Below are 72,089 nucleotides of genomic sequence, written 5' to 3' on the forward strand. Positions count from 1 at the left end.
ATCCCTAGACATCATTTATTTGAAATGGGATTTAAAAGAACAAAACAACTCCCCTCCACCCCCCCAATCTGTGAGTGGGTGTTTTTGGAACCTCCTGAGTCCCAGATGTATTGCTAAAGACAATCAAGCTGCAGAAACAAGCCACTGAAGAAAAGAAAATCATCGTAAAATCAAAGCACAACAAAAGACCTCTCCAACCACCTGCATCAATCTATTTGAATACAGACCCAGATATGGTTGACTGCAGTTTTGGAATTCAACTGCCAATACTAGGGGCCGATAAGGAATAAGGGACAGAAGCCTATCATTTAATCTGACCTCCAATGATTACAGTTACTAGGGCTTTTGCTGAAATTATCAAGGCTCTTTCATTTTAGACTGTGATGTCCTTCACATGAGAGGCATCAGGGCTGCTTCTTGAACAATCACATGCTTTGGCATAATTCCAATGCAGATTTACCATAAATTCCCACACTGGGCTGTGGACCCCAACTATTGAGTGGTCCACTCTTCCCAGGACATAAAGGTTCTTCTCTTTCCCCTTTCCAAGTTTCCATACTGTCTTCTGATGGTCAGCTGATTGGGCCAGCTTGGTGGGGCAAAGAAGGCACTCTTTCCATTTTATCCGTCACATGGTCGAAGTTATAATGCCAGCTCTGTGTTATCCCACGACTCTGGTGCTTGCCCCATCCCTGACTCTGCTGCCGGACAAGGAAGTGCTTCAAGTTAGCCCCAGACAAATCACGTGTGCCACCTCATCTGAGTCCGGAAGTGCTTATAAAACCAGTGTTCGTGTATCACTGGGAATGATCAAACACTACGTGCACAAAATAATAATTTAGAGCAACATAAATAAAAAGATGACAATTTCATCACACAATTTACTGTACACTGCTTTTCTCCGAGGTTTTTTTTATCTTTTTCATTTTTCCCCTCCCTTTTTTTTTGTTTTGTTTTTGTTTTTGTTTTTTGGTCCACTGGAGATAAATCACCCGCAAGGATATATATATTTAAAAAAGAAAAATATCAGCAGCAAGACTCTCTGGAAATAGATTCTGTTTGATGTAGCTAGTCTGTCTTTTCTGTTTTGCCCTCTTTCACAGCAGCCTCTGAAGTTTTCCTCAGGGGGGTTTTCTCCAAGGTGGCGTGTCCTTGGCCAGATTCTGCTGCTCCTCCGCTTTTGTGCGATGTGTGTTTTTCCAAGTAGTTCAGCATTTCACTGAGAACAGTTTGGAAAGTGCTTAGGGCAGCACATATTGCAGGAGTTCCAAAGCCGTGAGTGATCAAACTATACATGGGAGAGAGACAGGGAGACAGAAAGAAAAGAAATATTGAAGAGTTTACTGGGCACTGATTGTCTTGTAATGAAATTCAAGACTTTTCCCCTCAAATATTTATTGCCTTTGGAGGAAAGAAATAAAAGAAAACCAGACTTGATGCAACTTCAAAGGGGGTGTTTTTGCAGTAGGAGAATCAGGTCTGAACCACCTAGAGCCAGCTTCTCAGAGGATGTACCACCATTGACTTCAATGGGGCTATGCCAATTCACGCTAGCTGAGAATCTGTCCCCTACGCTCACTGGAATTGCTGCGTTTTAATCATAGTAGGGTTAACAACATCTTTCTGTGGTAGATTAAATAAATTCTGTATAGTTTGCTAAGTGTTCCATTAAAAGAGACCATTAAAACCCAAGGGCCTGATTGCTATGCACAGGCATTACAGATCCTAAGGTAGTTTTAGTTAAGATAAAGGTTTGTCCTAGTGTTATTGTAACGCTGACAGACCCCGGTAATTGGGATCAAAACTGGGACATCTGAAGCTTATTGTATGAGTCTCTACTGCAGGGATCAGCAACTTTTGTCACGCAGCCTGTCAGGGAAACCTGCTGGCAGGCCAGGACGGTTTGTTTACCTGCAGCGTCCGCAGGTTTGGCTGATGGCAGCTCCCACTGGCCGCCGTTTGCCATTCCAGGCCAATGGGAGCTGCAGGAAGTGGCAGCCAGCACGTCCCTTGGCCCACGCTGCTTCCCGCAGCCCCCATTGGCCTGGAATGGCAAACCGCGGCCAGTGGGAGCTGCCATCAGCCAAACCTGCAGACGCTGCAGGTAAACAAACCATCCCGGCCCGCCAGCGGATTTCCCTGACAGGCTACCTGCCAAAAGTTGCCGATCCCTGCTCTACTGCATGAGCTAAAAGCCACATGCCTCTTAGCTAAGGCTGTAGCAGACACATTCATCTCTAGATAGTCTATGTGCTACTAGAGGGGGACGGTGCACCCCACCAAGCCTGGGTTACATCAGAACACAGTCTTTTTTCTGCTGCTCCTCCTGCTTTGCACCCCAAAAGTGGCTACATTTTAGAGGTGCTGCACAGATATAGTTGATAAAGTGCTTTGAGATTAACGGTGCAGCACTCTTCTATGGTTTATTTTATATCTTTAGTTATATAACAATAGGCAAAATCCTGCTGCCAGGGAAATACTGAAGAGGCAGTGTATGGGATAGCTGCTGTTTTGGCCAATAAAGAGGATTGAACCAGTGACCTCACAAGCAAAAGGCGTAAGTGCTTATAGCTTGAGCTAAAGACCCACAGTTGGTAAGCATGGCTGTAACAGACTCAGATCCTCTGTGGATCAGGCCTAGGGGTGGACACACACGCACACTGAATCAGTGAATTTCACTTGCAGGAAGTGAATGCTCCCTGCTGCTCGATGGTGACTCCTCTGGCTGGCTAAGGAACGGCACTGACAAGCACCAGGGAGCCATTAACCCCTTCAGCTAAAAAACAATGGGCTATCATGGGGGATTCCCTCTGTGGTGGAGATTAGAGAGAGTGGTTTAATGCACTAAAACACCTGCAGTTCTGTCAGGAAGCACCTCCTGTATTCTGCAGAGGAAGGACAAGTCTCAGCATTTTGGCTCCCCAGCCTGACCACACATTTTAGAAATAAGTGAGAGCTTGTTGCCAAGAAGCTGGAGGAAGCTGAGTGGGGATTAGGGTTGCCGGGTGTTCAGTTTTGGACTGGAAAGCCCAGTCTAAAAGGGATCCTCACAGCTCCGGTCAGCAGTGCTGACCGGGCTGTTAAAAGTGCGGTCGGCGGTGCAGGCAGGCTCCCTACACAGCTCCTGGGAAGCTGCTGGCATCTACCTCTGGCTCCTAGACGGCGGGATGGTCCCCAGCACCAGCTCAGTGGCTCCTTTTGGCTGGGAACCATGGCCAGTGGGACCTGAGGGGGTGGTGCCTGAAGGCACAGGCAGCATGCAGAGTCACTTGGTCGTGCCTCTGCTTAGGAGCCAGAGAGATGCTGGCAGCATCCTGGGAGCCATATGAGGTAAACGCCAGCTGAAGCCCGCATCCTGCACCCCCCCTTGCACCTGAACCCCCTGCCCCAGCCCAGATCCCCCTCCTGCACCCTGAACCCCTCATTTCTGGCCCCACCCCAGAGCCCACACACCCTAGCCCAGAGACCATACCCCATTCTGCATCCCAAACCCCTGCCCCAGCCCGTGCCCCCTCCAGCATCCCAAACCCCTCATCTCTGGCCCCATCCCAGAGCCTGCACCCCCAGCCGGAGCCCTCACCCGCTCCTGTACCCCAACCCCATGCCCCAGGTTGGAGCTCTCTCCTGCACCCCAAACCCCTCATCTCTGACCACACCCTAGAGCCCACACCCCAGAGCCCAAACCCCCTCTGATACCCTAACTCCCTGCCTCAGCCCAGAGCCCCCCCTCCCCCACATTCCAATCCTCTGCCCCAGCCCAGTGCGAGTGAACAAGGGTGGGGGAGAGTGAGCAACAGAGGGAGGGGGATGGAGTGAGTGGGGGCGTGGCCTTGGGAAAGGGGCGGGGCAAGGATGTTCGGTTTTCTGCAAACAGAAAGTTGGCAACCCTTGTGGGGATCAGCGGAAAAGTTCCAAACACAGGGCACTTGCGCTTCAGACAGGCTTGACTTTCTGCCTCTCCTAGAAGCAGGAAGTACCACAAATCTTAGGGAGAGTCATGGTCTTTTGAGATATCTGACTGAAGTGTGGAGAGTTCAGTAAGTCAGACACCTTGGAGAAGTCCCTAGACATTTGAATCTGAATCTCCCAGTCTTCCGAGGGTTCCCATCAATACTAGAGTAATAACTAGTGCCTATGTAGCATTTTTCAACCATACGTCTCAAAGCACTTTTCAAAGGTAGTAAGCATCATTACCCCCATTTTACAGATGGGAAAAAACATTAACAATGACTACTTAACAATTACTGAATAATAATATCTGGAGGCCCCATTGGGCCTTCATTTTTGTTATAATAAATGAGGCAAATCTAATTATTTTCATACTGTAGAGTCTTTTCCTCTCAGGACAGGGACAGTGCCTTTTTTATGTTTTGAAAGTGCCTGGCACACTGGACAAAAGATTAATATTTACACCAATATTGCCATCTTATGCGATATTTGCTATTTTCCTTAAAGTCCAAACTTCTGGAGTCATGTGATTACAGAGGATCTCAATTTACATTCTGATAGTGTAAGTTTCAAGCCCTCATGACTGCGAAGAAAAGCTCCAAAATACAAACCCTAAAGGCTGCGATACCAGCAGGCAAATAAAAGGAACCCCAAATGTCAGGAATGGGGGGTTAAGCTCATTATTTTTAAGCCACTTTCTTGATCTTTCAGGGCCTGGTTTATGATTTTGGAATGGCCAGGGTTGTGTACACTGGAATACACAAGAAATATTTGTTAGCTTATATTCAAGCGAAAGACGTGAAGTTCCTCTGAGAGTTGCCAGTATGCACTGTCATATTGTTTGTTTTCCACATGATTATAGGAAAGCCAAAGGCCCATGAATGTGTAAGAATATGCGTTTGTGCAAAGGATTGTGTGAAAGTGATTTATTAAAGCCCAGCCCCCCCCTCTGTTTTTAAACATTCCGGTCATCCAGTCAGAGAATAGAAACAATACCATGTGACTAAGATGGCCTGTCACATCATGAAGAGCAAAGAGGGAATACTATATTGAACGCGCCCAGGGCACAGCTCACCAGCAGCCCATCAGTGTATACAAGTGGGCAGATCTCAAATAATGAACAGAACTGTAAAACACAACACCTGTCTGCAAACCATGGGACAGGCTGGAAAAAGAGCTGTATACCTGGCGTCAAAACAAGCCAGCATCATAACTAGAGCTGACTGGAAAAAGGTTTCTTTTTCTGTGGAAAAAATCATGTTCTGAGTGAAAAACAAAAACCGAAATATTTTGATTCTGAAATGCCACCTCAGGAGTTGTAGATCAAGCGTCTCATGCTCCCATTCTTCTCTATCGGTTGGGCTCCCTCACAGGATCACATCTCCCATCATGCACCCCGGTCACACGACCGCCCTAATACCCAGCCTCCCTTCCTCCAAAACAAACAGGTTTGAAGACAATTTTTTGACCAGCCCCACTGTGTATAATTTACTGTCCCCGTTCTACTGATGAGGTACAGCAAGGCTGAGTGAAGACGTCCTTTACTCTTTATCACAGTAATTCACCTGGCCCCACCATTTTTTTTTAACCCTTTGAAAATGCTGGGAAGCTTGGATAATTTCCCTTTACCAGCAGCAGTAAGTTGATTCCAGTCAGAGGAGAAAGGATGGACCTATGTTGAAAGCACAGGGCTGGGAGACAGAAGACTCAGGGCAAAGTGTTTAACTGCAGGTCCATAGCATCCACATTTAGGTACCGAAATAAAAGTTCTCAGAGGTGCTGGGCAGCAAAACAATCTGGCGGGGGGGCTCAACATCTCTGAATCAAGTCACTTTTATTAAGGTACCGAAATATGGATTGAGGAGCCTAAAATCAAGCAGTTGAGTTTGGAAATCTTGGTCTGAGGTATTCACAAGTCTGCTGCCCTCCTCCTTGTGTGACCTCTAAGTAAGTCACTTTACCTTTCCAAAATAGGGGTAATAATATATCACAGGAATATTGCAAGGCTAAATTAACTGGGTCTTGTACCATGCATTGAGATCTTCACATGGAAGAAATTATTTAGGGTCAACGTGTTATAACCATTATGCTTTAGTACACCCAGCATATATTCCTGCCTACAGGCATGCCTAGTGTTATGATGCAATTATGGCAGCTCATGTTTTAACAATGTCCTTACTCAAAATTAAAACATCACAGTGTGCCTGAAGGCTTGGACTCTAGTTTGGCAGCTACCTCGAGCACTCCTGCTCACCCCAGGCGGGTGGCGTCCATTGCATCACAAAAGAAACATGCTCACTCTTCATGAGTAGTGCCATCTGCACCAATTTTTAATACCCTAATTAAAAAAGCAAAAACAGAAACAGGCACCCACTTCCCAAGCTTCTGGGAACATGAACATCCCCAAAAAACAGAAGTGACTACCCAAATTTCACAACACGCTGCATCTGACTGGCAGCAACCACACACAGCTCCCAGAGGAGATCCCAGCAACTGAAGAGAGAACTAAAACAGAGCCTGATTTCCTGACTCGTGCCTAGTGGCACCTTACTCCACAAGTGCTCCCATTGACCTCAAGAGTCCTTTTGTATTTCATTTGCAGGTTGCCTGTAGGATCTAAGGGCTTGATTCGGATACTTTCCCTCAGGTTAAGTGGCATAGGGAAGCCCCCTGGAACATGTGTGGAGTCTGAGTAAAGGTGTCAGATACTACAGGGATAGAGAACTCTATAAAACTATACAGCTAGCCTCCAGGCTCAAAGACACTACTCCAGTCAGCTCCCTTCATAGCCAAACACGTGATAGGAAAATGCCATCATAAAGGGATGGGCTTTTCCATACCATGGAGAGCAAAGATGGGTTCTGATGGGACAGAAAAAAGGGTTCTAGAATCTAGGGACCTCCCCCAAAAACATCCTGCTCCACAGAGCTCAAATCTTGTGGCTGATTTCACCTATCAGGAGAGTCCATATGGAAAGAGACAGTCTCCAAGGCAGCCAAGCCCCAGACCATAAAATGTTTTGTCACAAGACTGACAACACTCAGAATTTCACTAGAGAGCAAATATAAAGCTAGTGCCCTCTATACACCACAGTACAGCATGCACGGCTTGGCACATGAGCTGTTATGTTCTGCACTAGCTGAAGTTCCTGGGTGTTCGTCAAGGATAGTCTCAAGAAGCGCACATGATATGGTAGCAGGTCAGGCTAGAGAGTGTAAGAGTCTGGATATCCAGGTGGCGGTCTGGATCTGAAAAAAAAAAAAGTCACAACCTTCTGGCTGTGGGTGAAAAGCATTGTCCTTGACACCTGTTGCTGCTAGAGAATCCAGGTGCAAATAGAGGCCCCAAAGAACTCGTAGGTTGAAGACCGCTTTGAAAGAGGTAGGGCTCAAACAAACCAAATGCCTTCCCAGTTCTCTTTCCACCTATGCATCAACATCACCTCCGGCTTGTGTGGCAGACAAAACAGAGGTGATAAACTGAATGAGCTTTAGGTAATTCACAACCATCCGCACCTCTCTCTTGGGCAGAGGAACTGCGCTGTCGGGGTCTGATGGAAAAGAGAGTTCAAACTGAGTGCCATCAGCATATTGATGGCAGTGCAGTCTTGCCAGCCCCAAGCGTTCAGAAGTCACGAGTCAGGCCCCCGGAATCACAAGATTTAATTTAAAATAGTCAGCTTTTAAAAAATAATCATTTTTAGGTTCTTTTGATTTGCCTTCTGGGTTTTGAACCTTACGGGTCACATTGCTCAGCTTTTCTCCACAAACACAAGGGCTAGAAGCTTACTCTCTTAAATCAATGAGAGAATCACCTGACTCCTGGAATTAGGGCTTTAAGGAAAGCATCAAATATCACAAGACTCACAGTAAAACCATGAGAGCTGGCAACACCGGCAATACAGCCCCCGCAAAACCTTTGACAAAATGATAGCTGCACAAAACTACATAAACGAGACTTTGGGCAAGCCGATGAGAAAAAACCCGAGCCAAAGGAACTCTATTGTTCATTGCTGCCTAGGCCAGCAGTACAGTCTACGCTTTGTGACCTATGGTGTCAGACAGTTAATAAGAAAAAAAGAAAGGATCGGTATGGACAGTGTCACCAGATCACTCACCAAGGAAAGCAATGTAATTTCAGGCCTAAAAACCAGGCCTAAAGCCAGACTGAAAGAGGTCAAGGAAGGTGGAAAGCTCTAGATGGCGCCAGAGCTATGTGACCACAGACTTCTTAATGCACCTGGCTTCTTCCAGTTCATGCATCTACACTGAAGGCAGCTTTCAATAAGCAAGAGGAATGGAATCAAGACATCAGCTGCTGCACATTCCGGTGGTGACGTAACAAAGGGAGAGTGGTATAAATGCAGTATAAATGGGTGTGTAATGATAACATCGGTAAGGCTCTGGAGTTTGGGTGTAATACTGGAGTTTTAAAAAAAAAGTGTTGAATTTCAAAACCTATTTGCACTGATTTTTTTTTTAACTTTGAAAAAGAAGGAAGTTACAGCAGTCCTGCTCCTGATTTCTGTGCCTCTGGTTTCTAGGGTGACCAGATGTCCTGATTTTATAGGGACTGTCCCAATTTTTGGGTCTTTTTCTTATATAGGCTCCTATCACCCCCCACCCCCTGTCCCAATTTTTCACATTTGCTGTGTGGTCACCCTGCTGGTTTCTAGCAATCCACTTTCCTTGTCATCATGTCAATATCATGCCAAACAGCCACCGGAAACTGACAGCCTCAATCACAGCGATTATCAAGCCATAAAAACGCCTGCTGAAAAAATGTCTGTTGAAAGTTGCTTTGTGTCATCCAGAGTGTTAGGGAGAAAACAATTTCATTCACAATTATGCTGATTATTTTTACTGCATGTTTTCAAGCTGTTATTTTATTTCTCCGTTGACTTAAGATTTCCAAAGGTTTTCTTCTTGCTTCCTTTGCCAGTTCCCCCCACTGGCACAAGTGTCAGTTGCACGAAAATAATATTTCTAATGCCACCATGCCAATTTTCACATCACCTGGCTCCAGAAGCTGGAACTTTAAGTAAAATGCCAAAACTGTGAGGGTTGGCAACACTGAGATGTCATTTTTACGGTACCATTTTTCAGAGTAATAATACAAGGTAAGAGTGGGATTTTAAAAGTACCTAAATAATTTAGGAGCACAGGTCGCACTGATGGGATCTCTGCTTAGGCCTTGTCTACAAACAAAAGTTGTCCCTCTTTAACAATATCAGTTTAATTAAAGTGGTACAATACTCATAGTGTGGATTCAGTTGTACCGGTTTAAACACAATGTAACTATGAGCATGTCTTCACTGGCAACGTTAAAGTGCTTTAAAGCGGCTTGTGTGGTCATGGCACAGCTCCCAGTGCTCTAAAAAACCCACCTCCAGGAGGGGCATCGCTCCCAGCGCTGGTGCATTGTCTATACTGGCATGTTACAGCGGTGAAACTAAACCAAGATTTGCAAAAGTGACTAGTGATTTGGGAGACCTCAGGGTTCAGGTGCTTCACTTGGGACACCTTGAAAGGGCTTAATATTAAAGAAATATTGAGCACACACCCTCTGAATATCAGGCCTCTCTAAAGTATCTCAAACTGGGCACCCAAAACCTGAGGTACCCTAAGTCATTAGTCACTTTGAAAATCTTGGCCTAAATTGTTATTAGTAAAAGCCATTTAAAAAATGTACTGTACAATACTTTTCCTGGCAATGTCTTTCTTTCTTTCTTTCTTTCTTTCTTTCTTTCTTTCTTTCTTTCTTTCTTTCTTTCTTTCTTTTTCACATGCCAACATTATTTTGAAAGCAGCTACCATTATGATATCTAGGGCCTAAATATAAAATCCGAAGCATGTAAAGTTTGTAATGCTGATGTTAGCCTGGAGTTTCCTTAAATCCCCTAATAAAACATTTCATTTTACTTTGCTTCCATGACTTATTAGTGCTTTGGGAATAGCCAGAATGTGAAAGGCAGTGTGGGATGATGGACACTGCCCTTTCAGGCTATAGAAGCCCTTTGGGTACTTTCTTTGCAAATATAATTTTGTGCTTGGAGAGATTTTTCTTTTCTATTTAAAATTCATAGAGTCGTGTTTGACCACTAGAGAGCACCTATGGCAGGTTTGATGACAAAACCCTGTGCAAGGGTAATTAGGACCTCATAACTGTGTTTTCACTACTGCAGGTCTTGAACTTGGGCCCTCTGGATCATGATGCATGAGCCCCCACTACTTGAACTAAAAAACAAAGGTAGTAGCAGACTCATACACTTCTGTATGTAGGGTGACCAGACGGCCCGATAAAATCGGGACTGTCAGGATTTTTAGTTCTTTGTCCCGCGTTCTGACTGATGCATAGTCGGGACACCATTTGTCCCAATATTGCGGCTTTGGCCGTTCTGCCTGCATTTTTTTTTTTTTTTTTTTTTGCTTCAGCAACTCCACTCCAGCTGCCGTTTTTTTTGCCTCCCCCATGTATCCTGATATTTTGTCAGTTTCATCTGGTCACCCTATCTGTATGTGGGCTGGTCACTAGAAGCAAACAAAAAGCCACTGAGAGGCAGGCATCAATATGGTTTCACAAATGCTCCCAGCCTTTGGGTGGCATTGAGTTTTCCCAGGATTCGCATGCTCGCTTCCTGAACTAAGTGATGCATTTTGCCTCGAGCTGTGCAAAAGCTCTCCCATAAGTCCTGTCTGTACTAAAGTCTTTCATCATGTTTGTAGCCAGGTTATGGAATGATTAACTCCAAACCTAATTCATATCCATACACGACACGGAAACACATTTCCTAGCCCATGGCTCTGCAACATGTACCAGCGTTTGCTGCCTGTTAGGTAACTCATGTTATTGGCATCCTTTAACTCAGATCTAGCATGATCCGTTTGTAGTATAGATCGGAAAACCTAACTATGCTTTTTTAACCAAGTTTAGCATTTTCCTGTTTCCCAATTCTCCCTGCAGGAAGCTATCTCCGAAGGCATTGACAAGGGAATTTTGAAAAACACCCCAAATCCTTTGTCCAGACTCAAGCAGTATAGGATAATTGTTCAGATTTTCCCAGAGTGCACTGATATAAACATGGCTGCATGGTATCAGTGGATGGTCGAACACAGTTAACACTGCAGTGTAGAGTTGCTGAAACTGTGTTTTCTGTATTCAGGTCAGATAGGCATGTCAGAAGCTAGCTGCACAACCGTGGTTGTATCAATAGTGTAGATGAGCCTATGGTTTATGCCTGTCTACTAGAGTTGTGTGAAACTCAGCAGTTTTCAGGCTCACAGGGTGGTTCTTTGAAGCTTTTCCTTGCTTTCAGCTTGCATGAGCTTTGAGTTTTGCATTTGAGCAAACCTAGAAACTCTTATTCCTTCAATGGGACGATTCCTGTCCTTAAACACATGCTTGAGTATCTTGATTAACGGGGGTCTCAACATGAGACGCCACGGCCTGATCTGAGGTTGAAGAATTAAAACACTGGAACACAGGAATTACCACACTGTGTCAGACCCGTGCTCCATCTGTCCAGTATCTGGTCACTGATGCTGGCTAGTACCAGATGCAAGAAACTCTGCAGTTCGCAGTTATGGGATAAGCTTGTTCCTAGAGAAAAATTCCTCATCGTACCCAATAAATAAAGGCTAGATTCTTCTCTATGCATGAGAGTTTATATCCCTTCCAATGCTCTTGTTTATGTCCTAAAATTTACTATTCTAGCTCTGGACATTTATGTTGGCCATGTAAATGTGCAGTCTTTTTTTCAATCCTGTTAGACTCTTTTCTCACAATGCTTTTCTTCTTATCAGTTTTGAATTTGCCGCCTTCCAATTTCATTCCACATTCGCTTGTTCTTGCCTTATGAGAGAAAGTAAACAGAAGTTTCCAGTCCACTATGGCTATACTAAACTTAAACTTGAGTGAAACTATATCAGTTTTGTATGTTTTCCACCTAAAGTCATTATCAGCTCAGAGTAGAGTGAGAGAGAGAGAGAGATTCCAGGCAAAAGCCTGATATTCTTGCAGTGTTTGCCAAAACGTTTGTGAGCTTTCAGAACAACTAGTGCAAGTCTGAAGTTTGTAACCCCCAATAAGTTTCTAGTGGTTTTGTCACAGGATAGAAAGCTATGCAACATTATAAACTTCTTCATAGTACAGGAGGTAAAATGTATTCCGAGAAAGATTATTATATTGGAATATAGATGGGACAGCAGGTTTGTACTCTTGTTAAAAAATGTCATGGAATATTTGATGGCCGCCAGTGGTCATTACCTCAGTTTTATTGTCTCATCTGGGAAATATTATGTTTGGTGAGCACTGAGCACCCGATTGTCACTCAGGTTACAAATAATGCCACTAATGATTATCTTTGCAATCAAAAAGGGCTACCAATTTATTTAAAAAAAACAATTTTTCAATGTTGATGTATATAATAAGAATGAATAATGAATACATTTCATGAGCATCAAAGCCCTGGACATTATGACAGCGTATAGGCCAATTTAATCCCTGCCCTAAATGATTGCAATATCTTTGACTTTACTCAAGTCATACCTACTTACATCAGTGGAGAACTTGCCTGAATGAATAGGGCAATCACTTCATCAATCAGTTTGTGAACTGCACAAAAGCTCACAGCCTGAGTTTGTGTCATTGTACACCACATAATGGAGGAGTGATTAATAGTGTCAAAGGTAAGAAGGATATATTCTTTTTTAACAATATGTTGAACAAATAGGACCAGATTTTCAAAAGGGCTCATCATCCAACATGCTCTTTTGTAAATCTGGCCTATAGAGTCTATAATTAGGGAGTGAGTCTCCCACAGGGATAGATGATTTCTTCTCTTATCAGCGTAGAGGCCTTTCTGCTTATTGTGATCAAGTCCCTTCCTATCGCGACGATAGTGATGAACAGCTACTTCTCTGTGTGACCACTAGAGGGCATAACAGCACCCTGGAATGTTAGCAACCATGTCTCAGGCTAAGATTTTGATGCAGATATTTTTAATAAAAGTCACGGACAGGTCATGGGCAATAAATAAAAATTCACAGAAGCCGAGACCTGTCCCTGACTTTCACTAAAAATATCCCTGACAAAATGGGGAGGCGGGTTCAGCTCAGCACACACTGGTGCTGGAGCTCCGAGGTCCCTCGCTGCTGTAGTGAGTGAGAGCTCCAGGGTCCCCCACAGGTGGCAGCTGAGCAGCTCTGGGGGGTTCCCACCACCTACAGTGAGTGAGAGCTCCAGGGAGTCCCCCCGCCATGGCTGGGAGCTCCAGGGAGTCCCCCCGCCATGGCTGGGAGCTCCAGGGAGTCCCCCGCCATGGCTGGGCAGCTGCAGGGTCCGCCTGCCACAGTTGGGAGATGCAGGGGGCTGGGAGCTGGGGGGGGGCGAGGGGGAATGGCTGGGAGCTCCAGCCGCAGCACAGAAAATGTCATGGAGGTCAATGGAAGTCACAGATTCCATGATCTCCATGACACAGTCATAGCCTTAACAATGTCTGAAATGTCTGGGATCAAAGTCTGGACAACATTTCATTTAAAGATGGGTCCAAGCCCATCCCAATGTTTCAGGGTGTTTGGATCCAGAAATTGGTTTGTCCCGTTATAGAATTAGAGGACAGATCTGAAATTCTGACTCAGGTTCAGATTACAACTGCCACTTCTCTAAACTGGGGAATGTCTGGCTGAAGCCTGTTTCTTATTTTTTTGTCCTAGATTTTTTTACCCTCTTGACCTCGCTTATTGACTGATGTAAACCCCATCGGGGCCAAAGCCAATCAAGTCACCAGTGAAGGAAGTTCTGCCTTTAGGCTCCAATTCAGGAAGGTACTCAACCTTGTGCCCAAATTTAAGCACTGAGTAGTCCCATTGAAGATAAAATTAAGCATCCTAAGGGTATTCTGGCAGTTGGGATTGAAGTCCCAGTGTAGCAGGGCAGCAAAAGGAAGGATGGGAATCTTGACTTCAGTATTGGGTCCATTCCCTCTGTGTCCCTTTTAAACCCCATTTAATGTACTGTGCAAAACATACAGTGATTAGCTGCACTGTGTCATATTTGCTTTGTGTTCATATAATGTGGCTTATCCGTTCCCTCAACAGGATGGTCCCATTTATATCAGCTTATGATTGATGGGAGCTCTATGTGTGTGTGCATCTGGGTGTGAGTAAAGGGGAAACAAGCCCCGGGAGACACTTAATACTGCATGGCTCAGAGGACTATTAATGGGAACTCGGTCCAGGATGATAAGGACTGAAAGCCATTACTCTTATAGGAGTATGCCGTAAGAGAGAGTGGTATGTGTAGTTAGTTAATAGATAACGTGCCAGTAGACGGTGCTAGAGAGCATGTAACATTGTTCCTGGGTTTTGTAGCACCAAATACAATTTGTTGGCATGATGCACTCCAAATGGCTACTTCTGGGAGCAGTTTACATGCAGCTCTTGTGGTGTCCCTAGCCTCTGTTTGCCAGAAACTGGGAATGGGCAACAAGGGATGGATCACTTGATGGTTACCTGTTCTGTTCGTTCCCTCTGGGGCACCTGGCATTGGCCACTGTCAGAAGACAGGATACTGGGCTTGATGGACCTGGTCTGACCCAGTATGGCCACTCTTATGTTCTTATGTTCTCTTATGCTAGCTCTTAGCAGGTACCATTTGATGGCTGTTCAGTGGCTTATGTGAAATAAACTGATAGTTCCAATCAAGTTATTCAGTGGTTAAATATCCACCGCACAGAAACCATTTCCTCCATTGTCAGTAACCAGAAGCTTTGTTGGCAGTCTTGGCAGAAAGGCCAGGGACTCCTGAGCCATGAAGACTTGATTATCCTCTCCCAATCTCTGGGTCAGGGCTGAGGTGTAGCAACAGGATGATGTAAAGCTTCTACTGCTACTATCCCTGTCTTGTGCGAAAACACTGAAGGGCTGTCTGGCTGACATAGACCCCACCTGAAGCTCATGTTAGTTTATGTGTGAAGAGAGGAAGGACGATTTTGTAATCAAGATATTAGACCAGGAATTAGATCAAGATAATCATAGATCAAGATATCTTGATTACAAAATCAAAATTATCTTGATTACAAAATCAATATAATCTTGATTTTGTAATCAAGATATTAGACCAGGAGCTCCGGCTTCCACCCCCAGCTCTGCCATAGACCTTAGCCAAGTCACTTACGGCCTGATTTTTAAAGGTACCTAAAGGTGCAGATAGGCATCTACGGAGATTTTCAAAAGCTCCTGTTTCAGTCAGAAGGAATTTGGCACCTGGGTGCTTTGGAATATCCCACTAGATGTCTAGCTGCATCTTTAGGTGACTAATTACCTTTGAAAATCTGGCCCTGAATCTCACTGCACCTCAAGTGGAAAGGGCAGGATAACACTTCCTTTCCTCCAGCCAAGGGGGGCAAGAACCTTTGTCGAAGTGAGGGGGCCACTGGTCTGGCGCCATTGCTTCCACCTTTGGTCTATTTATAGCATAAGCAATTTGGGGCAGGGACTTCCTCTCACTGTGTGTTTGTACACTGTGGCTCTAATCTCAGTTAAGGCCCCTTGGTGCTCTGTATGTTTCCCCTCTTGTGGCTCTTAGGGGATGTGTCCACTGCCCCACAGTTTGGACTACAGGGGTGTGAATAGCTGTGTGTACCAACATGCTGCATTGTAACGCCCCCATGTGGACACTGTGGGTGCAAAGTGAAAGGCTCCTACTTCACATTAAAGTAGCCCTGTTTGAAGGGGACTATGTTAATGCAAACTAGGAGCTTTTTAATTTACCCCTGCGGCATCCACATGGAGGAGTTGCAGCTCATCTCCCTGCTGTTCACACCCTTGTAGTCCGAACTGTGGGGAGATAAGAGAACAGGTACCACCGTATTTGAATGCACAGTCTTTATGAGATCCAGCTTTGGAATTTTGTCCTTCAGAGCAGAAACACAATATCTATCAGTTCCTGTAGACCAGGGGTGGCCAACCTGAGCCTGAGGAGCCAGAATTTACCAATGAACATTGCCAAAGAGCCACAGTAATACATCAGCAGCCCCCCATCAGCTCCCCGCTCCCGCCTCCAGTGCCTCCCGCCCACCGGCAGCCCCACTGATCAGTGCTTCCCCCTCCCTCACCAGGCCTCCTGCCTACCATAATCAGCTGTTTCACAGTGTGCAGGAGGTTCTGGGGAGGAAGAGGGAGGAGTGAGGGCACGGCAGGCTTGGGGCAAGGGGCAGGAGCCATGGGGGAAAGGGTGGAGTGGGGTCAGGACCTGGGGCAGAGCCAGGAGTTGAGCCGTGAGCACCCGTGGCACGCTAAAAAGTTGGCAGCTGTAGCTCCAGCCCCAGAGTCAGCACCTATGCAAGGAGCCGCATCTTAACTTCTGAAGAGCCACATGTGGCTCTGGAGCCACCGATCGGCCACCCCTGCTGTGGAAGAAATCCAGTTTAAAAGACTTCCCATCCACCTCTCCAAGATCTCTCCTATTCAGTTAACCTCAGCCTTTGTCGTTCTGTGGGAAGTTGCACCACAAAACGACTTCAAAGGTCATACCTGAAGTGTGTTAAATGTCTCTGGATGTCGAGGTCTAATATTGGAGTTGGTCTTGAGGATCCAAGGGGCGATCTGTCTTGACTCAGTAGGTCCTGGAATTCTTTACATATTTGTCTAAAAGAAAAGGGGAATCATTTAAAAGGGATCCATGCAATCTCCACTGTGAGGCTGATACCCACATCAGACATCATGACAATTCAACTTTACTGGGTGTAGCATCTTTCAGACCGGCCCTAGCACAAAAATGGTTTAGAGTGCAATGATATATGACAGAAAAAAATGACCAAAAGCATCAGTAGACAGACATTGTGGGGAAGGGATAGCTCAGTGGTTTGAGCATTGGCCTGCTAAGCCCAGGGTTGTGAGCTCAATCCTTGAGGGGGGCATTTAGGGATCTGGGGCAAAAATGGGGATTGGTTCTGCTTTGAGCAGGGGGTTGGACTAGATGACCTCGTGAGGTCCCTTCCAACCCTGAGGTTCTATTGTCAGCAGAATCTTCACAAGCCTCTCTGTAGGACCCTGTCTAGACTAAAGAAATAGGTTGTGTTGGAAAACAGGTTTCCTGACCTGTTTTTACACATGATTTTTGCACCTAGAATGGAACAGTTTTAGCACCTTTAAAGATGTGTTAGCTGGGCCAGCTTCCACACTTTTAAAGGGTTAAATTTTGTCTACACTACTGGCAGGGTATGTCTGAAAGCCTGTTAACATGCTAGACATACTCTAAACTTCTCTGCAAAATTTGTACAGACACTATGTAGGCAGGCAAGATGATATCTGCACGTGCAAACTGGCTAACTGCACATAAAGTGCCTTGCCTAGCCCCCTGTCCTGGGTCCTGTCCTGGGTCCTCTTAACCCTGAGTCCTGGGTCCTGTCCGGGGTCCTGCTAACCTCAGCTCTGCAGCCAAATGCGGCAGTGGGAAAGGTGGAGCAAAATGTTCCCAGAGCTATTTGCCCCCGCTGCTGTTCATTATGTCTATGTTATGACTACCTGTGGGTCATCTACTGGGTCTGAACCCAGGACCTATTACAACCCAACACAGCCCTCTCTCTATGGCTGACAGGAGGACAGTAATTCCATTTTGCAGCAACTTTTGAAATCTGGTTTTGTTCCACATCAAAAACTTTTGAATGTTTTCACTGAAATGGAAGTGTGTCAAAATGTTCCCTTCAGGCTGAAATCTGAGCTCTGTGTCCATCCATGGTAATTAGGCCTCATTCAGAGGAGAGTTTTGCATCCCACATCACTCTGACTTAGGCAGAGCAGGTATTTGAAGTAGCATCTCCCATATCCCACCCAAAGGCCCGCACCATCAGGCTATAAAGTATAAGAAAGTTGCCCCTTTCTTTCTCTGTTGCCTCCCATGCCTGATAAAAACTTATTCAAAACCAATAGGTCTCCACAAACATTGAGACAAAAATGTTCAAACCAGCTCTAACATCTCTATTCTTGGGCTAAAGGAGTAACTCCATTAATTGGCAGCAATAGTGGGCTGCTATCCTCTTGCAGAACAGCCACTGGAGGGAAGCGTGCAAACGTACATTACACAACTCCGCTGTTAAAATCATCTCATCCTACGAATCTGAGGTCTACTGAAGTTTGAGTCCTTTTAGATGCTATTTTTGTAAGTGATTCCCTTAGGAGTCATCAAGTGGGTTTGAACTTGGGATCTTCAATACCAAAACCCCCTTATACTAAAGGTGGAACCCCATAAACTATAACAGACTAGTGACCTCTGTGCTAGTCTGGGTTTACTCAGCCTGCCTCTTGTAAATGGGGGCAGTGAATATGGCTCTGCGAGCTGACTTGTTGAAAGGTTTGCATCAGTGCAGACCTTTATCTAAAGAGAGGTATTCAGCACTTTTTCTGGTAAAATTACAGAGAAGTGTCTACATCTGGAGTATACAGTTTTAATGAATCAGTCCCTTAGAGGGGGGAAAAAGACTCTTTTAACAACAGAAATCAGTCAAGTGCTTTGGCTTATACATGATCTAACATACCTAGGATGCCTGTCAGTTCTACCTCCAGGTTCTACCTGTTGGAAACATTCAGCTTAAAAGTTGTTAGGATTTGACTACAGCAAGTGTCAGAACTGAGCCAAGTGCTCAGTTCCTCTCTCTTCCCTCCTGACATGTCAGAAGTCGTTAAATAGGACTGCGGATTGAAGGGGGAGAAAAGCAGCTTTACATTATACATGAAAACTGACAGAGAGCAGTAACCTACTTTAAAGTGGCTTCCCAGGCAGAGAAGTCAACTCGGTGGGGCTCCATAGTGACTCGCTCTGGGACAGCCTGTGATTCCGCAGGCAGCCCTGACTAAGGGTTGGCACATGGGCACTCTGTCCCAGGAGCAGACCAGAGAGTGAATTGTGACTCCAAGAGGCACAGTACTTCTCATTCTCTAGGGGAAAGCAAGTTACTACTCCTTTCCATGAGCAGTGTACACCTCGCTCTGCATCCAGTCATCTACTCAGGCCAGGGAGCGAGTGAGTGGGGTCAGGGTCCTTCCACGGCTTGCCCCTTTGCCACCCACTGGGCTATATTCCTAGCCGATGCTCTACCCACTGCCTCCCCTCTTCTTCCTCTCTTGCTTGCCACCAGCTGTATCAGGCAAGTTGCCCCAGATCTCCTCATCATGGCCACAGTCACAGTCTCAGCAGCACCAAGCAGGGATGTGAGGGATGCTTTACTCCAATCATGGCCAAATGAGGACTGTTAACAACTTGGGGGGGGAGTATATATCCAGAAGGTTTCCGAATACCAGCCGTGTTAGCCTATATCCGCAAAAAGAACAGGAGTACTTGTGGCACCTTAGAGACTAACAAATTTATTAGAGCATAAGGTTTCGTGGACTACAGCCCACTTCATCAGATGCATAGAATGGAACATATATATATATATATATACACACATACAGATAAGTTGGAAGTTACCATACAAACTGTGAAAGGCTAATTAGTTAAGATGAGCTATTATCAGCAGGAGAAAAAAACCTTTTGTAGTGATGATCAAGATGGCCCATTTAGACAATTGACAAGAAGGTATGAGGATACTTAACTTAAGGAAATGGATTCAATATGTGTAATGACCCAGCCACCCCCAGTCTCTATTCAAACCCAGGTTAATGGTATCTAGTCTGCATATTAATTCAAGCTCAGCAGTTTCTCCTTGGAGTCTGTTTTTGAAGCTTTTCTGTTGCAAAATTGCTACCCTTAAATCTTACTGAGTGGCCAGAGAGGATGAAGTGTTCTCCTACCGGTTTTTGAATGTTATGATTCCTGATGTCTGATTTGTGTCCACTTATTCTTTTGCGTAGAGACTGTCCGGTTTGGCCAATGTACAGAGGGGCATTGCTGGCACATGATGGCATATATCACATTGGTAGACGTGCAGGTGAATGAGTCCCTGATGGCGTGGCTAATGTGATTAGGTCCTATGATGGTGTCACTTGAATAAATAAGTGGACAGAGTTGGCATCGGGCTTTGTTGCAAGGATAGGTTCCTGGGTTAGTGTTTTTGTCATGTGGTTGCTGGTGAGTATTTGCTTAAGGTTGGGGGGCTGTCTGGAAGCGAGGACTGGCCTGTCTCCCAAGATCTGTGAGAGTCAGGGATCATTTTTCAGGATAGCTTGTAAATTTTTGATGATGTATTGAAGAGGTTTTAGCTGGACTTCATATGCAAACTAGATACCATTAACTTGGGTTTGAATAGAGACTGGGAGTGGCTGGGTCATTGTGCATATTAAATTTATTTCCCCATGTTAAGTATCCTCACACCTTTTTGTTAACTGTCTAAATGGGCCATCTTGATTATCACTACAAAAGTTTTTTTTCTCCTGCTGATCATAGCTCATCTTAACTAATTTGCCTTTCACAGTTTGTATGGTAACTTCCAACTTATCTGTATGTATATATATATATATATATATATATTTTACTGTATGTTCCATTCGATGCATCCAATGAAGTGGGCTGTAGCCCATGAAAGCTTATGCTCTAATAAATTTGTTAGTCTCTAAGGTGCCACAAGTACTCATATCCAGAAGGGTTATTTCCTGTGCTGGGCGCAAGTTGCAGCCACAAAATTTGCTCCTTTTTTTCCATTGCACCCACAAAACGCACATCCACCCTTTTACACCTGCAGCTGAATTTTGGGTGAAAATCAGATGGGGCAAGTGGTCAGATGTCCAACCCGCTATTCAATTTTGCAAACACAATGAAGGTCTGCGAATGGGAGACTGGGTGTCTACCCAGCTGAATGTACACTCCTGGGTGGCTCTACCACAGATCTGCTCAAGTCACACATGAAACATTACTTCCTTGGCTGCCAAGGATGGGCAAACCAGTCTGTGTGATATTATAACCAACCAGAACTCACACCCAAATTTCAGACCTGACTGACCTGAATGACAACCTAAAGTTTGACTCACTTTGTGTGTACGTTAATGTAAATTAGAGCTCAGTCAAGAATTCACAGCAAACCATTTCATTCGATGAATGTAGCCTCTTTTGCTACACCTGGAATATCTGCAACTGTGAGCGGATCACTGTTTTCTCAATTTTTCTCTCAATACAGGGCCTAAATTCAGGTGATGAACAATGCCCCTCTGCCATGTACATTGGTCAAACTGGACAGTCTCTACGTAAAAGAATAAATGGACACAAATCAGACGTCAAGAATTATAACATTCAAAATCCAGTTGGAGAACACTTCAATCTCTCTGGTCATTCGATTACAGACCTAAAAGTGGCAATTCTTCAACAAAAAACTTCAAAAACAGACTCCAACGAGAGACTGCTGAATTGGAATTAATTTGAAAACTGGATAAAATTAACTTAGGCTTCAGTAGAGACTGGGAGTGGATGGGTCATTACCCAAAGTAAAACTATTTCCCCATGTTTATCCCCACCCCCACCCCGTTCCTCAGACATTCTTGTCAACTGCTGGAAATGGCCCAACTTGATTATCACTACAAAAGGTTCCTCCCCCCCCCCCCGCCCCCGGCTGGTAATAGCTCACCTTTAGTGATCACTCTGGTTACAGTCTGTATGGTAACACGCATTGTTTCATGTTTTCTATGTATATAATTCTCCCCACTGTATTTTCCACTGAATGCATCTGATGAAGTGAGCTGTAGCTCACGAAAGCTTATGCTCAAATAAATTTGTTAGTCTCTAAGGTGCCACAAGTACTCCTTTTCTTTTTGCGAATACAGACTAACACGGCTGCTACTCTGAAATATACCCTTAGTAATCTCTAATTATTTTCCCTGATGCTTAAACAAATACTGGAGAAAGCAAGCAAGCAACCATTGCTGGCTTAGAATAACTCACTCAAATGTTAACTACCTATCGATTGATCTGTGTGTCAATGAAAGTGACACTAATGTATGGATTGCCATAGAACCTTAGTTCCATAGCTGTATTTTTTGTCCTTAGCTGAATGATGGTGATGCCATGGAGTGGAAGTTATAGAGCTGATGGCATAGCAGGACATCACCTCTTTTGTGCCAGAGGTTTGTTAGGTTTTTTACAGGTAGATATTCCTGCAGTGCATCTGGCTTGTCTGAGGGCTCGATTGCTCTTTTGAGAAAGAGGCGCTTTGAAACAGTGGATGCATGTGACGTGGCTCTGTGCTAGACTCGTGTACATAATTGAAGTTGCCATGTGGACTTTGTGGCTCTGACAGAGTAATTGTTTTTTATGGCTCCTTGGGGAATTGAAAGAGTTTATCAAGGGCTATCTGCCTCTGGTGTGTTTATGGATTTTCAACATTTGATTATATCTACAGTGCATGACAATCAAAGTGGTCTCCTGTTTCTCTCCACTTTAAGTCAGTGGTATGAGTTTTGGACTATTGCATGCAGGTGTTCTACAGCCTTTGATCCTGTAACACATCTGTGGTCATCTGCAACTTCATGATTGTCCCTATACAGTGCATCACAGCTTATTAGATTATAAACTCCTTGGTTCACAGACTTTTTTTGTTCTGTGTGTGCAGTGCCTAGTACAATTTAGTTCTGATGTTCCCTCTACTTTTTGACAGGCCGTGTGCACAAAAAAATTCTTCTGTGCAAATTTTTGAAGCAGAGTTCAAATTTGTGCGTCATGAGGCAAATGCGCCCACGCGAGTAAAATGCTTATACATTATACGTTATCCCTTTCCCCCCGTTGCCAGCTAATAGAATCTGGCTGTGTTGTTAGATGGTGGGCGAACAATGTCAAAAGTCGCCCGTAAACGATATTTCGGCCTGGCTCCGGTGTAGTATTTCATTGTTTGTGCGCGCGGTGTTTCACCATGTGAACGGGGTTTAGGATCTATGTGCACGCGCACACATGCCCAGCTGAGAGGGAACAATGGTTCTGGTCCATAATTGATCATCCTGGGCATTACTGGAATATAAATAATAAATATTTGAAACTTCACAGAGTCAGTAAGGCTAGAACTCAAACCTTACTGCTCTGTAATCAAAGTCCCCTACTCCTTGAGCTGAAGCATAATATTCAGCAGAATGTTAATAATTCTAGTGGTAGTAAAATAAACAATCAAACAAGGAGAAAAAAAACATTTTTGCTGATTTTTCAAAATTTCAAAAAATGTTGACATTTCCATGACATTTTTCAGTGGTTAAGAAATTTCCACAGGCTGACTGAAAACCAGAACATTTTCGTTGGGGAACTTTTGTCAACATTTGTCATATTTTATCAAGCACTCGAAATTCAGAAAATCTCATCAGCTCGATCAATAATACACAGTTAAGCAGTTCTGATTGTATCCAGTAGAGGGCAGTGCCCGGCAACCTACCCACCAGTTCATTTACTTCCTTAGTTAAAACAACTACATATTTAATGGGAAGATAAAATAACAAAGCGCGAGTAAGGTAGCTGACAGGGCAGGGTTTGTTAGACAATATAATCAAAGAAAGAAGGCTTAGGTGTCTGAGACATGTCCAGTCCACTGTATGGAAGATGGGAGAAATGCTGTGTGAGCATTGAATGGGGTACACCCCAGGAGAAAATGAGGAAGGCCAAGGACGAGCTGGCAGAAGACAGTGATAGAGGATATTGAATGCACTGGCGTCATGTAGGAAGATGTACCACAACTAGCCAGCAACTGTGATCAGTGGAGGACGGTGGAACTGTCAGAACGGATTAAGGTCAGATTAGACACAGCATATCCTTGAGTGTCTATGGTGCCCAGGAATTTCAGTTTAATTTCAGAGAGTGTAACTATGGAGAGCTTCATAGTTGTCACTATGGTGTACACCATGGCAGCTATGAACTTCTTGTCAACTGTTAAGCTAAAGCTCAGATCCTCCTACACCATAAGTAGCAGCTCTGAAACTTGAGCTAATGGAGAATGTTCATTAGAAGCATAATTATGGCTGTATTATTTATTATAGACATTTGTATGATGCCCTTTTTTCTAGTATCTGGGATCACAATATCTTAGAGCCTATGATTCTGTGTGGTATAGTTCAAATTCCATCCAGTAGAGGGCATTTGTTACATACACACCAGCCAGTCCATAACACTACGTCACCCTACATACGGTATGATAAATGATATCTTTACCTTTAAAGATATGGTTAACTGACCAAATAGCAAGTACTTTTAGCTGGTGGAAGGGAAATATGGCATTTCTATGACTCTGAAAATATGATAGAGTCATGGCGGCAATGGTTGCATTAAGGATCAGGGAGCACTTCCCGTTCAAACTGCCGTTTACGTCCCTCTTTATTTATTTTGTCCATATCAATGTATCGTGTATACAGAATGGGGGGTAGGTTATGATGTGGTTATGAGGTATCTGTGCTGGAGTGTGCAGTGGGTAAGATAACCTCTTTATGAGGCCTCTGGATGGACTGGCTGGATTGTGGGTCCGGATATGCAGAGGTAAATGGACTCTGTGTGCCCACTACTCCTCACCCTCTCTGCGAGCAGGTGGCTGGTAAATGGAGAAAGTGGCAGGGGAATGGGCTGACGTGTCCCCCGATGTGCCAGCCAGTAGAGCTGAACCAGCCTGGGGAGGATGGTAATTTGTTGGTGGTATAAGCCAGAGGCAATTTACTATCTCCCGAGGGGAAGGAGAGAGAATAGAAGAATTTGTGCCTCGGAGGGGTGTTGCTGACTCACCATGCCTCCTGGAGTAGTTCTGGGGGGGTGCAGCTTACATATACCACCCCTTTGCTCAGGGCTATGCCTGGAGGCACAATCAAGCCCTAAACACTCAACAGAAGCATAGCTACGCAACTCCCAATGAGCCAAGTGGTGGTTTAGCAACTTCTGGGTTATTTACTTATTCCTACATTTGTGAAATGCATCAGACAGCTGATGTATTTGGGGGCAGCACTTAAGTATAATAATAACAATTCTTTGCACTCCCATCTTTCATTGTACCCAAGGTTGTCAAAGGGCTGCAGTACCATGAATGAATGAAGCTTGACATCAAGCCACGGGTGCACATGCATATCCTGAGTCACACGTTGGTCTCAGTCTGGGCATGGAACTCTCATTTGCCTCAGCAGGAATTCCACATGCAGAGCACTAGATTTCATAGCCCTTGGTGTGCTTTGCCACTTAGAACTCAACGAAGTCTTGGCTCTGATTCACGTAGAGCGTTGGACATATAAACGATGTGATGACAGCAAAAGTCTGCTCTGAATAGTCAAAGATACTTATGGTCCAACAGTACATGAAAAACTGTAACAGTTCGTGTGTATTGACCATAAGTTCCAACGGGTCTGCATACCTTCTTCCCAGCAAATTATCTTTATTTCATGAGTTATATTCTGGCATGGTTGTTCCCATTTATTTTAGCCACTAATGAGGCAGGGTGATCTTGTGAATTGGGAATTCAGGAGGGCTGGCTTCAGTTCCTGGTTCTGCTACAGACTGCCAGTGTGATGTTGGGCAAGTCACCAAGGCCCCGATCTTTATAGGCATGGCTGTGCTCGGCATCACAAGGCCTAATGTATTTCGGAGCCTAAATCTCATTTCCAAAAGGGATTTAGGAACTTAGGAGTGTAAATCCCATCAACAGTCGAGATCTAGACTCCTCAGCACCTAAATCCCTTTTGAAAATCAGTTAGGCTCCCAACTCAGTTAGGCATTGCGATGCTGAGCGCAGCAAGGCCTAAATTGTTTTTAAAATCTGGGCCTTAATCTCTCTGGTGGAGATCCTCAGTTGGTGTAAATTGTCATAGCTCCATGGACTTTAGTGGACCTGCAACAGTTGAACCAGCTGAGGATCTACCCCCACCCCACCCACCCCGTGCCTTAAATCCCCCTCTGTACATTGGGAATAATGATGAGTTATTAGTTGTATTGTGGTAGCAGATTGGAGCCTTAGTCATGGAGCAGGATTGTGCTGGACACTGTACAAACGCAGGACACAGAGGTGGCCTCTGCCCCAAAGAGCCTGCATTTAAATAATGCTCCCTCCCTATTTATGCTCCAATCCTGCAAAGACTTGTGCACATGCTTAACTTCCTGCACTGAGAGCAGTCCCATGGTAAACTCTTTGGTTAAACGCTGTCTCTTCCTGTGTTTTGACAGTACTTAGAACAAAGGGGCCTTGATCTTGCTTGCTGCCTCTGGGGGCTATTGTAATACAAATAATAATAAACCTCCCATGATCCAAATGAAAAGCGTCTGGACACATTTCTTGTGTTGAATGATTTTTCTTGCTTACTTTGTCGCTAGGATCATCTTTTTCCTCGCTGTCTGTTCTTTCTGTTCCATATGCTGCCTGGCAAGATGTTCTCCTACTGCCTTGGCTGGGAACTCTGTTTCGCAAGTGTAGCCAAAATCCCTGGCCAAATGTAAGGCTTCCCCTGGAGGCAGACAAAATGGGTCAATCAGTTTATACAAAACTTTTTTTTAAATAATTTTTTCAGCTATATATTTAAAAAACAAAGTAAGAACAACAGGTTACTGCAGTGTGAAAACATCCTTGATCTCAGTTACTCCAGCGTAACTGAGATCAGATTCTGGCCTCTTGGCCCTGCTATTATTTATAGCCCAGATATGGGGCACTGTGTAGGGGATGGAGAGTCACGGTGGCCACTCTTCCAGCCTTTCAGTTGGAATAGCAGCTCTGAAAAGGCTGCAGTGAAGTCCTGCTGGTGAGAAGATGGATTCCATCCATCTCACCACAACTGCTGGGTTCTTCCACCATTCCCTGGAGTCTGATTACTGAGGCTTTGTGCGGTTGGGTAGTGGATTTCACTGCAGCTGCATATCTTTGAATTTTCCTTTGTATGTTTATTGAATGGGTGGGTTTCCCCAGTTTAATTTCCAGTGAAACCCATCTTAAGTGAGCAGCCCAGGGATCAGCAAATACCAAGAGGTGGGGCCAGATTCCCTGAACCTGCCGGAGGGAAGTGTCAATTACACTAATACCTCTTTCCATTTAGAGGGTGATGCTGTTGTCATCTTCCTTAAGTTTTTTTCTGCTACAGGAACAGCTTCAATTTCCACATGCAAACCCCCCACTGTCTGCCTAAATCAGATTGTCATACACCTAACAGCATGTCTGAACCAATTAAATGCATGCACTGATCACGTGACACTCATTATGTGACATAAGTCAACATCGACTTTTGCAAGCACAATCTGTTTATGGATGCTCAAAACCAGTGGTCCTCAGCCTTTCCAGACTACTGTACCCCTTTTGGGAGTCTGATTTATCTTGCGTACCTCACTTACAAAATCAGACATAAAAATACAAAAGTGTCGCAGCACATTAGTACTGAAAAATTGCGTATTTTTTCAGTTTGTCTGTATGACATTTTAGTTTGTACTGACTTCGCTAGTGCTTTTTATGTAACCTGCTGTAAAACTAAGCCAATATCTAGATGAGTTGATGCACCCCATGGAAGATCTCTGCATACCCCTAGGGGTACGCATATCCCTGGTTGAGAACCATTGCTCAAAAACATATTTTGCCTCGTATTTTAAAAGCATTTATTCTGGATCCGGAATGCAAGGGTATACTCCTGAACTGAACAAAGGAAATGCCCCAGCAAGCTAAACATACTGCTGAGTTGGAAAAAGGAAACTGGTTTCTACTATTTATACAGCACCTAGCGTAACAGAACCCTGATCTTGCCCCTTTAAAGCTGAAGGGCTGATTACATAATGAGCCACATCTGGGAGAGATCAGGATGACTGCCCTATAAAGAGCAGCAGGAGGCTGCAGTGAAGGGGGGAATGCTCAGGGATTAAAGACTTCTAGGGATGATCTGGCGGTAGCAGAGAGTCCTGGGAGTTAGGACTGTTGGTAGGTCTACACTGCAATGTAAGCCCATGTTTGAGCCGGGGTTCAAGGCTAATACTCCCTTGTATCTACACGTACAATTGCACTAACCCAGGGCTTGGACTCAGTGTCCTGAGTCCAAACCCGAGTCAAGCCAGGACCCAGGGTCTGAGCCCTATTGCTTTGCAGTGTAGCTTCAGCACTCCTTGACTCAGGCCCTGGGAGTCATCCGGAAGTATCCCACAATTCCATGGCACAACTTCCTTAGTCCTCTCTGTGACACTCTGACACCCCAATATTCGCCACTGTCATGTAATTAGGATATGCCTTATACAAAGCGTGCCTTGTGAGGTGCCATTCTAAAAGTCTTGATCTGCTAGACAGTAATATCTCGTTGGATTGTATGTGTTATCATCGTATACGAAGTTATGAAGTTTGGTAATGTCTGTGTAGCTGAAGCATGTCCTGAGGTTGAAAACACCCACAAGCAGCCTTTCAGGTATGACAGTAAAAAGGCCAAACGATGTTAATGGCTTACTAAGGAAATGCACACAAGCACAAGGATTACCCCAGGAACTGTGTACAGTAGAAACCTCTCAGAGAAAGCACTATACAATGGGAACTGTTTGACCCAGGTCACAGCAAAAGAGCTTTCCAGCAAGTGGGGAGAAGATATAAAAGGGGGAAAATGACATTATGGGGAGTCCTCACTCTCCCTACAACAACACACCTGGAAACATCTAAGAAACGAAGACTGAACTGTGAGAAGGGGAAGTGATAGTCCCTGGCTAAAAGGATCTTTAGCCTGTGTATGAAAACCTGGGAAAGCCAAGACAACTTGTGCCTTAAGAATCTGCCAGACTGTTTATCACTCAGGGTGAGAATTTGCTAATTCATATCCTACCTATCTAGTGTGTTAAGCTCAGTTTGTGGAGTGGGGGCATTATTTACTAAGGTAATTTGCTTTATTCTGTTTGCTATTCCTTATCATCACATAAAATCTACCTTTTGTGGTTAATAAACCTGCTCTTTGTTTATTCCAAAGCCCAGTTTGTGTAATTCATAACTGGGGTGGGGGGCAAAAACCTGTGCATCTCTCTCTCCACACTGAGGGAGAGGGCGAATTTCAATTAGCTTACGCTGTACCGTTCTCTGTGCAGCGCAAGACAATACAGTTCTGGGTTTACTCTTCAGAGGGGGTGTGCATTTGAGTGCTGGGCAATGCCTTAGCTGAGCTCTCCCATGCAGAGTTGATCTCAGCATCTATGTGACTATAGCTGCAGCTGGGTGTATCTCTACCTGTGAGTGAGCTGGAAAGAGACTTGAGAGCCAGTCACAGCAGTACAGAGTAAGGGGAACCCAAGCTGGTGGGACAGGCTGGCTTAGTGGTATCCCAGTTCCAAGTGGCACCCCAGGGGGAACACATCACACTCTCTATCCCAACAATCTGCAATCCACTCTATTGAAAACAGAAGCTCCCCTGCTCCCACACTTGGCAAACGGCAGTAGCTCAGGTCAGCACTAACCCATTCAGTTCTGATCACCGATTTTCAAACACACTATCAGTCAGAGAGCCTCCTGGGTTTGCAATGGAGAGCGAACCGATCAAACCTTTTGCAAAATGAGCTGTTTCCTGGTAATGTGCAGAATGGGCAGTAAAGTTTTTCCACAATGCACCACAGTCCTAGGGCTAGAGCAGCTGTATTTTAGGGTGGCCACTGAAGGGACTCTGGGATAGGTTACTTTGACTCATGTCTGCACACTGAACTGAGGACGCCAGAACCCTAGGTTCGAGCATGGCTCAGAAAATTTTTAACCTGGGGTAAAATACAATCTAGATGCTCAAGCCCAGGGTTCCCTAGAATGGATCAACTGACTCGAGTCCCATTAATCCTCGGCTTACATTGCAGTGTAGACATACTCTGAGACTCCAGCTAGGAAAGTCCTGGGAGTGGCCTCCCAAAACAAGAAAGGCTCCAGGCAGCAAGGCCTGGGAGAAGGAAGAGAAACCTTTGTTTGTGTGGAGTACTTGCCACGTATGGAGGGTACATGGGAAGCGGCAGCCATGTTACAGGGCCCAGAATAATAATGTTAGCATTTGGATAACATTTTCAAATACATGCAGGCGAATGGAAAGCAAATGTGATTACAATTGCAAATACTGTTCACCAACTGATTGTATGTATATTGGACCACTGCTGAGTACATAGCTGTGTTGACACTTATGCCAAGGTGATTATAGTTTTGAATTTTATATCTTGAGTTGGGACTCCGGCTCTGTTTGGGTGCTACTTCAGTACCAATTAGGTGTAATGACATCTAATCTATCTATCTATCTATCTATCTATCTATCTATCTATCTATCAAAAGGTATGTGTATATATGTTTGCATGTGTTGTGTGCATATATATTCACACACATGTACACATAACTTTAAAATTATGTATTTGCTGGAAAGAGAAAACTGATGTCGATTTTATATAGTGCTTTACTGAGACATGGCATGTGAAAAGAGCTTTCTATGTTAAAATTTCGGGTTCTAAATATTGTCGCCTATAGGATATGATTCTTCATACACCCTCATTGTTGAGCAAACCTGAGGCTTTGTCCCAATACCAGCATGCTGTTTCTTTAGATGCAGCTTTTATTATGTTTTTATATACATGCCAGTGTTGCACATTATTTTGATTAGTGCTTGAGGGAATTCTTAACTGTACAGAGCATCGAAAAATGAGAAACATATTGCATGAAATTTCACTTAAAATGTTTCCCTTTTTTCCCATCAAAATTCTCACAAAAAATATTGATTGGAAAATAAATGGAAGTTGAGCTGTATCAGGTCTCTTTTTACATCTGCTTATGATCTTGGTGATGTCACCTTGGTTTCTTCCTTTCCTGGCTTGCTATTGCTTATTTCAGTGGAGTACTAGTCCCTCCAGATGGATGCTAGCTTCCCATTAAAAACCCTGCATTTTCCAATCAATTGCCCTGTTTAAACACAAAAAATGACTTCATTGCTAATAGACAGAGCATTTTCCTGAGTCAGAGACAAAAGACGGCATCAGAGACCATTCGTTATTTCCCTTTAAATCTGGGCCACTGCCTTGTTTACAGCTATAGCCGGCACTGAACGGCAACACGTTCCTATAGCGCTTGACAATTGACCGGGAAGATTTGCATGATTGAAAGGGACAGTTGCTGAGGTTGAGCTGACACAAACAACTCTGGAAAGCCCCACTGGAGGGACCAGGCTGTGTACCTTGACAGGCTTCTGATGGCAGGTGCAAGGAGCAGCGTGAAGCTCTCCTGGGCCTAGCCAAGACTGAGGGATGCTCCTATCCAGAGTGAAGGAAGGGGCAGTGTCCCAGGAGGGGAAAGCTCTGGATCTGAGTCTCCTCTCCTCCTTGGCTTTACCTCCATCTGATGCTACTATCCAACAGAACTCCTATGCAAGGAATAGAGGTGGAGGTGGATGTTGTCTTTCCACTCACCAGATGGGAAGGAAGGAGGGAGAGATGTGAAAACAAAGGCTAAAGAAAGGGATAAGAAAGAATATGATGTTTTATATCAGTGCAGACAAAAGAGCCGTTTTCCCTGCTGACCTATTTACCAGGAAGTGCAGCGCTTGGAAAGGGATACTGAAGAACTGATCATTGAAAAGATATGTGTACAGTACAATAAAACTGGTGTCTTCGTGGGGTTTGGCAGAAAAAATCCTGGGTGGTCTTTTTTTAAGCCTTGGATTTTAAAGTCATATTTTGCTTTGTTTAAAGTTCCAATTGTTTGATAGGTTTCAGAGTAACAGCCGTGTTAGTCTGTATTCGCCAAAAGAAAAGGAATACTTGTGGCATCTTAGAGAATAACCAATTTATTTGAGCATAAGCTTTCGTGAGCTACAGCTCACTGAAGCTTATGCTCAAATAAATTGGTTAGTCTCTAAGATGCCACAAGTACTCCTTTTCAATTGTTTGATAGTCACTCTTGGATTTTTCACCTTGTGAATCATAGAATCTCAGGGTTGGAAGGGACCTCAGGAGGTCATCTAGTCCAACCCCCTGCTCAAAGCAAGACCAATCGCCAATTTTTGCCCCAGATCCCTAAATGGCCCCCCTCAAGGATTGTACTCTCAACTCTGGGTTTAGCAGGCCAATGCTCAAACCACTGAGCTATCCCTCCCTCAAATCACACTATGGCTGGCTTTTTCCCTTCTGTGGGGGAGCCCCTCCAAGAAAATGTGATCTCTGCACTCCTGCATGCTTCCTTCAGCCCACCCCAGGGCTCGACCCCAGGAACGTTGGCTGTAAGAGGATAACCTGCTACTCTGTGAGCTAAAGGACTAGCTTGGTACTGTTGCAGACTCATAAACCACTTATCTAAACCAGGCCCTGGAAGGGACAAAGAGCTGCATTCTGATGCGGGCTGCACTATAATGATGTCCTAAGTCGGTGGGAGATTGTGCCTTTGCTGTGGTAGACCTAGGTGTGGATTTTACTCTCTCCTGAAATCTATCACATTCAACCAACTTGGTTTATTTGTTTCAATTTCAGCAAGGCCACATGAAAAGAACTCCTAGCCCTGGCGCTAAGTGCCCTTGACACAGAAGCGGAAATACAATTCGATGAAAATGCAACCAGCTGGAGCAAACTAGCCTCCCTCCTCTGCACAAAAGAGGCCACAAAAAACAACATTTCCCTACTTCAGCTTCCACAAAAACCACATCCTCGCTCGTGAAATGCACAGAACTTCTGCAATTAGATGAGCTGTGTGAGGGGCCCCAAAGATCAACATATTCCGTCAATTTCACACCTAGGGAAGGGGAATAGTGAATTTCTAAGGACTTCATGGACAATTCCCGGCTGGTGGCTCTTTCTGTTATGTACCCAGAGAGCTCTTCCTCAAGCAACTCTTCTCTCCTCTTGTAGGCCTGGTTTGACATAAGTAACTTGCCTCATTTTTAGTGGGCATAATTGGGAAGGCGAAAGAAGGTTACGTTGTAAATAGGGGCTTGACAAACAGTATGCTGGAGTCTGGGTATCTGTGCTAGCTAGCTAAGGTAAGCAGCAACACCCTGATGTCAGGGACTATGGACAAGATAAACATGGAATGTAAAGATCAGGTTCCATGTAAACAGCACACGGACAGAGCATGCTGTACAGAGATTGATTTCTGCAGAGTAACCAAGCCATTCCAAAAATGTGTGATTTAATGTACAGCAAATGTAATATGATGTGTAAATGTATATAAAGGAAGAGGTTGTTTGTGTAACTTTGGACACGTGGTACACCCTGTACCCACCTTCTACGACTGAGTCTGATCAACTCAGTGTCATTTTGCTCTATTCCAAATAAAGGTACCCAAGTGATGAAATCCAGAGTTGAACTGAGTGCTTTGGATCCCAGAGAACTGGATGAAGTGGTCTCTCAGAACTGGGCAGGATGTTCTGCATAAGCCGAATGGAAAAGGTTTTGGAGGGAATCCCAACTCCTCTATAGCAGCATGAGAAAGGCAGCCTCTCAAGTAGGCTGATCTCAAGATATTTAGGGCTTTATAGGTCACAGTCAGCATCTTAAACTCCACCTGGAAACTAACAGGCAGCCAATGCAGATCCTGGAGCACTGGTGTAGAACATTCATTGTGTGATGCATGGCTTACCAACCAGGCTGCTGCCTTCTGCACCAGTTTCCAAGTTGATTTAAGTTGTAGCCCCATATAATGCACACTGTAATAACTTAATACTAAAGAAAGGAAGGATGGCCCAGGGGTAAGGGGGTAGCTGGAGATCCAGGTTTAATTCCTTGCTTTCCTACAGATTTCCTGTGTGACCTCGGGCAAGTCTCTATGGTTTTCTTCCTCATCTGTAAATTAGGGGAAATAGCACTTCCCTATCTCTCAGAGGCGTCGGGAAGGCAAATACATCAAAGCTTCTGAGATGCTACAGAAATGGGTGCCGGATAAGTATGATAGATGTGACAAGGGCATGGGTGACGGCTGTGTAATCTATATGATCATGTGAGAGTTTAACAAGGCACCCAGATTTGTAACTTGTCTGTCAAATGTGGCCAGTATAATCCTTCCCAGTTCCTGGTGTAAGCATGTTCTATTTCCCTGGAGGTCTTGGGGACAGCTTCACCAGTAGCATAAACAGGTTTCACTTTGATTGTAAAAGGCAAAGAAGTGCAATTTGTGCTAATGTGGCATTCAGGGGGCATGCAAGGTGAGTGTGACTTATGTGCCACCAGAGCCAGGGGAATACCTCAACATATTTGCCAGGAACATTTGTTCAGACAGAAACTTGGATTCACTTTGGCTTTGTTCCCACCCCTTTGGCGTTCACTTTCTATCAGTATCCCAGCAAACCAGTTGAATAGCAGGAATGCTCAGGCAAACAGCTAATTTTAAGCAGGCATTGGCCAACAGTGAAGTTTGCATCACAAACATGAGTGCTAATTCTGGAAACCTGATTCTTAGAGGCTCACACTCTTCCAGCAGTCAGAGAACAGAACCAACACCCAGGGCTTGATAGTGGCTTTGTCACTAGCCCTGAGTAAGGGGCAATGGGAAGCTCACACTGACTCTTGCAAGTTGCAACCCCTTCCCTGTTTTCCCCCTTACTGCAGGAGGGAAGTAATTTGCTACTGACTTAGCCCAGAATTAAATTACTGCTTCCCACCATTGCATGACCAGCTGTGCTGGCAAGCAAATTGGGGTAGGAGTAGGATGTAACCAAGGCTCTGCCAACACCCTGTACCTCTTTGCCCAGACCCTGCCCACCTACCGAGTAAGTGGTCACGTAGCTCTGCCTTACTTCTGTGTGTCAGTACCTATGGTCTGGGTAGCTCATAAAGGAGTGTAAGGTTTGGGGTGGTTCTTACTCCCCATGTGGAGGTTTATATTCTAAGGCATTGTCTATAGTAGGGATCTATCCTGATTACAACCAGCTGTGATCTGGGCAAATCTGCAATGCAGACTAGGCCTAAACTGCAGTCTAGTCATATGTGCTTAGTGGGCTTGAACACACGAGGAGCTAGGTCCCTTCTGCCAGGTGCTGCGTGTTCTCCACTCCCACACTCGTGCTGACCATTCCATTGTCCCCTTTTCAAACCCGAGCTGCCCTGTTTACTTCTGAAGGGACATGTAGGGTATTATCCTGCCAGGTGCTGAGCTCCCACTACGTCAATGGGAGCTGAGAGTTCTCTGCACCTAGGAGGAGATGTTCCTCACCTCTCCGGGGCACAGAGCTGCTCACGACCAAGCTACAGGCCAGCAATTATCAGCAGGGAGTGTTTGTTGAATGCCTTTCAAACTGCAGATAAATCCTGGGAAATCTTAAGCAGCTCATGGGCAATTCTAGGTTTGAAAAAGGAATTTTTCTCACAAAAATTCTTTGTTGAAAAATGTGTCCCCTTTGGGGGGGGGGGATTTTCAATATTTTGAACCAGCTCTAGGCAATTCATGAAGAGACACACAAAAAAAAGGACACATTACCAGAGAAGTAGTCCCATCCGTAGAATGGGTATAGAATCCTCATCTACCTCTGTCATACATATAAAGGGAAGGGTAAACCCCTTTAAAATCCCTCCTGGCCAGAGGAAAAATCCTCTCACCTGTAAAGGGTTAAGAAGCTAAAGGTAACCTCGCTGGCACCTGACCAAAATGACCAATGAGGAGACAAGATACTTTCAAAAGCTGGGAGGAGGGAGAAAAACAAAGGGTCTGTGTCTGTCTGTGTGATGCTTTTGCCGGAGACAGAACAGGAATGGAGTCTTAGAACTTAGTAAGTAATCTAGCTAGGTATGTGTTAGATTATGATTTCTTTAAATGGCTGAGAAAATAGCTGTGCTGAATAGAATGAATATTCCTGTCTGTGTGTCTTTTATGTAACTTAAGGTTTTGCCTAGAGGGATTCTCTATGTTTGAATCTAGTTACCCTGTAAGGTATCTACCATCCTGATTTTACAGAGGTGATTTCTTTTTACTTCTGTTAAAAGTCTTCTTGTAAGAAAACTGAATGCTTTTTCATTGTTCTAAGATCCAAGGGTTTGGGTCTGTGGTCACCTACGCAAATTGGTGAGGATTTTAACCAAACCTTCCCCAGGAAGTGGGGTGCAAGGGTTGGGAGGATTTTGGGGGGAAAGACGTGTCCAAACTACGTTTTTTCAGGAACCCAGATAAAGTTTGGTGGTGGCAGTGGAAGTCCAAGGGTAAAATAGTTTGTACATTGGGGAAGTTTTAACCTAAGCTGGTAAAAGTAAGCTTAGGAGGTTTTCATGCAGGTCCCCACATCTGTACCCTAGAGTTCAGAGTGCGGAAGGAACCTTGACAACCTCACAACAGCACGGTGACACTTCTTTGATTAATGGGTGAGATTCCCTGGTCAGAAAGTATCCTATAAATGTGAAGGGAAGCAAGGTCTAATGAATAAGCTATTGAAATGGGAGATGGGAGACCTTGAGTTTTAACTCCTGTCTCTGCCAGTGATTCCCTCATGAACTTAGGCAAGTCACAGTGCTTCTTTGTACAAAATGGGATGAAGATATTTAAATCTAGGGATGGAAATTGCATATTGATGCAAATTATTACATAGACAAAGATGGGCGAGGTAATATATTTTGTTGGACCAACTTCTGTTGGTGAAAGGGACAAGATTTCAAGCTTACTCAGAGTTCAGAACTTGTCTTTCACCAACAGACGCTGGTCTAATAAAAGATATTACCTCACCCACCTTGTCTCCTTAATATTCTGAGGCCAACATGGCTACAACACTGCAAACACATTATTACATGACAGTATTATTATATTACAATATTACAAAGCCTACCTTCAACCAAGGAAGTCAGAAGGGTGACATTTGCTGCTTTCCTTCTTCCTGCAGGCAAATTCAGTCCCAGTCTGTCCAATTTTTCTCGCAAACAGCGCCCCCCATTCTTGGATTTTGCTCTGTCATGAGAGAATGGGATTAAAAAAATCCCACCCTGATTTATTCACAGATTCAGAGACTACAATGCCAAAAAATCCCATTGTAATCATCCATTCTAACCTCCTGTATAACACAGGCCATGCAACTTCTCCAAAATAGTTCCTGAAGAATATCTGTGTATTCATTTTACTTGTTTGTTTATTACATGCCAATCTAAAATTTCCATTCACCCTTTTTGCTAATCTAGGGTCTATCCCACCACTGCTGATGTCAATGAAAAAATCTGTCAGGGCCAGATCCTTATTCCCTTACTCACACTGAGTAGTGACTTACTCTACAAGTGGTCTCATTGAAGTACCACTTGGGTAAGGTGATATTCAGCATGGGTACGGTGATCAGAATCTATCTTTAAATTACTTAGTTTCAGCACAGTCCTGAACAAAGGGTTTCATATAAACTGTGCCACCCTAAAAGTAGCCTTGTGAATGGAGCTGGACAAAATTTGTCAGTTGAAAGTTTTTCCAGTGCAAAATGCAGATTGGGTGACACTGAAATGTTTTGTGAATTCATGTTGATTCCAACAAATTGTTCTTTTTGAAATATCCTCACCTCCAAAAGAAATCCAGGCAAATAGACACAGTGTTTTTTGATGTTTTCTACATGACATGTTTCAATTTTCCTGTCCGAAATCACATTTTTGTTTCAAAATGTTATTGAATGCTATTTTGAAACATTTCGAAAATATTTTAAAATGGTCAATATTGAAACAAAACATTCAATTTTTGTCAAAATGAAACATTTTGTTGGGCCTGAAACTAACATTCTTTTTGCCTTTTTGCTTCTCTCAAAATTTTTAAAAAAATGGTTTTGGTCTAACCTAAAATGATATATATTTTTTTTACTTTTTAAAATCTCCAACAAATCCAAAAACCTGTTAGTCACTCAGCTCTCCCCAAGAGACGCTGAGTACGTCTACACTGCATCGTACACCTGGATCTGTGGGACCCAGGACTCAGTGTTTCCATTTCTGCACTTGAGCATCCACACTGCATTGTAAACCTGGGCTTACACCTGCTGGACCCACAGCTGTAGTAACATGTCCATGCTTCAGTACACAAACTTTCTTGCTTGGGTCTGTGGCTTGACCTGTGTCCACACTGCAAAAGGACAGGGCTTGGACTTATCCCCCACAGCAGAGACCTAGAAGCCAGGTGCTGAATCAGACAGATTTGTGTGTGGGCAGAAGGGTGGTTGGTCTCAAACCTGAGTCACCCCCCAGGCTCACTATGGAGTATTGACATACCCCTTGCACACACCCCTTTGAGTCACAATCCACTCCCATTTCCCCCTGGTTGTGTGAGATGTAATAAGTTATTTCATTCTTTTTAGTAGATCAGCTTACTGCTGGTTGCAAACCTAGGCAGCTCTTCTGGCTGGTGAGTGGGGCAGAGGGGAGACAAGACCCTGCCCACTGGCTCTCTTCTCTCTACCCCTTTGTCCCAGAGTGGGGAGAACTGAACAAGTAGGGCCTGCTCACTCCATCCTGGCTGGAGTCAAAATCTGACTCCCTCGTATTCCCTCAAGCAGCTAAGTAAGGGCTGTGACTAGGGCTTGCCGAAAATTTCCCATCAAATTTTTTTTTCAACAGGAAATTAGTTTTTAGACTAAATAATTTTTTCCACACAAAGGGTCTGCTTTCCATGGAACATTTGGTCTTGCCAGTGAAAAGCTGATTTTTAATTTTTTTTAATGAAAAGTCCATCTTTTTCTGCAGAAAATGTTGATGAAAAGAATATTTTTCTTTGTTTTCACTGAAAGTTTCCTCAGAACCTGCCACCCCCCCCCCCCCCCCATTTTCTGATCTACTCTACCTATGATGATCTAGACAAAAGTCTGCGAGGAAAAGAATGACAGTGCTAACTTGACTCTTCTACACCTGAGCTCAACTTACCTTCTCAAAATGCCTCCCAAGAGCGAAGCATTGAGGCATTCAGGTGGAGAGAGGCGCCTCTTTACCTCCGCAATGGTCACTTTGTATTTAGAAGTGGAGCTGAGTAGAGACAAGCGCCCGGGAACAGAGCAAAAAAGATCTGTGGGGTTAACAACACAGGTACCACCTACAAAACAAAAGACACATGCCTTAGGTTAGAAGGCGGAATCAAAGTATGGTCTCTGAAATGGTTTTCTTTGCTTTGACAAATACAGGCACAATTGTGCACTTTTCTTTCTTTCTTTCTTCTCACTCTACAGTTTTAAGTTTCTTCTCACTCTACAGTTTTAAGAAGACTTACTAGATTGAAATCTAATAGGCAGGAGAAATGAACCAATTTTTTAAAAAAATCATAAACTTTAAAGCCAGAAGACCCCATTATGATTATCCAGTCTGATCTGCGCAAGACTGGCCATGTAATGTCAGCAAGGGGTGCTGGAACAATTTTTTAGTGGGGGTGCTGAGAGCCATTGAAACAAACTGTAAACCCTGTATATAATGGAAACCACTTCAAGTCACGGGGTGCGACAGCACCCCCCGCACTCCTAGTTCCAGCACCTATGACGTCAGCCAGTGATTCCTGCATGTAGCATGACAACAAGTTATGGCTGAACTAAAGCATCTGCTTTAGGCAGCTAGTCACGATTTAGAAACTCCTCAAGTGATAGAGAATTTACCCTTGGTGATCTATTCCGATGGTAAATTACCCTCACTGATAAAAAAACTGCATCTTAACGTTTACAACAGAGTGAACAGGAACATTGGTATCCTATTTAGTCTAGGAGAAATGGTCATGTTACAATTATGGTTTTTTATCTGAATGGTTCCAGAGGTCTCGGAACCCTCAAACACTCTGCCTTCCATTAGGCACGCTCTTCAGCTGTGTGTCACCACAGCTTGGCTGGAGACAAGGAAGCTACACTGATTTATCCCCAGATGAGTTCTGGACCTATTTATTCCTTGCAATTAACATCTGTTTGTCCTGGGCCCAGGTTATCTACAAGACCACCGAAAGCTTGGAGATGAAGAATGTGGTCAACAATTCTGTTTCTCAGGCACAATGGAACTTTCCACCATAAGGATAAAGCTCGTCTGTGTATATTTTACAAATAATGAGACTGTACTGAAATTAATGAAATGTTAATATTTCTCTCTCTCTTAAATTAAACCCATATGTGCACAAGCAGTTTACACTGAATAAATCATTATTAATTTAATATGAATATATTTTGGTCCCACTTTTGTTTTCCTTCCCTAACCTGAGCTTATTGAAAACCTTGTCATTAATCTGTGGTTGTAAATACCTTACAACTTAACTGTTTAAAAACACAGTTACCATGCAAAGCAATCCCATTAATAACAATACAGAGGGGGAACATGTATGGGAAAAAGAAAAAGTCTTCTTTTCTTCAAAACAAAAATCAAAAAAGCTAAATTCATTAAAAAGAATGCTGAAAACCAGATGCAAATTAGAACATCGTAAAATCTGTTGCATATAATTATTGCACTATATTAATTATTCATTAATACTGCACCACGGAGGAGAGGGGAGTTTCACTGTCAAAGATTGCTCCAAAAATAGGCCTGAAGGAGCAGGCAATCTTCTTTGAAGTCCTTACTCACATGAATTATCCCATTGGGGACTAATGGGAATGAGGACTGTGGGACTGGACCCTACACCCAACGGAAGAGACCAAGAAGTGGCAGTAAACAAAGGGAGAGGAGGAAGGAATAGGAAGGGAAGGACAAGTACAAACAACAGTGAAAGATCATAGGTTGTGCTTCCTGCTGCATGCATATATTTTTAGCTTCCAATTCTTTTTTAGTTAATATATTAAAATGCAGAGATAAAGGTGAGAAGCGGAGGTCAGCGGTGAAAGGCCTGTTTGTGCATTATTTCCTATGAAATAGCAATGACAGCAACTAAGGCCAATCATTACTCACCTTTAGAAACATAGTTATTGGTACAGAACAGCAAAGGAATTGTCCTAGCTGATAGCCAACTGCAGGCAGTGGGCAACAGCTGAAATAACTGAGGACAGGGCAAAAAATTCTAAACCTCTCATGAGTTTTAGGTCTGATCTTGAAAACCCTGGCTTGCATGAGTAGTTTATCGCTCCCTTCAGTAGTTGTTAGGGACCAGATGCTGCCACTAGTATTCATGCTTACCCATAAAAAGTCAGTACTCAACATGAGTAAAGTGGCAGATTGTGAGCCACTTACACACACTGGTGAGCAATTATTCACATGAGTAGTCCCAGTGAGGTCTGCTAGGATACTTAGAGAGTAAAGGTTTCAGAACATAGTCCTTTGTGAGTGGTGCCATTGAAAAAGGTGCCAACAGAACTACCCCTGCTAGCAAGGTACTGACAAATAAGTTTTTGTAGGACTGGGCCCATTCACTATATAACTCATCCTGCAAACCATTCCTTACTTATGCAAAGAGACCTTTTGACTACAATGGGGCCACTCTCAGGACAAAGCATTATCGAGATGGGGAAGCGTTTGTAGGATCATATATGGCGCATAAGCTACGACTGTGGAATGCATCGATAAATGTGATTATTAAGTTACCATATTTCTTTATCACATGACTTTGTCTTCTTATTTGTCATCGTCATTACTATTTCAACAAGTATAACTGTACAGAGGAAACGGGAAAAAAAGATATCTATAATTTGAGGAACAAAAGACCCAACTGAGGAACAGAAGATTCTGGGCCCAATCCTTCAAGGTATAGAGTGCCCTAAGCTACCATGAACTTCACTGGGAGATGAGGGTGCTGCTGAGAAGCTCCTAGAAGGACTGGGTGCTTTAATAGGGAAAGGGTTTTTTAAATTTTTGCTGTGATATTTTGAGGCCCAATCCTATTCCCACTGAAGGTAAAGAGGAAACATCTCCTTCCCATAGACTTAAATAGGAGCAAAACTGGCTCCTTTGTGCTGGACTCTGCTTTGACTTTGTTCCCTCACCCCGGTCCGACCATCGCCTCTTGAAATAGCACTATCAAGAGTTGTGCTAAATAGCCAACAAATTAGCATTACAAGGAAGTAAGTGCAAGCTTTGGGAGAGTATTTGTACTTTCTGCTGCTCTTTGCACCAAATGAACTATTTCAGTGCAAAACACTGGCCACCAATAATGATAAATGCATCAAATAATAATAGTGGGTACAGCAGTGGACTCCACTAACTTACTAGAAACATGTCAGTCCTGTCAACACAATGAAAATGTCAGTAAATTAAGGTGCAAAGACAGGTTTGTGGATTTTGGTTTTAATTTTTTCCCTTTCATATTAATAGAAGATGTACATGATAATATAGTGTAGTGGAAAATCATTTAGATCCTGATTCATTTAAACACATGCTTATCTTTAAATTTCACTGGCATACTTAAAGTTAGGCACGTGATTATGTGCTTTGTTGAATAGGGCACGTGTGTCCATTTATCAATAGTTCTGTGTTCTGAGATGCCTTCCTCCCCCTCTCCCCCCATTACTTAAAATGCTGTGAATTAATTCTTTGTGTTTTAATAGAAAACAATGCTATTGCTTTGTCAGAAAGGTGAGACATATATTTCTACTGCTGTCACTGCATTGTGATTTCATATTTTTCTGGCCTGTAGTAAATAGCATGTGTATATAAAGGGCTTGTCTATAAGAATCAACATAATCCACGAGAGTCATCATCGAAGAAATGGGTTTTTAAGGAGATATATCTGGGATTTATCTTATATAAACAATTAACATTAGGTTCTGCTCTTTTATTATTCTATTATTTATGTCTACAGGTGCCTTTAAAATGAATGTCTGGGTTACAATTCATGACACCTTTCAGAATGTTTTTTTTTTTTTACCATGCTCTGAAAAGCTGACAAATTTGCAGTTTATTACAAAATGGAGAAATGGAAATCCTTATGTTTTGTTAAGTAATAGAAGAGCTGTCAAAATAGCTACTAATGAGTGATTTATTTTCCACATTTCACCTCTTTTTCTGTTTATGAGTCATTGTGGGCAATTCAGAATTTTCTCAGAATTATTCATCAAATTATTCAGCAATTAATCTCTGTGAAGAACTGCTGCTCTGTAGTTTATTTGTGAGCAGTTCATTATAAATGTTCCAAATTCCAGCTGTGTTGGTTATTTGTGACTGGACAGATTGAATGTATATAACCTTTGTGATCAGGTTTCTTACATTTATGAGTTCAAACTGTGTGACTGTCTCTCATAGTCACTTAAAATGTACTGTTTTCATGTACATTTGTGCAATAAACTCATTTACAGAATATTCATGTTATCTAAACACAAAAGGGGCATGAATGCAACAGAAGTGATTTTATTTTATATATATACCAGTAAATAATCAGAGGATTTTTTTTGAGGTTTTCGCCCAGCTTTAGGTCCTGACCCAGAAAAGAATTTAAGCACCTGTGTAACTGTAAAATCATGAGTAATATGGCTGAGTTCAGTGGAAACTGCTGAGTTGTTAATACTTTGGAAAACCAAACCACTTAAGTATAGGCCTAAATAGGTCATTAAGAACCTAACTTTCGGCACCCATGTTTGAAAATCTTGAGCTAAGAAGTTAATTCAGATGAAGTAGGAATGCCCCTCTAATGGATGCAAAACAAAATAAACAAAGGGACAGGTGTGCTTTTGTTAGTTTTGTTGTTGTTTGTCCTCCCCTCACTGGCTTGCAGGAACACAACTGTAAAGATTTCTACAGACATGCACAAAGGGAAGACACTCAATGGAAGGAGGATGAGCGCTTGATCAATCATAATGCCAACATCATGCAATTATACTGAAGGGATTTGTGCTTTATAATGAGAACATAAATCTCATTTTAATGGTATGGGCTCAAATGCAAAATGTTCAGAGATAAAAGAAATAAATCAGTCTATTTCTCTTTCACATAAATAAAGCCTAAGCATTGTTAGAGTTTGATTTGGTAATTTCACCTGTCTCCCTGTCAAATGTGTCATAAGGGAGCAGAGCTGTCTAAAAGAACTCCTAAGACATTAAGTTTTTTTAAAAGCAGAGATTCCCAGTTAACAGTCTTTTAGCAGATGTTACAACTCTTCATCCTGCCAGAGATTTGGGGAAATGTAGGCAGGGTTTTTTTGGTGGGTTTTTTTTTGGGGGGGGGGGTTAATTTGGCTTGCTGTGTTTTGTGTATGTGCTGATTTTGGCACGCTATATTGTGTTTTGTGTTGTGCTGTGTGTACTCTCCCGGTGTGTATGTGTGTGTGTGTGTCTGGTAATCAGACTTCGGTACGCTGTGTGGTGTGTTTTGTGTTCTAAGTGTTGCGCTGATGAGATTTTGGCACGCTGTGTGGTGTGTTTTGTGTTCCCTGTGTTGTACTATGTACTTTTGTCTTGCCTTGTGTTGTCTTCTGCACGCTGTGCGTCTCGTTTAGACTGAGTGCTGCTGGGCGTTGTGCTAGTCGGTGTGCTCTCTCTGTTGGTGTGTGGGTGGGTGTGTGGGTGCGCGTGCGGGTGGGAGGCGTTGTATTTGACAGATTGTATGTGTGTGTGCTGTTCTCGCTGTGTGTGTGTGTGTGTGTGCGTGGCGCGGGATGTGCGACCCTCTTCTGCGGAGGTTGTGTGGGGGGCGGCTTGCTTTGTGTGCTGCTGGTGCGTTGCACCGATGGGTGCGTTCTGCCCTTGTGCGCAGATCTGCTTGTGGTGTTCTGTGCGCTGGGCGACGTGTGCCTTGTGGTTTGCGCCCTGTCCCAGGCTACCCTGTGGGTGTTCAGTTTGTGTTGCTTGCATTGTGCGCCGGTGTGTGCCGTGAGTATGTGTGTGTGTGTGCTATGGGAGTTCAGTTTGTGTTACTTGCATTGTGCGCCGGTGTGTGCGTGAGTATGTGTGTGTGTGTGTGCTATGGGAGTTCAGTTTGTGTTGCTTGCATTGTGCGCCGGTGTGTGCGTGAGTATGTGTGTGTGTGTGTGCTATGGGAGTTCAGTTTGTGTTACTTGCATTGTGCGCCGGTGTGTGCGTGAGTGTGTGTGTGTGTGTGCCATGGAAGTTCTGTTTGTGTTACTTGCATTGTGCGCCGGTGTGTGCCTGAGTATGTGTGTTTGTGTGTGCTATGGAAGTTCTGTTTGTGTTGCTTGCATTGTGCGCCGGTGTGTGCGTGAGTATGTGTGTTTGTGTGTGCTATGGGAGTTCAGTTTGTGTTACTTGCATTGTGCGCCGGTGTGTGCGTGAGTATGTGTGTTTGTGTGTGCCATGGAAGTTCTGTTTGTGTTACTTGCATTGTGCGCCGGTGTGTGCGTGAGTATGTGTGTTTGTGTGTGCTATGGAAGTTCTGTTTGTGTTGCTTGCATTGTGCGCCGGTGTGTGTGGGTGTGAAGCGACCGCGTGTTTCAGCCATCCACAGACAGGCCGGGCTGAAGCTGTTGCCTCGCGTTACGAAGCACAAAAGCCCCCACCCTTGACACGAAGCAGAAGGTGGAGAAAACAGCAGAAGGTCAGCACAGAGCGCCCCCTCCCCACCCCCCGCCCACCAATAACTCCTTCGCTGCCCCCATCGAAACTCGGCAGCTGAGCAGGGACACGGTCAAAAAGAAGCCACATTTCCATGCAGCTCTGATGGAAACGGGGCCTTGGTTTCCTTCCCCAGGTTTCGCGGGGCGCCTGATCTTGCAAACATTAGCGGCCAGGGGTGGCACTTGCTTGACGCCACGGGGGACGATTTTGCAGGCAAACAAAATCGACTCCCTCCCAACCTCACCAGGCGCTCGCCGTTCCCGTGTGGAGAGCAGCGAGCTGCAGGAATTGGGGGGCGGGGGGGGGGGGGGGTTACTGGACGCCTAATAAACCCCAAAGCCTAACGCAGCGCGGAGTCCAGACCCTGCCTTCTAGCCTAACTCCTCGCCCCGGTTTTGTTGTTGTCGGTCTGAGATTATCTGGGCTGGAACCACGAAACCGATTAATTAGACAAGTTATTAGGGTTTAATGCCATTCAAACTGGCCCTTGAAAAGAGACAGCCGTGTTAATTACAGTGCATTAGGACTCGGGACACAATTATAGGTATTACCGGATTATCAAGACTATTGTAAGGTTCTTCAACAGCTAGGAGCTGGGGGGGGGGAAGGAGGTGGGGCCTGAGAACAACAAAAGGAGGAAAATGCAATTAATTGAAAGATTAAATTGCCGTTATGTGCTATTACATTATTACATTATTACATTACGTTATGTGCAGTACAGGCTACGCCTATAGAGCCATATCTTATCCTTTGTCCTTAATTACCTGGGGAAAATAAGTTTCCTTTTAGTGTAAAGTTTCACAATATCGTTGTAGAACGCTGCATTTATCCTTTGTTATGTCAAACTGAATTCTGCTTTTTCGGTTTCCTACATATAGATTTTATTTTGGATACAGAATAGTACTAGATGACCTCCTGAGGTCCCTTCCAACCCTGATATTCTATGACTATGACTTCTTAGTACTGGAGAAATATAGGAATAGGTATGTCCTATGGGATAGGATAATCTATTCTGACACAGAGAATATTTAGCAAGCAAGCAAAATAAATTCCCTGTTAACTTTCCTGCCAAACAGGTGTTTACAATTTAAATGAAATAAAAGCAATAAAAGAGATTACCACTCCTGTATCTCCGCAATTTTCAGTACCACTATTGCGTAGATTACAGAAATCATAGAATCATAGAATATCAGGGTTGGAAGGGACCTCAGGAGGTCATCTAGTCCAACCCCTTGCTCAAAGCAGGACCAACCCCAGCTAAATCATCCCAGCCCAGATAGTATATGGAAAACACCTTTTACACCAAGATCCAGTCTAGCTCCCCTTCCATATATTACCCGAGGTATCATAAAGAGAAACGTATTGGGAAGCTTTATTTTGTTGTTTGTTCTGTGTTAACATTGCCTCTAAGAGTCCCCGGCTTAAACTCTCGCCCTTAACGAGTGCGACAGAAGGCTGCAGTTTCTCCCTTAAGCGTCTCAAATTAAAATTGAAGATCAGAGAAAACGATCAAGCCACATCGAATCCCTTTCACACTGCAGGCAGCGCCATAAGTAAATACATAAAAGGCAGAAGAGAGAAGGGGAAGCGTCTTTCCAGTGATTTTATTGGCAGACTTTTGGGTGACTGATGCTTGAGCTTTTAAGAATTTGTGTTTTTAATCAAATAAGATCTGACAGTGTTCCTGGCTCGGCATTAATGCCTGAGCATTCGCATGTCAGTCACCTCTAAGCGATCTGACAAACTCCAGATCTCTGAAAACGTGCAGAGTTCAGATCATATTAATTCTCCAAAAATGTTTTGATTCAAAGTAGTTTGTATTTTATGTTGCCAAGGGCAATCGAAAAAGAGCTATTGCCGATAGCCTGGCCCCTCTCTCGTCAGGGCCCAGAGGCGATAGCGGTATTTAAGCTTCTTGAAATTAGCCTGGGGCAGGAACGATGGATGATCACAAAGCGAAACGAGAGGGTTGGTTTTTTATTTCTTTTTTTTTTTTTTTTTTTTTTTTTTGGAGTTTGCCATCTCGATTTCATAAAACGGCTGAGGCCGAAAGTCACCGTGTTGTCTTTTTAAATCCAAATATTCGGAGGTGAGGACACCTAAGCGGTGTATGCTTCTTATGCAAGGGGGGGCTTGGGGAATGGGGTGGTTAGCAAACAAGCCACTCCCCGCCCCCCCATCAAACGGCTCTTGGCTTTAAAATTGCAACCTAAAGGGAAGGATTCGATCATAATAAAAGCCTGAGACATTTACTGGGAAAGTGTCGGGGGCGGGGGGGGGGGTTGTTTTGTTTTAATGATCCAAAACCACAGACGACTCCTGTAAATAAAAGCTTCGTTTCTTCAAGTGATTTCTTTTGAAACAGGGGATCTGAATATTCAACTTTAAGGCAAATCTCCACTCTGTATGTACAACATTAATATGATCTCTGCAGAATTTGGTACTCCGAAATATTAACATATCAAAGCAGCTGCCTGAGGCTAGAGAAGCTATCGATACACGAGCAGTAGGGAAAGTAAAGATTATTGGTTCTGATGGTCGGAGTGGTGGAGCTCCGGGCTATATCTTGCACACCATTAAATGAAAGTGATAGCATGGGGATCTCTGCCTCAGAATCGGTGGCAAATATTTTATCTAGCTGGTAATTATCTCGCCACCACCTAAGTCCTGCAAAAAATCTTTTACTTTCTGAGCCTCATTAAAGGAAAACTCAAAATCATGGCACTAAACCATGTCGCAGCCAGCCAGGATGTGTAATGTCAGACCTGTGTTCGGAGACAGGGGGTTGTGGATGCGGTTTTTTGAGTTATTTGTATTTATTATAATTATTATTCGGGTTGATAAAGAAGACCACATGGCCTTTAAGACACCCCCGCCCCCCAAGAACAAAAGAATGACTTCTATTCAAGGGGAAATTACATGAGGAGTTATGTTTTAAAATCTTTTCTTTTCCTTTCTTTCTTTCTTTCTTTCTTTCTTTCTTTCTTTCTTTCTTTCTTTCTTTCTTTCTTTCAGTCAAAAAAACCCCAGCCAACTTCCTTTTAAAAAAAATATATGTATGTATTAACGAGAAAAAAAATCTGACACGAGATGTTTAAAATATGGGGGAAGCCCAGAATTAATATATTCGTATTGATGTATCGCTAGAAAAGAAGTCTGATTTATTTATATGGGATACTGGACCGCGTTTCAGAGTAGGATGTTTTGATTGTTACTAACACCTATCTTTTTTTTTTAAGTCGGATAAAATATTTATTATGTATTTTTAATATACATCTGAAACCGATAGAGTCGTCTTTAATATCTCCACCGACTTTTCCAAAAGAGAGCTCTTATTCAGCTGCACTTCGGCATTAGATCAGTGAAGGAAAAAACCTTACATTTCCATGCTGGATTTCCTTTACTATCAATCTTTAAATCCTTGAGCAACTTGATTGCTTTAAAAAAAAAAGACACTTGACTACAATCAGCCACACAGGTACAGTAATTGGAAGTTCCTTAGCACAGCCGGAGAAATTGAATAAACTGGATGCGAGCAGGATATCCAGATCCTCTTTCACAAGGAAGATTAGAATCCAGTCAAGTCGTACAGACATAAACCCCAATTTATGGGAATTCATTCACTCCCCGTCTCTCTTTGATGAGGATTCAGCTTCCTAGAGGTCATATGTTGGTTCAGAAACGAAAACACTTTCTAAGATATAATTAATATCAACTGAATTCCAAGGAGAAAGAATCAAGGGGAAACACACAGGCGCGGTTACACCCTTTTAATGGACAGATTGCAACAGATAGGAACTGCTAACACACATCCACGTACAAACAATCCCCGCAACGCCCTGAAATTTCAACCCACCGTCATTCTCCAGTACCACTGCAGATGGAATTGTCGGAGGAATGTTACCCTCAACTTCCCTGCCACCCCCACTTTCTGTCTGTTTTTTTTTTTTTCCTGCTTTGGTTCATTCCTTTGTGAAATAAGAATTAAACCTAACTTTGTCTACGAGCCTTTTGGCGGGGACTACATTTTAAAAGAGGGGAAATGTACAGTGTCATACAGGACAGACTCCAAAGACCACCCCGGGTTGGAAGGAAGAGGTAGCCCTCACAAGGGCCGGGAAAGCTCCGCAATTAATGGAGTGGTTCTTTCAGCCCCAGACGTAGCGGCCCCGGCCTCCTTAATGACCGCCCTACCTTCCATCTACCGTCCAGATTGCTTTGAATAATGGCCTCTCACCTGGCTTTTTGTTCTTTCAGCTGCCACGCCGCCACTAACAGGCCCGGCGTGTTTGTGTTGTCGGGTTTCGTTGTGAACTTTATACTAGTGCAAAGATATATTTTTTAAGCAAATCACTCTTGCTTAAAATATAAGTTGTTATCCACCCCACCCATAAAAAGAAATTAGCCTGTTAAATAAAAGAATTAGCCTTTTATTTTAGGCTAATTCTCCCGTCCCACGTCCACTGGGTCAAGATTTACAATGCCCTTGCCACAGAACTGGGGATTTCAATCGGTACATCGGATTTTAAAACCAGTCGAAAAAATTCGGAATGGCTCACCATTTGTGTCGGGATCGCAATCTATGCTTAATACTAGAGATTTTTTTTCAATGCAATTTCAATGGCAATTCGTTCCCGGTGTATTTTACTTTTTTATTTAAACCTACAGTTTGTCCCGGGATCTGAATAATAAAATCGGGTTTATTCTACTTAAATAACACTGCATCCCATAGTATAATGAATAAGACCGGACTTTATTAAACGGGAAAGTGAATAATTAAGGGAAATATTATTTTCCAAGACGTAGAATGGGTCTTTGACAAATCCCTTATATTCGTTTTATTCTGAATACATATATTTATGATGAGCATTATTTTGGGATACAGTATGTCTCTATATTGGCGTTGAATATATGGGCCTCTAGACAAAACGGCCTACTTTGGCATCTCTTAGTCAAAACAGATTTTTTTCTCTCACAAAGTCATGAGCAAGGTATTCCGGACGGAGAACAGAATCTTCCTGCTAACTTAGACTTCAGATCTTTTCAGGAGCAGATGAAATCCAGGGCGGCTTTACCCAGACAGTTAACTACTTTGTCAATCACCGGTTTATCTACCAGTCTGTAACAGTGAGTTATTTAGTAAGCTGATATTGCCAAACCTCTCGCCCTTTGCATAAGAGATCAGACTGCAAATGTAACAGACAAGCGCTATTGAGCAGGAATAGTTTTAAATCAAAACGAGAAATCTACCCGAGAAAGGGTGAAATAATAAAACAAACAGAAACTTCGATTCACCTTTCATTTCGTCTAGCTGCCGTGAAGTGGGGTATTTGTAAGTTACTGAGCCACCAAGACACTACATTACTTTTAATGTACTTCTCTTTCCATTGAAATTATCAATAGTTTTTCGATATATCTGTAATATGCTACACAACAACAGAGAGAGAGAGAGACAGGTGTGTGTTTTTCTAAGAAGTAAAATATAGGAAAATATTTTTTTAACCTGCTTACCTCTCCTTATCACCCCACCTTGGCTGTTCAGTACTAGCCCACATTGGGCCTCCACCGACCCCTTAAATTATGAAAAATAAACAAAATCAGTCAGATACCAAAACTCTTAAAATCAAGCAGCTTTTGTTTTAATACAGAGCTCGGTCAATAACGACAGTAAAGACAATATTTCAGCCACATATTTCTAAAAGGGGATTCAAATTACCTGACAACTCCATACAATATCTCAGTCTAATTACTTAATCTTCCACTGTCTAGGAAATGTATTTTTCACAGAATAAGTGTCGGGTTCATTTCTATTTAGATATCATTTTTGCCTAGATAGATAGATAGATTTGATTTGAGAAGCTTATGTGTATGCATACAAATATTCTTTCTCTGTGTGTATATGCATACAGTGTGTCTCTCTGTGTGTGTATAGACAGTGTATACACAAAGAAATTCTCCCAAATATCTGTTGATCTAAACAAATAAAAACTAAGTAACAATGCAGCTGTCAATAATTCTACGAGATATCTATCTATCTATGCGTGTGTGTGAGGGAGTGTACACACATATACACACCGTGTATATATAACACAGCCACTTATGCACTATGCTCAAGAGAATATATGTTTGTATGTGTATGTGTGTCTTGGCATATATACGAAGAGGTTTGTATTTCTACACATCTCTTATTTATACTTACTCTAACTCTTACTCTTTTATTTTTAGATCCAATTCTTCTTTTATACATATTTTTGATAGGGATCATGAAAGGTTTAACCGGTTTTTTTTATATATTGGGGGTGGGGGGGGAACATAGTGGAAATGTGGTAAAGACGCATTTTCCTTTACAAACAAACGAGATATTTGACATGAAAGAGTCCTTTAAGGGTGTTAACCTACTCAACAGCCCGTGAACAGTCAAGTAAATGCAGAGGGAGAGTCGGTGCATAATAAAAACCCTACTTTACAAAACAACCTTCACAGTCCTGGCGCTCTCCCCCAGTTTCACCATATTGGCGCCGGCCTGTAAGACCCTCCTTTTCAAGGCTCTTTCTTATTTTAAGTGTTCTGCTTTAAAGTGATTATGAAATCAATATGAAAAAAAACTTGGCGACTGAGCATAAATTAAAGCGGTGACGGGAAAAGGTGTGACAGGTTCCTTTGTTGTCCATGGAAAATCTTTTTAGGGGACTGAAAGATGCCACTCCAGCCCCAAGACTGTTTGCATCTGTTCGGCTGACTTAAACCGCCCTCTAAACGATTGGACTTTCACTTAACATTCTGTGCAGGGGGAAGTATATTTACATTTGTTGCATTGGAAATGAGGTCTATGCTGATGAACGTCTCAAAAAGAAAGACGGAGGAGAAGGGGAGAGTGGTGAGACCATAGTTTGGGTCTATAGTTCGCCTGCCCGCTCCATTTCAGTTTACCATCAAAACACCTCCCACTGAACGCAAGGTGAAATTAACAAGCCTGAAAGTGTGTTTTAAAGCAACTAAATACATACATTCAATTTCTCCACGATGAGTCTTTTCTAGACCTTCATATATTTCCTTGTTCTGTCTGGACAGAGAGGGGGTGAAAAATAAGTGAAAGGGAGAGTGCCAAGATGCAAAGGGGGAGGGGGTTATTTTTTTAATGAATTTTGATCAAATGATGAACCTGTCCCCCTATTTTTTCAAAGCTGTTTAATTCTATTTTTTTTTTAATAAAAATGAACCTGGATCTGACAGCTTAACCAACGTTTATTGTTTCTATATTATTATGATATGCGAGGAAAACGTGTTGTTTGGTCGGATGACATTGCATAAATGACCCGTTGAATGGCACTAAGTCGAAAATTGGATAAACTATGGTGCTCTTTTGCACAGGATTTAGGCATTGTCCGCTGCCTTGCAAACGTTCTTAATCCCCTCTTTTGAAAGATACCAGGCTTTGTGCCTGGCAAAGGGAAAAAATTTGTACAGATACAAAAAGATCAGCAGCAGACGTGGTTATAAAAAGGAGTAAATAGGTTTTAGTTGGGCTAAGAAGTGAATGGCAGATTTGGGTGGGTGCGGGGGGGGGGGGTTGGACATAAGGGGAGCCTTATGGAAAATATAAAAAAAAATGCCCAGAGAATATACAATTATTTAGTGAATTTAAATGTCGAAAAATCAAGATTTATAGAATTTCTCCTCCAAAGGGATCGAACAGATAATATTCTTTGGTTGGTTCTATTCCCTCCCTAAATAATCCTTTGCTCCGGGGTAAGTAGGGAGAAAAATCTTTCTAATGGGGCTCTATTTAGTTCTCCAAACTTCTGGTTTTTTTAGAGCAGCTGACCTCTATGTATGGGGGAAAGGACAACATAGCGAGCTTTGTGGGAATGGAAGCAAGGACTGAGGGGAAGTAAGTACAGTAAATACGGTTAAATCCGTCTCAGCCTGGCTACCTCTGGAGTGAACCCGGCTCCTTAGCTTGTTGTAAGGGAAAGTATTAGTATTTGACTTTTTTTAAAAATTGTGTATTGTTATAAATGACAGTTTTAAAAATGCATTTTAACTTGGGACAGAGAGACTGCTGGATATGAATTCGCAGTTGGTGGTAACGGATTCATAATTGAATATAAACTAGGTTATCTACATAGGTAGAGATATATGGTGAGTTGACAAACAGGAGATTAGATAGATAGATCGATCGATAGATAGATTAGATTAGATCTGCATCCATATCTATATATCTCAAGACCTTCATTATTTTACTGTCAAACATTTCTTTTATCATTTATTTTTGCTTTAACATTTCATCTGTCGCAGCTAAACTAAGGGATATCTGCAGGGCATGAGAATTTTTTTTAAAAAAAATATTTTATAGCAGAGATATTTTTTCCTGACGTTTCTCCTTCCTCCTCCCTGGGTCTATTTGGATTTTTATATGTGTCCGCGTGTTATTTAAATATACAGATTTGCCACACAAGTGAGGAAAGGGAGAAAAGCGGATTTAGATGGATTATTTTGTAGCCATTTCGAGTGCCTTTGGTTTGGAGGGGATACACACACACAGAGATCTCCTGATTAACTGACCCGTTTCAAGTCATCCACCACCTAAAATGTTAATCCAGGTGCGAGGTTATTTGTCCGGCAAGGAGAGTACATGCTTTTAGTTTTGGACCCTGCTAATGGTTCTTATGACTCCACCCTATGTATGTGATCGGTGTGAGAGCGATGCTGAAGAGAAGAAGCTATGAGAACGTATCATCGAAAGTATACTGCATGCTATTTACCTGCAAATCGTCTGTCCCCGAGGCTGCAAGCCCGAGGCTTGGTCCTGGCAGGAGTCTTTGATCGGGATGCATCCCATATTGGGACCCATGGCTCATAAGAGACAGGTCGTGGCGCCGGTAAGCATCTAAACACCCCAGCTCTCTCCTCTGCTCGTCCAAGCACGAGGATTTGAGAGCCCGGGCGCTGTGCAGGTTAATAAAATCGGTGGGTTCCCCATGGTGGATCTGCTGGTAATATTGCTGTGAGTGGTGGAGGGAGTTCAAGGAGTAAGCGTCAGGGTTGACTGCCGGGTGGCCGTGCTGGAATTCGTAGTGGAAGGACTGGTGATGAAGTGGTGTGTACTGGTGGTTAGTGGAGAAATACGGGGAAGCAAACTCAGTGCCGGTGGTGGAGTAAGTTAGAGGCGAAGAGGACGAATAGGCGACAGTTGAGTTGGCCACAGACTCCAGACATCCAAGCTGCATCAAACGATAGCTGTTTGATCCGTCATGACGTATCTGAAAGGAAGAAGGGAAAAGGAGACCCCAAAACGGGAGGTTTGTCATTTAAAACACCGTGGGCCACTCTGCCAAGCACCCTACCCTGCATCGCTTCCCCCCATTCAAGGTGCCCAGCTCCAAGCCGCCCCCAGGTCGCTTCCCCAACACCTTGGGCGGGTGTCATGCAGGTCTGTTCAAAATAATAAACAAACACCCAAACCTGCCTGAGTACAGCCGAGCAAAACGAATCCACCGCACAGAAATACAACAACAAAAACAAAAAAAAGGAAAAAAAAGAAAAAGGAACGACAACCAAAAATACTGATCAAGGTCTTTGCTATCTGGGAGTGAAACAAAAAGTCATCACACTGAAGCTCTTTAACTCCACGGGAACACCCAGAAGAGGGGGGAAAAGCTCCCCATTGTGTTACAGAGCATTACATATCTCGATAGATAGCTGCCGCCTTCTTGTGTTTGGGACCCTGGTTTCTGAGGAATCCCGTCACATTGTCCCCCTCAAATGTTCCTAGAGGAAGGCGATGTTCCAGCCTTGCCACATCTTCCCGTTTCTCTCGATTTGATTATTTCCCCCCCCCCAACTTCATTATATTATTAGGGGTCTTATTCTGTTTTCGTGCTGGGACTGTTTTAACGTGGTAATGAGTTGCTCTGGCTGGTGACAGATGTCATAACGAATTTTCTCCCTATACTTCTTTAAATTATCTCTGAAGCCGGATTACCATTAAATGTAACGGTCCAGTACGGATTAAAAAAAAAATGGAAACAACCACAGAGGCACACACGCTCACACCCATGCACACACGCACACACACACACACACACACACACACAATACCTCTGCTTCGTGGACTAGTCCTGGAAACGTAGTTGACATTTTGGGTTCTCCAAAAAAAGGCTCAGGATAAAATTCCCTCTCAAAAAAATCAAATCAAAACAAAATAAATTTAAAACATCCAAACTCCTTGTATCCCCACCCGGTTTTTTTTAAAAAAATCTGTATCTACGAGAGAATTTGCAATGTATCTGCATAGATCAGATCGCTTTCCTTTTCCATGCACCACCTTAAAAACCTGTAGGAACAAAATTTTCCCTCTGCACAAAAGCAGCTCCCTGGATCAGATTTTGTACTTGCTGGGTATTTCTTTGGCTGATGTCGTAGGTCCCTTGGTAATATAGAAGTTTTGAAAATTAAGCATCAGCACTGAGAACTGGGAGGACAATAGATAGAGGAGCTTCATCCCAGGAGACAAGGAATAAATATTGTATCTTCGCCTAATAAGGAACTGTAGGTTCTTTCAACATTTTTATACAGTTTTTCCTCCACTCTTTAGAATGCTTTTTTCTCACACAGGCTAATATGGGAGCTAATCTGATCGAAGGGGGCATTTTGAACACATTTTATCGGGAGGCTATAAATCTAATAGATATAGTAATCTATATTAATTAAATCGTCATTTTAAATAGGTAAGTGTGATCCTTCCTGCTGGTTCTACTGCTTTTAAATATAGACCCAAAGAAAAGATTGCACATTTGTGGTGTGTGTCTTTAGCTGTATTTTCCTAAATTAAAACAACGTTGCTGGGCTTGATTTTTTTTCTTACGTTTACATCGAATTCAAGTCCACCCCACATCCCAATCTTTCTTTTCTTTTCTTTTCTTTTCTTTTCTTTTCTTTTCTTTTCTTTTCTTTTCTTTTCTTTTCTTTTCTTTTCTTTTAATAAAGGCTACCTAGCAGACAATCTTAGGGTTTTTTTAATAGCTTTTCAAATAAATAGCTAGCCTGAGACCATAAAGTATAATTGCAGTGAATTATATATATATATATATATATATATATATATATATGAAATATATGGGAAAAGATGGGACTGTGTGAGAGGAAGGTGGACTTTTTCCATTTAAATTAATTTTAATTTTTTAAAGAAGTGCTGACACATTTTATTCTTGGAAAATTAATTGAGGTTGGATAGCACCGTATTGCACATATGAAGGTTTTACAAATGTATTTATATATTTATTTATTGACAGTAGTGGTAGGTTGGGTCTTAAACACACTTGGAGAAAAAGAAAGAAAGAAAGAAAGAAAGAAAGAAAGAAAGAAAGAAAGAAAGAAAGAAAGAAAGAAAGAAAGAAAGAAAGAAAGAAAAAGAAACGTTCTATTTAGAACGGGAAGTATCAAATATAAATGGTTTATATTTTGCAAAATATAAACGAACGTTCTAAATCGAGCACAATACTGGGAAGTAAATGTTCCGAGAAAGGTTCTTAGCCAAATGGCATTTCCTGCCGATGTGTGTCTGCTGATGGCTAGTTTCCACAAATTAGAAGCCTGGAGTTAAAAGAGGGTATAATTCGCTTTTAATTGCCATTTAATTTGGTTTGCTTTTAAGTGTTTTAGCTGCAAAGGTGTCTTAATAATAAGCCGCAGGCAAATAGGCATGTGGCTTTTTTTTTTTAAAGGTCTAGTTTTGGGGAGGGTTTACTGGTATCTGTTCATGCAGGCTAACAGGACCTGTCATTCAGCCCTCTTTTCTCTATACAAATGGACAAAGGCACACGACTAGAATTGAAATGCATTGTCTGAGATGGAAAAGTGCGATTATCCAGGCGTGCACAGGGGTCAGCAGCAAACACTTTTTAGCACTCCTACATATTATGAGAGGGTTCATCTTGACAGAGTTGCCCCCTCCTTTCTCCCCCATTCTCCTTAATGGAGAAGGAGGAGGATAAGAGGAAGAAAGGACATTTTATTTACTTTTTTTCTTTTTAATAGGAAATTTCGACACTGATTATTCTAACGTAATTACTGAGATATCAAAGATCCCCTTTCTTTCCCCATGTTTGATATTCCAGGAACGATTCCAAATGCTAGCAAGAGCTGGACTTCTCAAGAGTCTGGTAGAAAAGATGGTGAAATAATGTGGAGTAAATAAACAAGCTAGACTCCTTTAAATTATTGGCCCACTCCCAATGAATGAAATATGTGTGTGTGTACAGTAAACACAAAAACAATAGGGCATATACCTAAAAAAGTTAAGACCCCGTGAATAAATACTTCTGACATATACATGACTTTGCGTCTTCTTCTTCTTCTTCTTTCTTCTATAGCACTCAGCTAGAAAACAATCTCTCAACACCCTTTAAAGATAAAGATTGTTCTGAAAACGATGGTTTATCTCATCAGTAATGCCTAAGGATGTTATTTTTTGTCGCATACGTTTGTTTTGATTATTGTTTCTCCTTCGTCGTCATTCATATGAAAAGGGCTGAACGACAAACAACTACAACAAATTAAAAACAACGCATAACTGAAAGCGCGATAGACTAGGCTGTGCGTGGGGACAATGAGTTACGAAAAGCGTGGATGTGAGTTAATTTTCTGATATGATTATACAGTATTTTCTCTCCTATTATCATCTGTGAGTAAATCCATTCCTCAGATCAATGTTTTTCATGAGCTATTTCTCCACAGAACACATTAGCCTTCTATTTATTTATTTGGAAAACTTCCATCTGGGAAGGGGGAGTTATTTTAGTTTGAGTTTTGCTAGTCTCATTGGCTGCAATTACTTTCTGCACCCAAACAGGAGGTAACTCTTACATTTTAGGCGCACATCATAATGAGTGAAGTGGGACGCAAGTTTACTGAACAAGGACTGATTCCTTCAGCACCCACTTAACAAAGAGAGTCACTCCTCCCCTCCCCCACCCGCACAAAAATGCAACAGTCGCAAATAAACCGAAAGACGAACCTAACTGGGGAGTTTTGATAGTTAACCAAACAACAACAAAATGTTCCTGTCTGGAGGAAAAGATTAAGAAATCAACGTGCCATATGCACGTACTGGTCAATTCCATCTGTTATGTTTCATTATGTCCCCTATGCTGTTCTAAGGCACGTCACACGGTTTGTTTTTAACCTCCCCCCAAACCCAATTAAGAGGCTGAGGCGAGCTGCAGATCACTTATTAATTACTCCAAAAGGAATTCTTTCAGGAAAGTTAATTGGTATCTTTCTGTTTTCCTATCATCGCCATAAGCTAATGACTACAACAGACTTTAACGTGAGGCTTAATTGAATTAACTGGGTAGATGATTTAATAGAGCGTGCTCTCCCATTGACGAGCGTGCAAGGGTTTCTTCTCTGAGAAGAACCTAGCCTGCCATGAGGGGTGGTGAATTTCGACAGGAACTCTGGGCAAGACAGACTGGACTTCTGGAAAATCGCTCCTTGCGGGTGCTCACCTTAATTCATCGGGTAGCTCCCTGAACTGTAGAAAGCTGCGGCTGCTGGAGTGACAGAAAACTTGGCCAGGATGTCTGGCCCTTGTGCCGTATCGACTGCCCGGAACTGTCGAACCGAGTGACTTGGTGTTTGACCTAAACGTGTTCTCACGAAGTTAGAGACTAGCCGGGAGTTACATTTTCCTTTGCCTTTCCCTTCCCCTTCCCTCCCCCGTGGTCCTGTCTAGAGTCCCTGGTTCCGAGGCAGGCTACCCGCACTAACGAGTGTTGCTTTTTATTACTAATCACGAGCCTGCTCTTAAGCGTCTTTACTGGTGCAAACCTCCCAGAGATTTGAATGGGAGTCTTGCCAAAGTCCTGGGACCAACTCTCTTTTCAAAGGGAGCTTGACTGAACAATGTGATGAAAGACTCGACGGCAGGGATTCACTTTAAGGCCTTTTGTAAGCGTTGTAGCCACGGCTTCCAGAAGAATTGTCTCTCTCCTTCATTGGCCGGCAAAGGCTGTTTACGAAAGTGTATGTTTGCCTTTCCCTGTGGCTTTTTGTGCGTTTCTAAAGTTGGAAGGGTGTGAGCTTCGGGGAACCTCTGGAGGGAGGGAGAGCTCAGTGGTTTGAGCATTGGCCGCTAAACCCGGGGTTGTGAGTTCAATCCTTGAGGGGACCATTGAGGGATCTGGGGCAAAAATTGGGGATTGGCCCTGCTTTGAGCAGGGGGTTGGACTAGATGACCTCCTGAGGTCCCTTCCAACCCGAATATTCTATGATTCTATGAACCTCCTCTTGCCTTAAAAGAAAAGGCATCCCTTCGAATAAGACATTTATTTGTCCACCCTTCTTTCTACCTCATAACTCCCTGCCTTCGGGAGTCCGATTGCTTGTGATGCTTTCTCTTATCGGCCTCAAGGCTCTAGCCAATAATTTCGACTCCTTACAGAGTGAAAACTGGATGCAGAAGGGTAAATCCAGACTATGAGCTCCACTCTGCAGGCCGTACCCCGGCAAAACTTCCATTGACTAGACTTCTTGAAGAAGGGACTTCAGGGTTGGTCCCTGCATGCATATGGTTTATCAAAAGACATCCAGGTGGTCAATATCAGAAGGTTAGATGCTGCTGTATTCCATTCCATGTCTTTTGGGATAAATTCAGAACACCGTACCTTAGGTAAAACGCTGCAGGGTAGATCTATCTATCTATCCACACAACAAGACGATAGAGAGGTAGATAAACCTTGTAAATATGCTGAAAATGGTATTACACTTTGTTACTTTGGAAAATTCGATTTTTTCCTATTAAAGATCATTATTTTAAGACCCTAATTCATACGACATCCTTGTTTCTTATTATTATTCTGTGTGTGTGGGAATAGACCGTAACCCCCCGATTTCACCTAACATTGCTCGAGGAAACAAGGTGAATATCCTTTTACGGAGTTTTGGGTTACTGTGGTCAAGTTAGCATTTCTGGAAGAATTTTCCGCCCTAGTAGATACCCTCCCCCTTTTTCCTTTTTAACACTAACAACTTTTCCCGCCACAACACTCCTTCACCTGTGTACATCTGTATTCTGCTACAACACAGCAGCCGAGAGGCAACATAAGGGGGCAGAGAAAAATGCATCTGCAAGCAATTAAAACTCTGTGAATATATTAGTCTGAAATTAAAGGGTATAACTAGTGTCTCCAAGTAGTTTCTTTGATAACAGCGAAAATTCTTCTCGCTGAGATTTCGACTCAGACTCAAGGGCAGCTCTTCAAAGACGGGTGCCTGCCATCATTAAACATCTAGCAGAGCACGGTTTAAATGTGGACTTGATCAATGCTTTCGTGCAAAAAGAAGGATGGGACTGAATGCAGCCTGCACCATACAGTGCAACATTTTAGAATGGACTCCTCAGCTTGGCGGCTCGACCTGCTATCCAATCATCAAGGTTTTCAAACATCCCTTGCATACACCCCGCTCTTAAACTGTCCAGGACAGGTGGCAAATTACTCCCCTGGGTTTGAAATCAAGACCCTTCTCTCAGAACAGATTCTGTTTGAAAGCACAAAGAATAGAACCTCTCTCTTTCATTATGCCCGGCGTCACCCACTGGACGACCTCTTTGTTCCACCCTTCTCTTTCTGTTCTTTATTTACTGTTGCGACCTTAATGTTTGCACAGACACTGGTGTTGTCCGCCTTCCCCCTGGCTGTCATTCCTTTGACTTGTGTCATTAGCTAATTTTCTCTTCTTAACTGATGTCGCTTATTCCACATCATGCACTAGATCAGGCTGACCCTAATTTGGTTCTTCTGAGTGCCTTGCTGTTCGCTTCCCACGATCTTTGTCTCTCCAAACCAGCTTCCTATTCTTGCAAACATTTTGCTCTCTTCAGTACTTAACTACCGTGTGTCAAATCCCCTCTGTCCTTGCTCGAGTGAACTTCCCAATATCTTCAATGGGAGCTTTGCCTGAGGGCTGAGGAGAGACTGCAGAACCTAGTGTGAAGGGTTGCATAGGAATCTTTCTTAAAGGATGATCAAGAATAACGACGACCCCATTGCCTCATCAACGCCATTTTGCTACTTTCTCGGTGCCACAAATCTGTAGTTTCCTGAGTATTTTATATATTCCTTTTTAGAGGTGTAACTGCACTTCTCTCAAATCTATGTATTGGTTCTACCTTTCCGAAGACATTTTAAATACTTATACTAGCTCTTTCTCTATTCTTTAGCTAGCTCCATCCATCAGGAGGACTCTGCTATCCCCCTTGGGACATCTGTAGTTCCACCCTTTTCTTTTGTTGAGCGATCTTAATTTCCTTCAGTATTTCTACTGCATCCCTTAGAAGGAACATGGTCACTTGTGGTGGCATCTGGCCTCCATCCACCTGTGTGAAGGATTCTCCCTATCTAAACAGCCAGAGCTACCTCTTCTGTCCGTTACCTTTGCGATCTCTTAGAGGCAGATTTTATTTTCCATGGATCACTACAAAAAGTAATTCTCCCTCTGCTAATTCACACCTTCTTGTCAACTGTTGGAAATGGGTGATGTCCACCTTGATTTCACTGGCCTCCTTAGCACTACAAAAGTAATTTGCCTCTCTTGATATTCACCCCTTCTTGTCAATTCTTGAGAATAGTCCCCTTCCACTTTAATTGAGTTGGCCTCATTAGCACTGCCCCCCCCCCCCAACTTGGTAAAGCAACTCCCATCTTTTCATGTGCGCTGTGTGTGTATATGTGTATATACACACACTGCTTACTGTATTTTTCATTCCATGAATCTGATGAAGTGGGTTGTAGCCCAGGAAAGCTTATGCCCAAATAAATTTGTTAGCCTCTAAGGTGTCACAAGGACTCCTCGTTTTTTTTTTTTTCTGTACCTGAAGAAAGTCTTATTACTTTATTTATCCTAATCTCCTGTGCAATCCTCCTTTCATTCCTCATCGTGGTGGTTCTCACATTTCTTACACTCTCTTCCCTTCATTAGGTAATCTTCCCAGACCTCTTCTTTCTTTACCTGGTCTCTTTCCTTCACTTATTTCACCTTTCTTACCCTTGAATACTTTTGGAACTTTTGTCCATCCAAATCAACTTTTCTTTACTCACAGTCTATTTGCTGCTGAGTGTAACAGAGGGCTCATAGGACCACGCTAATTTATTTTGGATCTTTTCAACCCTACTCCTGTTTAGCTATTGCAATGTCACCCCCAGTTGCCGGCTATCTAATTTGTTCTGCTGGGAAGTAAAGTTATGTTCTAATTACAAACCCAACTAGGTTATAATTATGCGTGTGTGCGGGATCAGTGTCTATCTTCATATCACTAGATCTCCAGTCATATCTTGTTTTGCTAATTAACCATTGATGTCATTCAAGTTCTTGTATGTTTGAGGAAGGGAGGTGGTCACAGATATCTCACGTTTATGTCCAATTAGCAAACTAAGCTTTCTCCAGGTGTGTCCTTTGTATTTGTATCTGTACAAATGATGTTTGCATTTATCCTCATCCCCACACCCTATTGCTCCTTCTGTATATAATTTCTACTGCCAGTCCACTCCCCTGTAATTAATAAGGGAGTACATTAGTAGTAGGAATTAGGACTGGGTGGAGAACAACAATTTTGTTTCTGAAAAAAATTGAGGTTTCCAGGTTTATTTTCATTCTGATGTGGCACAAACAAATGAGAGCTTTCCAATGGGCTTGTGGGATAAACACACCCACACACCATGAAAACAAGTCCCCAGATTTACCAATGGTTAGCACCCTCAGCTGGTATAGGGAGACCGGGGTTCAAATCCTTGTTCTGCATCGTTCAGTACCAGCCTTGTACCTTGGACTTCCAAATTCCAGGTGAGTGCTCTAACTAACCAGTTATTCTCTCTTATTCCATCCTGAACCGAAGTCTTCACACTGAAACTGATACATTTCTCTAACATGGTGGTGGTGGTGGTGTTTTTTTTTTTTTAAATAGCATTTCTTCAATAGAAATAAAGTCATCAACATTTTTCTCACTAGCTCTAGCAGGAATATCCCAAAGTCCACCTCTGCAACAAATGCAATAAAAGCAAGAATAATTCTGGATGTTGATCCAAAGTCCATTAAAGTCAATAGAAAGATTCCCATTAGCATCAAGGAACTTTGGATCAGGCGCTTGGAGTTCATCATTTCTCAGTGGGTACGTAAACCATGATACCTGTGGTATCTAGAAGCAAGCAGTGATGATAAAGCACAAAGCTTAAAAATTAACCATTGAACCCAATTAAAACAACCCTCAAGCCAATCCCGGTTTCAGGATAGTTTTGAACCATGCACACTGTATAGTTCACCCCATCAAGTCAAAGAAGCCCTTGGAAATGCCCCTAATCAGAGAAACTGACGAGCTAATTTAAACCAAGATGACACTATCCACATTATTTTCAGGATGCATTTCAATATTTGAAGCAGAATCTTATCATTAAACTTCTCTCTGGTAGTGGAGAATGAAAACATCTGTAGACTGTGATGTATTAAAGATGTACCTTATATTAGAATCATCCATAATTAATGCAGACATTCCAATAAATAATACAGTGCCAGGTTCTTTGGATTATTGAGCATAATCTACTGTACTCATATATTTATGCGCTGGCAGTAATAGCAAGCACGTTTCCTTACCTAATTAAACACAGAGCACTACAGTATGTTTAAATAACCTTAAGGTTGTGACACAAACTTAAAAGAGTAAATTCAAAGGTAAGGCTGACATCCCTGTCCTTGCTCATGAGGCATGGCTTGATGGTTTTTCTCCATGTGTATGTGTGTGTAATGCATCGATTTATGGATATTCATTTTAAATCTGCCCCCCCATCTTCATTTATAGCCCTAACACTCTACACTTAGGTGTAATATTAATATTTTTAAGACATTCTTTCCTCAGGAGCCCGGGATTGCTCTGAATAGCTTGTATAAATCAGCATTTAGGTTAAGTTATTTATTTTTATATATAGAACACATATTTATTCATGTATTTGAAAATGGGATTTTATTGACCCAAGAATCCAGGATAGTTGCAGGGGAACCATTCTACATTTTTCTTCAGGTTGATTCCATATTCAGGCATTTGCTATTAAAATGCACATGCTGGGTCCCCAAAATTGAAGCCTGCTACTTCAGAGACAGTTGAGTCCATCGGGGAATATATATTTATGTCTTTAAAACATATTTTAATTTCCCGATTGATCATAATGGCTCATGCATAAATTCATTTTTTTCCATTTCTCTTACTTAAAAATTGGCCATTTAACATTTATTTGGCAAAAGGAAAAAAAACTGTTTCCAGCAATGGTATCTTGCCTGAAAAGTTGGAAGTTTCTGGAGTGATCTTTTTGGTTGGAGGAGGAGCTATTCATAACCTCCTGACAATAGCTAGATTTCATAATGAACGTGTTGACAGTGCTAACTATGAGATCCATTTTGCAACTTCTACTCATGCTGGTAATCCATACTTAAGACAGTTGTCTTGCTGACCTCCATGGGACTGATGATTTTAGTTCAGGGGAAAGGGTGAGGCCCTAGGTTGTCTTGAATGAAGGGCCTTGCTCCAATGGCCATTTTAAGGCAAGGGGCATCTTTCCAGTGATGTTAATGGGCTTTGGATCAGATCTTGAACAAGTCTTTGAGTTTCTACTGTGCTTAAAATACAAAAATGAAGGAGACAGTAGGAAAGTAATATTCTTACAATGGAAAATACTTTTTAAACAAAATCTATGTCTTTTAGAAATGTTGGTTTCATAGACTGAAAGCTGAAAGTCACTAAATATTAAGAAAATTGAAAAATATTATTTTCTTTTCATAGCAACCATGGAGAACATAATCAACACATTTGTAGCCCCATTTAAGACTTTCAGTGGTAACCTTTATCCATTCCTAGAAACTGAACATTTCAAGCTGACTATTCCGGGCCAGGAAAGTGAAATATTGACCGTCAACAATTCTACATTACAAAATTAAATGATGGAAATTGAAATGGAATGTCTACACCTGTTTAATGGCAGTGGGCTTGAACATACAAGTTGCTCAGACCAGAATTTAAGCAGGTGCTTAACATTTATTTTCTTACCTAGAACAAAAAGTGCAACTCCATGGTTTTAATACCATACAGCAACATACAGAGTGAAAACTAGGTCTAGTTAGCAGAGTATTAAAGACAATTATGTAATTTTACAGCGTGTTTATATGTGATGGCTATAGTTATAACATTTATAATAGAGTGTATTTATGTACACAAATTATAGTGTGTTATAGATATGTGTGCCACACATACACTATACACAGAAAAATCATTAGGTGTTGGGTGAATTGAGTTAGGATTGTGTTACGTGTGCAGTTAATTTTTATGGGGTATAATTTCTGAAGTCAATTTACACCTGCTGAGTATCTGGTCCCATATTTTGAATATAGAGAAATAGATCTTAATTTGCACTTGTAATTCCCAATAACGCCAATGGGGTCTGCATGTATGTCATGATGTATATCAACTCTCTGAATTTGTGCACGTGTGTAATGTATACATTATATCTATGCACTGTGTGTGTACAGTGCAGTGCCTGTTGATATCACTGTGCAACACAAGTGCACACAAAGAAGATATATTTCTCTATATTGGACATATCAACATTAGCTGGACATTAGTGGGCTGGGATGATTTAGTTGGGGATTGGTCCTGCTTTGAGCAGAGGGTTGGACTAGATGACCTCCTGAGGTCTCTTCTAATTAGGGTGATCAGACAGCAAATGTGAAAAATCAGGATGGGGGTGGGGGCTAATAGGAGCCCATGTAAGAAAAAGACCCCAAAATCCGGACTGTCCCTATAAAATCGGGACATCTGGTCACCCTACTTCCAACCCTAATATTCTATGATATGACCCTAACCTGGAATTTGACCCTAAATTTGGAACCAAACCTGATCCTTAAAGATTAAATAGGGAAATTGAATTTCATCCATTGCAACCTGTAAGCCTTGCTATTAAAAGAGGGGAAAATATTATTCCTCCAAGTTAGAAAGATGGGTAACATAAAAAGAAACCAGATTAGGTAGGTAGGTAGGTTTTTTTTTAAATCATCAGCTTGATACCTGCTGTCCTGCAGGGTGGGTTCCTAAAACGAAAAGTTTCTCTTCTTTTACTGTCTAGAAAGAGCCCCTCAACTACGTTGTTTGTTTGTAGAAACCCAAGGGAGGAAGAACGCTTGTCTGGCATCCCTCTCCTTTCTTGCAGGCTGCTATTGGGACAAGTCTCCCCCATCCTTTCCCCCTCCTGAAAGATCAGCAGGTTGATTTCTCGAGCAGCAGAGCTGGATGCTGGCTTGGAGTAGGCAAGTAGAGCCTCTTGTCCAAAGGAGCTGTCCATTCAGAACCAGTCGGCCACGTGGTGTCTGCCCGCCAAAAAAACAAAAGAGGGGAAATATTAATTAATTTAAAAAAGAAAAGGAAAAGCCAATCTGTTCAATCCTCCGCCTGCAGGCAGGCTCTAACGGAAACCACATCTGCTTTCCCTCTCCCCCCCAAGAAATCTTCATTTGGGCATTAGAATACTTAAAAGGATTAGTCATTAAATACTTGTACGTTTGGTTTAATTCGCTAGAAACTCTATGTCACAGGGTTACATCAGAAAGCTAAGAGTTTTAATCTCATCTGCAGTATTTACCTAGATGTTTTATTTCCTCTGCTGCTTGTTCCAGGGCTCATATTAATATCCCACGTGCCCAGAGGGAGGAGGTTAAAAAAACTGAGCTGGTTGCTGTCTGATGGTATAAAAAAATATCAAAGGGCCTTTTAAGGTAAAACAAAAAAAGAAGCATGAATGGGAGTCTGGTGTTCCCTTTTGCAGCCTGGTGCTTATTGATGCTTCTGATGATGATGTTGTAAGTAGCTCATTTCCCAGGAAGGCAGTGTGGCTCTGTGGATTAGGCACTGAATTGGGAGAGCTGGGTTCTGTTCCCATCTCTGCTATGTGATCGGAGGCAAGTAACTTTTCTCTCTGACTCAGTTTCCCCATATAACACATCTGCATCTCCTTTGTGAAACACTTAGCAATGCATAGAAGAAAAGCACCATATAGGCTTGATCTGGCAAGGCACCGAGGCCCATGTTCTTAGAAGTAGTTAGGTTCATAACTCTCATTGATTTCCATGTGAGTCAGGCTCCTAAATATCTTTGAGAGACCCTGGTTCAACAAGGTATGTAAATTCAAATTCAAATGGGACTATTTGCATCCTAGAAGCAAGGTGCACTTTGCTGAGTTGGCTGAAATGAAGGGCAATTGGGAGCGGTCAGTGTGCATTATATGTACAGATCCATGGAGGATGTGAGTCTGTCATATTACACAGCTCAAGAACCTGTCTTTTAACTCAAGATGTTCAGACATGCTTTTAGCTCTGGACATCCCTTTTTGAATACCTGGTGCGTGGGCTAAGAGGACAGATGTCATGATTACCTCACAGGACTGGACCCTAAAAGAGCTATATATGACTATATGTCCCAAGTTAAAAATGTATATATGCAATATATGGAGTCACATGGACAAGTCACATGTCCATGCATGATTTTGCTTAGTCATAGCAAGAAAGTCCATTAACTGTAGATAGGCATCTTCTATGGTCCATAGTGAGTTAAGTGTTTCTTGATGAGCCACTTAATCTGAATATTTCCTTCACAATGTGGAGGCTAAATACCTTGTTGGTGTTTCCTAGTAGCAAACACATTAGAAATATAGATATAGAGCCAATTCTCATAACTTCAAATACAAAAATGATACATGCATACAACTAGCATAATCAGATTCAGCAAATCATATTTTTTCCATAGACACCTTACTTGACATAATTTCTACAAGATTTGCTGCAATTATATAACAGTGGTAGCAACAATGATTTACATGGTCTTATTTTATCAGAGAACGTCACACCCAAGTCAAGCAGGCTAACCACTGGGCCATGCTTTCTCTACAGATCTGCTGCTGCTCCTATTGATTTCTATGTGGAAGAACTGAGACTATTATTATCCTCTTTGAGAAACTGAGGCATAGAGAGATTCATTGACTTGCCCAGAGTTAAACAGCAAATTCTTGATGATAGGAGGCAGACTTTCCTGGTTCCTGATTGCATGCTTAAGCCATTCAAGAACTTGGGATTTATAACTCTTAGAGCCAAATACATATAAGTGACTCCAGATAAATGAAATGACTTGTCCAATGACACACAAGAAGTCTGGCAGAGCTGGGAATGGCTTACAGACATCCTGAGACCCTAGAATTACTTCCTTTGGACTGGAACTCAGGAGATCGTGGTTCTGTGCTCATCTCTGCCAAAGGACAGCTGGCTGACCTTGGGCAAGTCATTTCCCCTGTCCTGCTCTCAGTTTGCCTATCTGTAACATGGAGATAATGATACTGACCTCTTTTGAGATCTACTGAGGAAAAGCACTGTGTAAGAGCTAGGTACTATTCTTCTTCCACAAGGAGAAAATATATGAACAAAAATGTATTCTAGAATATCAGTCCCATCTAATCTGGGACTACAGATACTAAAATGCCCTGATCATAATCATATTGTATGGGATCATTACAAAAAAGAGTTAAAGTTGTCTCCATACCTTAACTGTGTGATTCCATATGTTCATATGTATCTGTAAAAATTTACACCTTATTTCTAATCTGAATTTGTTTAGCTTCAGCTTCTAGCCACTGGATCTTTCTGGATATTTGTCTGCTAAATTAAAGATGCCATTACCAAATATTTGTTCCCCATGTAGGTACTTGTAGACTGTGATCAAGTCACCCTTAACCCTCTCTTTGTTAAACTAAATAGACTAAGCTCCTTGAGTCTATCGCTATAAGGTGTGTTCGCCAATCCTTTAATTGTTCTCATGGATGTCCTCGGAACCCTTTCCAATTTATTAACATGAAAAGAGAAGGGCTATGGCACAGCTTCACGTCACCGGTCCTCCATTGGTGCTGGGTTCATTAGGGGACTGTGCTAGCTCTTAACATCAAGGAGCCATGCATGAGTGACTCAGCGAAGCTCCTCCCACTGCTGATTGACAAACAGAATCTGCCCTAGGAATGCTATCTACAGATACAGAAGCTGAAATAAGGAAGCAGAGGAATTACACACAGTGCAGTGGTGCCCAAGGGGGCCTTCTGTACTGAAAGGGCTATTTAAACATGTAGAGCCTAGTTCTTCATCGCCCTGCGCCTAGTGTAGTCCTCATCCCCTGTGCAAAGCAGGTGTAAAAATGCTGCTGCTCTGATTAGGTGGTGCTTTACATTCACTTTGCACCGATGTAAATGACTCTATAAGGTACAGGGAGGCCCATGGAGTCCAGGTCCTGGGGGTGCGATTGGCAGGGAAGAGACTCCATGGGTGGCTCTAAGGGGGCGTCTACCCATTGACTGGCAGCCCCCAGCAGCAAGTCTCAGAGCCTGCATCTACAGAGTAAGGCTTGTGCTACTATGCTAAAAATAGCTGTGTAGATGTTTGGGGTCCGGCTCTGAAGTCCATCCCCTCCTTAGGCTTGAGAGCCCAAGCTCCATCCCATCCCACAATATCTACACAGCCCCCAATGTCTGTAGACCCAGGCTCCGAGACTCACAGCCGGAGGATGACGTTCACTGTGTAGACGCGTCCTTAGTTGTTCCAGCTAGAACAGTTCTTTAGGGACTACTCTACTGGCCAAGGGCCACTGCAGTGCAGTGTGCTGTGACTCTATCCTCCAACCTCTAGCAAGGCTCCTGCTGGAGCCATCCAGAAGGGAGGGCAGATGTTGTACAGCTGGCTGGTTATACCCCTTGCATCAGGGAATCCCCTGCTGCCTGGCTAGGCCAATTCTCTGTCTTCTCTGTTCTGCTGGACCACAAAGGGGTTGGATGGTTCTGGGGCCCATGACATGGCCAGGACTGTCATAAGCATAGGCTCCTATTGTTTTAGACACTGCATTGATTGCCACCTTATACAAGACAATAAACTAAACAACACTGACCAATAAATAATAGTTGTTACAGCCCTGATAACATTTGGGCTTGTTTCTTACAAGTTCCACACAGGTTCTGTTGCTTTCCCTCAGGCTGGCACTACTAGATAGCTATTACTTTCTATGCCCAAATATATAAACAACTCTCTGAAGAACACACTGACTTCCTGTCTGCTTTCAGGGGCAAATTCAGGTCTTGACATGGATCTATAAGCACATTTGGCCCAATTATAGATTCACAGAAATGCAGGGCTGGAAAGGACATGGATAGGTCATCAAGTCCGGCCCCATGTGCTGAGGCAAGGCCAAGTAAACCTAGGCCATCCCTGGCAGGTGTTTGTCATCCTGTCTTTCAGTAAAACCAGGGGAGGAGGCTAATGGGGAAGGTCTGCTCCTCTGGATCAGTTAGCTTCATTTCTCCTCAGCTGTTTCACTGGGGATGGGGATCCCCCAGTAAATGAGTCACAGGACCTCCCCAAAAACTTGCTGATCCCCTGGAACATGCATGATACCAAGGCCATTTTCACTAAGGGTCTGCACCTCTGCATTGGCTCTGGAGCCCTGCTCTCGCTCCCTGCTCCTGGCAGTGCAGTTCCATGGATTTAAATAGTTCTATCTCAGGGCTTTTGTGAGTGTCAGGCATGGGGGACAGGTGAACATAACACTCCTCCATTGGCCTTTCTGGAGTATGGTGTGATCTGCCCCAGTCCGAGTCTCAGCCCTGGCACTCACTTGTCCCCAAACCTCACTCATCCTCAGGAGCGTTCCCCTATTTGATCCAGATCCCCACTGTCATACAAAGCCCCAAATTGCCATGTTTGTAGCAGAATTGGGCCTGTTTCCAAACTCTGCCCCAGAACTGCATCAGAGATATTGCATCCTGGCTGATCTCCAGGCCTCACTCTGGCATTCCTACTCTGCTGTACGGGGAGATGGGGAGAGTTCCCTGAGAAGTGCACACCAAGACCTCCACCCATTTTGTATGCTCCACAAATTCTGCCTGCCCCACACATGCCAACTGATACACACTCCACGCATTGGAACAGCACCAGTTTTGCTGCAGCTGGGACTCTCTATGGTTGCAAAACAGAGGGCAACATTTTTCTGTGATGTAGAGCATAGAATCATAAAATTATAGGACTGGAAGGGACCGCAAGAGGTCATCTAGTTCAGTCCCCTGCACTCAAGGCAGGACTATATTATCTAGACCATTCCTGACAGGTGTTTGTCTAACCTGCTCTTAAAAATCTCCAATGATAGAGATTCCACAACCTCCCTAGGCAATTTAGTCCAGTGTTTCACCACTCTGACAGTCAGGAATTTTTTCCTAATGTCCAACCTAAACCTCCCTTACTGCAACTTAAGCCCATTGCTTCTTATCCTATCCTCAGAGGTTAAGAAGAACCATGTTTCTCCTTCCTCCTTGTAACAACCTTTTATGTACTTCAAAACTGTTATAATGTCCCCTCTGAGTCTTCTCTTCTCCAAACTAAACAAACTCAATGTTTTCAATCTTCCCTCATAGGTCATGTTTTCTAGACCTTTAATAATTTTTGTTGCTCTTCTCTGGACTTTCTCCAATTTGACCACATCTTTCCTGAAATGTGCTGCCCAGAGGGGGACACAATACTCCAGCTGAGGCCTAATCAGTACGGAGTAGAGCGGAAGAATTACTTCTCGTGTCTTACTTACAACACTCCTGCTAATACATCTGAGAATGATGTTAGCTTTTTTGCAACAGCGTTACACTGTTGACTCATATTGAGCTTATGATCCACTATAACCCCCAGATCCCTTTCTGCAGTACTCCTTCCTAGGCAGTCATTTCCCATTTTGTATGTGTGCAACTGATTGTTCCTTCCAAAGTGGAGTACTTTGCATTTGCAACCCCTCCCAGCTTGGTATCGTCCACAAACTTTATAAGTGTACTCTCTATACCATTATCTAAG

General features: G+C 42.9%; 1 protein-coding gene across 2 annotated transcripts; it reads right to left on the reverse strand.

The window, feature by feature from the left end:
* Window positions 1-1,061: 1,061 nt before the first annotated feature.
* TFAP2D (transcription factor AP-2 delta) lies at window positions 1,062-55,307 on the reverse strand (the record flags this gene model as incomplete). Of its 2 annotated transcripts, XM_084622324.1 has the most annotated exons (8): window positions 1,062-1,288; window positions 16,482-16,595; window positions 26,177-26,318; window positions 36,561-36,679; window positions 38,611-38,776; window positions 50,652-50,712; window positions 53,906-54,403; window positions 55,242-55,307. In XM_084622324.1, 8 exons carry the CDS (start codon window positions 55,278-55,280, stop codon window positions 1,069-1,071), a joined length of 1,359 nt encoding a protein of 452 aa, XP_084478450.1. In that variant the 3' UTR covers window positions 1,062-1,068. The 2 variants fall into 2 exon arrangements, with proteins under 2 accessions (XP_084478450.1, XP_084478449.1); XM_084622323.1 differs by lacking the exon at window positions 55,242-55,307 and having other exon boundaries at window positions 53,906-54,451.
* Window positions 55,308-72,089: the final 16,782 nt, after the last annotated feature.

This window comes from Lepidochelys olivacea (genome assembly GCF_965140295.1).
Source record: "Lepidochelys olivacea isolate rLepOli2 genome assembly, chromosome: 3".
Lineage (NCBI taxonomy): Eukaryota > Metazoa > Chordata > Testudines > Cheloniidae > Lepidochelys > Lepidochelys olivacea.